This window comes from Aythya ferina (genome assembly GCF_964211825.1).
Source record: "Aythya ferina genome assembly, chromosome: 16".
In the NCBI taxonomy this organism is placed as follows: Eukaryota; Metazoa; Chordata; class Aves; order Anseriformes; family Anatidae; genus Aythya; species Aythya ferina.
The window spans coordinates 3,339,908-3,411,150 of record NC_140315.1 but is presented as its reverse complement, the minus strand read 5'-3'; the positions used below and the strand labels follow the sequence as shown (position 1 = coordinate 3,411,150).

Here is a 71,243-nt window from a genome sequence, read left to right as displayed (position 1 = left end):
TCTCCAAAACCAGATTTGTCCGTCTGTCCATACATCCATCCATCCATCTGTCCATCCCAGTCCTTCTGGGACAATCATGGCCCCAAGCAGGGCTCATTCCCTGGGCCTGGATCCCCCTCAGCCAGCAGCTTTCCCACACAACTTGCGGTGTCCATCAGACCAGGCAGTGTTTTACGCCTGGTCCTTACTCAGCAGAGCTCAGGGGGCACTCAGCCCTCTGAAATCTGTATTTGAGATGTAGATCATGAGCACATGCAGCAAAGCTCCATTCTCCCACCCCAAAATACCTTGCCTGTTTCCCAGCACAGCTCTTACCTAGTGCCCAGGGCAGTTTTTGGCTGGAAAAATTTATTTGTTGGGGTTCAGCCCAATGAACAGCTTTTGGGATCTATTTAAAGGAGATGAAAACTCTTTTCTGGCCTCCCGCATATGCAATAATGTCACACCAGGGGTTCAAATCCTTCCCTTGGTGTCATTCAATTATATATTTACTATAGCAAAGACATGGCACTGGAATAACACAGCTATGCAGAAAAAAAAAACCCTTATGAGTTTAGTACACACTATTTCCCCCCAAACACAGCTCCTGACTAAAGTTGTCCAAAGAAAACAATCGACCTAATATAAGCAGAACACTTCAAAGAGAAAATTACAAGGGACAAAACCAATGTGAGAGGATGAAGAATCCCAGAGGGGCTTTATCAGGATCCCTTTCAGTGGACGTTCCCATGTTTTAGTGGAAAAAAAGAAAAACAACAACAACAGAAAAGACCCGGGAGTGTGAGCCTCTGCGACTGATAGAGGATTTTCCCCTGGCTAGACACAGAGCCTCTAAAAAAGCTGCGGCAGAGTGTGGGATCATTAAACACCTTCAGATTCCTTCCTCGCTGCCAATCACGGCATCAGCAACCGCCCTCTCCGTGGCGTCTGCTGATTCCACTTTGAAAACCTCCCCATTTATCACCGCCGCGAGAGATCCTGCTGAGACCGCTGGAGCCTGCTGCTTGTCAACAGGGCACCTTATCTTCTCCAAACATTTACTTAACCCTTTGTCTCACAGCCGGGGAACAATGGGAGCCCGGCCGCGGCCCCGCCAGCCTCCTGCACGGGGCTCCCGCTGCCACCCCAGTCCCGCGTGGCCGTGGGTGTCCGCAGAGGTGCTGCAGGCTGCGGTGGTGCCAGCCAGGGAAAAGGTCACTGGGAACAAGGCAGGGAGGAGAAATTATTGCTAAGTGTTTTCTAGCAGGCACAGAAGGCATGAGGAGCTTCTCTAGCTCTAGACAGGCAATAAAATGCACCACTGGTAACCCAAATCAGGCCAGGATTGGTGCAGCTCCACTTTAGGGCACATCACCATCTTCAGAGTGGTAGTTCAAGCTGTGTACAGCCCTAACCATCGTTTTGTATTGTCCTACGCTCACTGCCTTTGTAAGTGGAAGACTGGATGTGTCTTCACTGAACAACTTATGTCAGAACAATTTTTAATTTTTTAATAAAAACAGGGCTTTTTTTTTCTTCTTTTTTTTTTTTTTTTTTTTTTTTGGTGAATCTTGTTTTGATGAAGCAAGTGAACCAGTGTTACAGGTTTTTTTTCTGGTGAGAGACAGATCAAACGTCTATGACAAGAAAATGAGGTCTCAACTCTTGACCTTTGGTGCAGCAGGGGAGAAACCTACGGGCTGGTTTCTGGACCTGCAGCTCAGCATCAACTCCGTGCATCAATTCTGCTGTGCCAGTGCTGACAGAGTCACACACCACCGTGAGGTCATGGCAGAGACCCACACAGCCCGGCTGAGAGCCAGGTGCTCTTGGCATTTATGAAACACACAAAGAACCTCGAGGCTCACCTCGTACCAAAAACCTGAACCAAAAAGCCCTGTGACCTTTCCACCACTTCCAATGGGCTTTGGAGCAGGATATTCCTCCACCGAGCTGAGAACAACCCTCTAGCAGCCCTGCAGCGGGTGATGGCTGGCAGAGGCACTTGTCCAGCAATGAAGAGGGACAAAAATCCACAAAAAAAAAAAAAAAAAAAAAACAGGGAACACAGAAATGGGCCTTTGCAGCTCTGCTTCCCCGGTTATGAACAAGCACAGCAACCCAGTGGTTGCACTGAGGACAGTAACAAACGGCCGCACATCTGAAGCTGAGCTCCAAGCCTTCACATTGTCATTGCGAGCTTTGTGCTGTTATCTATGACAAGAGCTGGGAGTTCACATCTTTATCTATGAACAAAGACTCGCAGATCCCGGCAGCGTTTGGCGGTATGACAGCCTCAGGAAACGTGGAATACAGCTAGCAACAAACAGCTCCTCTGTCACAGCTCTGGTGGCAGACTGAGGCTCCTTTCTTGGTCCCAGCCCGGACTGGTGGATTCTCCAAAGTGTTTTAATTAACTGCCCTTCACGGGCTTGCTCAGCAGAGCTGGGAATGAGCTTGACGCATGCTTGTGTGCTTCCAAGTACTCCTGCAAGTTTTGCTACCCAGGTGGTCTCCCTGAGCCATTTGGAGGGAATATAGGAAGGGATAAGAACGAACTTTGTGCTTTCTAGTCCTATACACGTTACATCCCGACTGTCACTTCATTACGTACTTAATTAAGCACATATTCACAGCCTTGGGGTCACCTTGGGGACAGTTCCTTCTGTTTTTAACTCTTGTGCCATCTAACAGAGCTTAGGACCCTTTCTAATGAGAGAGTTTTTTCATTCTCCAGCAGTGAGTGTTGCAGAACACAAGTGTGACTGCTGGCAAGTGACTCATGCCAAATTTGTGCCATGTTCGGCAGGCCAGCGTGGCCCTGTGGACACCACACTGTGGTTACTGAGATGCAGGTAAAGGAAAGGACTCCTTCAAACGCAGCTTAGGATGCATACTTGGAAGCTGTGCTCTCCCTGCCCATGGGAACACAAGAGGAACAAGAATGATGTTGCCAGCCACTCCAGAGCAGATTTGAGGCCATCCCTGTTGGACAGGGGACCACAAGACAGCAAGAAACCCGCAGCACATGCACAGCATGGGGAGACCTTCAGGACATGAGAGGGCAGAAGCAGAGAGCCCTGGTGACCTTCTCAAGGGCACCATTGTTTACTCTTCAAACATTGATTAAAGCATAACAGAGCCCTGGATGGAGCTGGTCTGTGTCCTGAATTTGAGTAAGTGCTCAAATAGTGCTTTGACCACTCTGATTTTCACTGTACTGAAAGAAATGCCTGTGGTAGGAGTCAGACCGGGCATCATTCCCTGAACTTTTTCTAGTGACATCCATGTTTCTCTACGTAAGGAGAAGCTCTGTTCAGAGCTATGCAACTTCTCAGACAGAAAACATATTGGTTTAAGGCCTATAGGGAAGTTTAGTGATGCTCTCATGCTGCTTTCCACCTTTTTGGGGGCCAGTGGGAAGTGCCAACTTGCTCCAACTGTTAATTTATTCTTCTAAAGACTTGTGATTAAGACACAGTGATTTCTCATTGCCCCCCCCCCCCCCATTTTTTTTCCTGCCTTTTTGGACAAGGAATGCACAAGCTTCCTAATGATAAAATGGAGATGAAATTACCTTCTGTCATGGCTTAAAGGATACTGAGATAGGGAAGGAAGGATATATGAATAGGTCAAAGGAATGGTGTCATATTTTAAGTGACATCCGAAAAAAAATCCATCTTTATTCATTTGCTAAAGAAATGAACAAAAAAATGGGGTGCAGGCAACTCAGATAACTTCGGATTTTGAAGGAACTTTTTATGAGGAAGGAAACCAGACTTTTGATATAGTTCATACAACATTTATCCTAAGAAGTGCTATAGGAATGTGACATACGTTTAGTCAATGTGCCTTGGACTGCAGAGGACACTGCTCTGTAACACATGACTCCCATTTCCTTGTGTTCTTTCTGAGAACAGCTCCTGAAATGGCCAGACATCTGACGTGTTCCACTGTCAGTGAAGGCAGTCCTTCTGGCACGGGGCACGTAACCTTTTGTTTTCACAGAGCGTTACTGGACTGACTGGTGAAGTGGCTGTCATACAGCGATGGCAAGCTTTCCCCAGGCTAAGTGACATTCCCAGACCCTTGGCAGCAGAAGACACGTTTCTCCTGCGGTGGAAGCATTTGGAGGAAAGCCCCGCGCGCTTTGGCAGCGCCAGCTGGGTACCTGGCAAGGATCACTCAGCACTGCCTGCCCTCGCTCCGTCCCGCGTTACCTCCACTGCGATAACGGGAGCCTGCGAGCATGCTTGTCCTAATCCCAACAAGGAAAAGCGGAATTACATCAATCTGCAGGGGAGAGAAAGACACCACTTTGGGGATGGATGAGATCCAGAGTCTTGTGTCTGTTTTAGGGCACGGTTCTAGGTCAACAGTGGAAGCAGGGTGGCAAAACCACAATACACAGAGTTCTTAACGAGCACGGGGGTTAAACACACTGAAGACAACAAAGCTGTTGTGGTACCTTGAATTACTGTTCCCATCAGTGCAATCAAGAATTTAACAGCAGCTCTTAAATATATATATTTTTTTCTTTTTTTTTTTTTTCTCCAGTCCATATATATATATTTTTTTTTTTTCTTCAGTCCACCAGTGATAGGCAGATGTATGACAGCAACATCCTAAAGCACCAGACACCTGAATGCAGCTTTGACATCTCTGCTGCTGGCTGACAGACCATGTACATTTCCTTAAATGCACCTGCTTACTGATGTGCTTTACACCACTTCCATGGAAATCAGCCATTTAGCATTGGAACTGGGCTGACAGCACACCCAGATCATTGTGCTGTTCAGCAGGTGTTGCAGTGGCTTGGCCAGGTGAAGTGATACACCCTGAGCTCCATGTAATAGCATTAGAGATAATGAAACACTTTTGGGATCGTCAGAAGTACTCACAGGATTCTGGAGGCTGCATGCTGAAGCTGTAGGTCTGTACTGAGCTCTCCTGCCTCTCCTTGGAGCTGGTTCTGCAGGAGCAGGAACATGCCTGCAAAGAGACCAAAACGTTATGATTATGTGAAGGCTGACAGGTCCCCGACACTATCTGCTATAGCAGAGGGTGCCCGTGCAGATACGCACTGACTCCTTCAGGAGAAATATTCTTTGTGAAGAGCTGACTAATCTGAAAATGCCTCCTGTGTTCCTACTCCAGGCACTAAACTGAATAAGATTTTTTCCCTGAGCCATTTTTAACTTAACAGTGATAGGTGAGTATCGAGAGAGAAAAAGCCATACTATTGTGTATTTCTTCTGCTAGCATAAATTAAATCTTTTCCTAAATCTTTCATTCCAATACCGGTGTATCTGTACCAAGCCCATCTCATCAAGAACTGATTTTCAAGTCACCCTTTTCAGACTCCTTTTGCCCCATCCTTGTCCATGCAAGGAGGTTGCTCCTGTGGCAGCAGGCTGGCTGCTGGGTGAGCATCACACTGCTGCCTCCAGCTCATTGAGCCCAAGACGTGAATGGAGCTGAAAGTCATTAAGCCCATGAAACATCAGTTAAGCTACCATGGGATTTTGCCAGCCTGTAATTAACTGGCTGTTAGAAACCAGAAGACCAGACACAGTAGGTTAATACCCCTGAGTGCCAGCTTCTTCGCTGCCTGAGAGCTTGCTGTTAGCTTGGCTGAGAGAGGAGAGCAGAGGAGAGCCCTACAATTATGTTTTATCCACCAGAACTGGCTTCTGGCTGGGTTCATGCACTCATATTGTAAGGGGTAAGAGCATCTTGTGCTCCTACTGGATAAAGCAGACCCCCAGGGAAACACAAAATGAATATTTTATTCATTAGTCATTTTTCATTCATCTTCACTTCTATGAAGAGGCTCCAAGCTGCAGAGAATTTAGTTGGAAAGGTATAAAAATATTTCAAGTTCCCACACCTTCATTCATTGCACATTTTTCCAGATATTCTTCCCAGTTCTCACTCATGTTATACCTCTAACCCGTCACAGTCTTCTTTTAGGCATAATGTCATTATCTATTACTTTAATCCCAAAATGGTGAGGGAGTGCTACATGGAAAAAAAGTAATGGGAAATAGGCCCAGCAAATGGAGTTAAGGAGAGATAGGAAGGAGCCAGGGTCTGTCAGCTCCCCGGGGCCCCGCAGGATGCCTGCGAATGACAGACAGCATTTCCCTAGTATCAGACGAGGCCAAACACATTTCTTGATAAACTAATTAGGTAAATGTGTTGAAACAATGCAGTGTGACTGGGTGCTCGCTGGCTCTGGCTGTGCCTGGGGCTGAGCTGCTGTTTGGTGCCATGCAGAGCATACGGCCTTCTTCTTCAGCTTCCATGTAGGCACTGGGCCTAACCCCAACCACCAGGCAAGGGGCCTTTAGACCTCCTCCTGTTTCTTCTCCTACACAGGAGACACCACTGAGTTCAGCACCATGCCCAACATTTTTTGCCTCAGTATTATAGCCAGCAATAAGGAGCAGATTCACAGTAGGGCCAAGGCAGGGCCATGGAGACCTTGGCCACTCTTTCCGCATGCTGAGGACTCCCTTTTCTCCATCCACCCCAAGCCAGACCACTGGCAGCAGCATTTGTTTCGAAACCCAGGCAAAAAGAAACATTCCCAGTCCACATGCTTGCTCGCAGGATGAAAAATTACATCCTATCCTTCCTTCTCCTCCCTCTCGGTCCTTCACTGCCTTCCAAACGTGATGCCGGGCTGCGTATATCCTGAGCAGCCTTTGCTCAGACACGACAACCTGGACTTGACCCCTGAGGTTCTGGCTCCACCGAGTCTTCCTGGCCATTTCGGGCAGCAGGAACCTCTGTCAGCACCAGTGATGGATGGCTTCAGTGGGAGAGAGGCCTACAGACTAAAAGTCTCACAAACACGGTGACAGGCAAAAATAAAATAGATCCCGAGCACCAGCAGCTTGCTGTGAGCAGAGCCAGGGAAGGGCCTGGTCGTGGTTTGTAGCCACAAAGTCGTTCCTCTTCCTGCTTGTCACCATCCTTCCTGCAGCCCATGCGGTACTTAAGGTGTTTTTCTCTTGCCCAGGCATACGCTGGCTTTCAGGTTTTCCCATACCTTGCCTTAACCAGCAATAGCTGGAAATGAAGGAAATAACAGCTCGTTTCTCTAGCAAGTTACAAAGGGCATCGCAGGTGCCTTCGCAGGCCCCATACATGCCTGAGGCCATCTCTCTGCTTTGTCAAGACTGAGCCCCCAGCAAGCAGACAATCCACGGTGGTATCTCCAACCAGACATCATGATCTGCCTGAGGGACAGCTTGACTGACAGATAGCTTTGTTATATTGTACAGAGTCAGGAGAACTTCAGGACAAGATCCATCTCCTCAGGACTCTGTTACTTGCAAGATGTTCCTGAGAGGTTCCCTGGTGTCCCTGCCTGGTGCCCACCCTCAGCTGCCACCTGTACCCTGGGCTGGGCTTGGCACCACAGGATTTTCCAGTGAGAGACACCCCAGAGAGTGGCCTCAGGGACATCAACTTCTTGACTCCTTGGCAGATTCTGGGCAGCCAATGCAGCCCAAAGAGGAAATGAGGACTGAGGAGCAAGGATCTGACCTTGTGCTTCTGCCTCCTTTTCGAGATTAAGCCGTTTCCTTATGAGACACACACCCTGCAGTCCAAATATTAGCTGAGTTTCCATTTCAGGCAGTGCCATTATTAGACAACTCAATCCCAGCATGCGTTTGTACCCACTCTATTTCATGACATTTTAACATTGAAACTCCATTCATTTGCTAGGAATGGCCTTTCATTTGCATATCCAGTGCAGAAGGCAAGCCCTCAAGGTCATCTGAAGCACTCCTCTGGATCACCAGTGACCTGCGAGCACTGGACTGGGGAAGCATCAGTCAAACTGGAGGGACAAGTCACAGCAATGCTTTGCCACCGCTGGGCTCCACAAACCAGGACACAAGCAGGACATCTGCCATTGCTTCTGGGGACAACCAGATTTACATTCCTACTCTCCAAGGAGCCTCCAGACTTATTCCACCACCAAAGCAGCAACATGGGCTACACCATGCAAAACGTTTCCTTCAGCCAGGGTGATCAAGGTTGAAGACTAATGGAAACCTCTGGAAACCCAGACTCTGGCCAAGGAATTGGGGTTACTGTATGACAGCAACTGTGTGTGCTCCGAACCCTGCCCTTCTGCCTGTGCCCCTTACTTCACCTGGTGCTTTATGATGGGTTATGCTAACATACATGAAATTTAATTTCCGGTTATTAACCCACAAGGAGGGTATTACTGTTTTCAAAGACTTTACATTGCTTCCAATTAGCGCTGCCCTTTGGTTTATGGTATGTTGTTTTTCTTGAAAACCTTTGAACCAGGTTGTACATGAGCTGAAGGGCATTCTGGGGTTGTTAATAAAGATTAACTCTTTTAAGCAAATACCTGCTCTCATTCATTTGTAAGGATTACACTGTTGCAAAGGAAGGGGATCTGAGGAAACGTTAGCTCTTTGCTTTGCCTTCAAATTTCTCAAATATTTTTATGCTTTCCTGTATCTGGGATCCCATTTTCCAGCCGTGCCAAAGATGTCCCTCTTTCCATTTCCATAGCAGGATGGTCACAACCAAGTAAGAGCTGCCTCCAGAAGCTGGACACACAGCAGCTATCCTGCTTCTGCCAGAGAATGGCTTTGGGATGGTTTTGTCCAACCACTCCATGAAATGTGTAAAGAAAAGAGGAAGCTTGAGACATTAAGAGGAGAGAAAGGGGGGTTACTGTAACTTTTAAGCAATTACTATTTGACTGCCTTGTTCAATCTCAACTTCCACTGCTCATCTTTCTCCATGCCACCATGAAATTTTATGGCTCCAAGTTAGCTTTAGTCTTTCTGCTTGTCTGGTATCATTTATCTCTTTACTTTCAGATTACTGATGTACATTACAAACACAGAGGCAAATATGTCCTCAGTGTATGTATTCTCACTCTGACTGGCTTTCAGCTTGCTTTTGTTATTACTCTATGATGCTGCCAAAGGATGTATTCACCTATGTTCTTTTATTATTATACCTTCCCTAGCCAGAACATTTAAAACAAGGAAACCAAAAGATTTACCCTAGGAAATTTAGCTTAATTTCTCACCTTTCAGTCAAACCCTTCTCTAGATTTCTGCACATGCAGCTTCCACAGGAGAATTGTTCTTTGAAGTGTGGGTATTTGTACTACACCTCTGCAAGGCAAGGTTAGATGTCTTTGTCTAAGAATGACAATTCAAAACATTTCCATTTTCCTTCATTAAATCTGGCTGCATGACCAACACCTGAACTTTATACTCTTATTTAAATGAGAGCAGCGAGCTCTGTCCTAGTGTTTTGCACATAAAAACAACACATAGCTCTTATTTTCCAGAAAGATCACTTGAGGAGGGGATTGCTGGTGTTCCTGATAAGCTGATGGCAACTTCTCCACCAAGGCACTGTGCCAGTCAAAGAGGCTGTCAAAGGTGATCCAACAGCTAACAACTGCCACTGCTGCAGCCTCTCAAAATGATGCCTTCTGTTTATTAACACCTCACCACCCAGACTAGGACTTGGTGCTAAACAATAAACAACAGCTGGTGGAGCTGAGCCACCCATGAGCATATCTTTCAGCTAAACTCTTAGGTTTCTTCTGACATGTCCTTTTTCCTCCCTGTCCTGTTGTGTCTGGATGGCACAAGGCATAATCATGCCCTTATTGGGTGCTTCCTGAGTTGGTTCTGAGCTTTTGGTGCCCATGCAACCCCCTAGAGGCACGTGATTCTCCTACCTGAGTTGCAGAACCCTCATTCCTGTGCTCCAGGGGGACACAGATCTCACTCCCACCTCTAAAAAAAATACTGGTGAGCTCTCAGAGTGCCAACCCAGTATCTTTAATTCTAAATATATATATATATATATATAAAAATCAAATTAAACAGAACTTTTTTGTGAAGAGCTCTGGAGGTTAGGGAGGCAAGATCTACACAGATTTCATTACAATTCAAGAGCATCTCACCCTTTGCAGACTCAAACCCAAGGTAAGATCTATGTGCCAGGCAGCCACGGGTCAATACATTCTTTGGCCATGCTCGTTCCCTAAAGAAATAGATGCTTGTGGGGGAATGGGTTCATTTAATCTATCCTCTGCTTGCACTTCTAGCACTTCTCCCAAAAGCTCATCTATAAAGCAATGAGCCTACAATCCTGTGTAGAAAACACATTGCACTTCTGTTTTCAGTGTGGCCATATATCTGCAAGGACATGCAGCCAGCAAAATGGCTGAAGCCTCAGTGGGTCTGTGGACATTTATTGTGAAAAGCAGCAGAGGAGCAATCAAAGTAATTGCTTGGGGCCGAGGTACGTATTTCTAATGAGTCTCGTTGCAGAGGGACTTATTCAGTGTCTGCATTATTTACACAGGACACCACTATCAGTAAAAGGCCTTATTATCTACTCTGTATTTGTTTCTATATCTTTTAGTTTAGCAACTCTCAAATTCAGTGTTGGTTTTTTTATTTTTATAGCTTGTTTCCTCTTTAGTGATATTATCATGGAGCCAATAAAAGTGTTTTCCTTCTACATCTGGTCAAGGAAAGATTTTGCTGGGTACAAGAGTCATATTTCTGCAAATGCCTCCGAGTGAATATAAAAAGCTGTTGGAAGCAATTGAGTTTACTGTTGCCTTATGTACTGTCATTAATTAGGAAATAAAACAAACGGCATTTTATATCACTTGTAATCAAAATGTTACAGTCTTAAAGCGAAGTCTTCCAAGTGCTGAGCCTGAGAAGAGGCAGTCATATAGACAAGCAGAGGAAAAAAGGATGCAGGGCTTCTATTCTAAAATTTATGGCCCATGTTTTCAGACCGACAATGTAAGAAGGGCTTCTGTGCTGAGAGGCAGGATGAGGGCAGCTGCCCTGGCAGAGCAGGCAAGATTACTGCACATAGGGGCTGCCTGGATAACTGGGCAGCTGCCCTGATTTATTCCACCACTGCAGCATCACAGTGACTGTCTGAGCAGCAGCTCACTGTCTGGCTCCCATTCTTGGGTATCACAAGACACTGATATTTAGTTATCATTCCGTCCCTCTGCTTTAGTTTAAATTAACATTTTTTTAAGCCCAAAATATATTTTAATAGAACCCAGTTTTCCTGACTTCCTTTCTAGTCACCTCCTTCAAAATGTTGAGCAGGATAAAAAAAATCAATAATAAAAAAATCCAAACAAAATACTTAAAAAGAAAAAGAACATTTCGTCAGCAAGCCTTTTTTTTCCACAACCTCTAACATTAGGTGCCTTTGTCAACTCCATTAGGACCATATCTGCACTTTCCGGAGCTTGAATGCTTTCATATATTTGGCTCCATATGAACAAACTGATGGAGCAAACATATTAGTAGATCATTTGCCATGTACATGATTCAGATACCCAGACATGTACAAAACCCAGGCAGGGATTAACCAAGTCTGACAGCACTGATGTGACTCCAGTTCTGTGTATGTATAAGCGATAATGAACCAAAGGCCCTGTTTGTCTTCAAATAACACACAAAATGATTAATTATTCGGAGGGGCATGAGTAATAATCACAATATTATATGCTCGACCATAATGGAACACTGCTCTCTTCTTGCTTTGTTCCTCTAATCTTGGAGAAGCAAATATCCACAGGGTGTTACCAGTAGGCTTGGAAGGAGATTGCAGTCGCTCACAGCTTATGAGGAGTACTTCTTTCCCATTGTGATTTTATGCCCCTGGGACACACAGAAAACCTCTTTGGAAAATACACATAATTGCTAAAGGATTAAAGAGAAGTACAGGAAGAAAAAAGGCAAAGAACTCCAGTTGCAGATTGCAGACTGTAACACGTTCCCATTAAATTCAACAGCAAAGTTTTCTTCGGTTCAAGAACAGGTCCTAACTGAACTTTTTAAATCGTTGAGATATTCCTTGATAAAGATCACACACTTTGTCACAGAGATGCATAAAAGAAAGAACAGATACTCAACCTCCCTCTATTTAATGTTTATTCATTTGCTTCTGATGCAATGCAAAACTGCTCCTTTGGACATTCACCAAAGCAGCAACTCCAGCACTGGGATTTCTGCCCCTGGGGAGAAGCACACAGCAAGGTCAGGTGCAGGAGGAAAGTAGGAGGTGTGCACAGCTTTGCTCGCAACCCGAGGTGCAGACACACTGGTGTCTGAAGGCACAGGTACCTGCTGGGGACCAGGTCCTGCCTGGGCTCCAGGCCTGGGGCTTTGCTCTGGGCTGAGCGTTTCGCTCTCAGCCAGAGTCAGCAGAGGGAGCAGCAGCCTCAAGTCTCCTTTCCCCTCCAAGGAGCAGCCTAGTGAGGAGGTTTCCATCCGAGCCCAGCACAAACTGGGGAGCAAAAGGTGAAGCAGGAGCTGCCAGTGCCTTGCTCCAAGGAGCGGAAAGCAGCAGCTGATGCACATGCTGCTTCCACCCTGCCTCTGTGATCAGAGCCCTGTTGTCCAAAACATCCCCTCCTCAGTTAAATAAATTGGAGAAGGGGCTAAAATCATAGCACAGTCAGTATTTGCCTCCCCTGGGATGCCCACACACTGCACAATAACCCCAAGATCACTGAGCCCCAGGAGAAGTGCAGCAAGAGGCAGTGACCAAAAAGGGTTACTGGCTTTGAAGTTATACCTGCATCAAACCCACATACAGCTAACAACAATACTTTGTCTTCCTTGCTGAAACAACTAGACCCATTTTTTCTGTATTCACTATATATAACTTCGCCATCCTCCTAGTTTAAAAATATTATAGTCAAATCCTGTCTTTGCCTATTTTTAGTTGCTATTGTCCACTCTGACATTTTGGTGTACAATATTGACGTGGATGCATATGGATTCAGCAGAGGTTTTGAGATTTTTTTTCATTGGGAAGTGACCAGGCAACACAAGTTGTGTTGTATTTGTGCAATTTAATTCTCAGGTTAATTAGAGCTCAGCCCAAGGGAGGTTGCTGCACTTCCTCAGGCACCACTGTCTCTTCTCCTACAGGGACCCCCCTTGAAGGGCAAGAAGGCAATTGTGTTGCCTCCATGGGAACTGACCCTGGACAACAGAATTCCCAGGAAAAAGCTGTTTTGTCACAATTTTTTCCCTTTCAGATGACTCCCACCTCTCCATCCTCAAAGGTGACTTGGTTTAGGGGTGCACTTTACATGCAGGTCATGCTCAAGTGGGAGCAGCATTTTATATTTTAGTCCCCAAGGTTATTTGTCAAAGCAGCATCAGTTTCTGGTAGAAGTTCTTATACAGAATTGTAAGGGAGCCTTGTCATTCTCCCAGCTAAATAAGCTGCTTCCACCACCACCTCTTGGTCCAGCTCTGCCTTCAAAGCACCTCATTTTGGTCATTGACAGACAGGGTAAATAGACACGTGTATGCTCCCATGCCAAGCTCTTCCTGATGTCAGAAGGACCTGAGCAAGCGAGGGATGTTGCTCTTATAGTCTACCCTACAAGCAGGGCCTGGCTAAGTGTGTTGGGTCTGTCAAGCTAGGGGAAACTATTATGAGTTAACTGTTCTCGCAGTAACATCTGAAATGCAGGACCAGGCAGCTCTGCCAGCACATCTCAATGTCAGCCTTTCGCTCTCTTTCTGACCCACAGCATCCCATTCAGGACTGCCCATGGGGCACCTTCTTGTCCCCACAGCCCCCAAAGGGCCCCCTGCCCCCAGCCGCACTCCTTGCCAGCCCTGACATTTGCGCACACGTTCCTGTGACTGACCTCAGCGAAGTTGGAGTCTGATGCAGAAGGGAAAATATTCCCTTCACTTGACATACCTACGTGTTAAAATGAAACAGGCTCATACAGGGGAAAAATCGCGCTGTTATCAGCGTGACATTGTGGAGTCTCACGATCATAATCCAATATTAGCGTGCGATAGGGATCCTGCCGGCGGTGCAGCCTGTGCTGGGGGACAGATTGGACCTTGTGGGTGACCTCTGCATGCCTCACAGGGCTGCTTTCACCTGCCACACAGCCCTGAGCACATCCCCGCTCCAACACAGTATTTGTGACTTTTGGAAGGGGGGGGGGTCTGGGACCCTTACTCCTTGACACCCTAAAATCTTTCTGGGCTTCTGGTGGAAAGGTCCATGGAAAACAGGGACATGATGGGGAGATGCAGTGGCACCAAGGGGAGGTTGGATGCAAATCCAGACCTCTTCCCATCTATCTGCCTTCCAGACCCCTCTCCTCTGCCCCCGAGGTCCCAGGCTTACCTGGGTTCCTGTTTATTTTACACTTGCTCAACTGCCTGAGTTTACAGGGACCTCGCCTTTTAATGCGGTAATCACAGGATGTGGAAGTGCTATCACCCACACTTTATTCTGCCAATATCAGCTTCCCTGCAGCACAGGGCAGCAGCTCTAGAGGGACAGATCAGCCTCATTGCTTCCCTTTCTGGGTGCATAACAAGGCACAAGAAGCCAGGCACTTTCCTTGTCCCCAGCAGGCACATCCCTGAGTTCACCCTGCTCCAGGACAGCTCAGAGCCATGGCTGGATTTATCCCTCCAAATCCACAGCATTTAACCAAGGCATGCTCAGCCAGCATCTGAGGCTCCATCTCAAGCTGCTGGAACCTGCAGCACCCAAGCCCCTCAGTCACAGAGACGACCAACTCCTTTTTGGAGCAGGCTGAGAGGCAGTAGCATGAAACCACAAGCTGAATCCTCAAGGAAAAAAAAAAAAGTCAAATATTCCAAAGCTAATAAGTAATCATAAGAACCCTCTGAACTGGAACAAACCAGAGTGGATTCGCACTGGCAGAAGCTCCCCCCATAGCCCAGGTAATACCACCAGCCCCTGCCCAGGCTCCAGGATGGAGGTGATCACAGTCCCTGGCTCAAAGGCTGGTGCCTAAAACAGGGTCTGGCCTGATGCCCTGCTCCTGTACACAGATGCCACACAGGAGCAACAGGCTCTTCAGTCAGTCTCCTCCAAGGAGGAGCCAGATCTGGTATTCAAGCCGAGGAGGAGCACGGAGCCAAAGGCCAGCAAGCTTTCACATCCGACAGGACCCATGAGAGCAAGTAAACCCTGTGGCCTCATCCTGCAATCAAACCCCAGCCAACAGGACCCGGAGGGCCTCAGACCTTTCCTCTTTCCATAAATAAAGCCATGCATGTCCAAGTGTTGTACTTGGACGTGGACCTGAGGAGCCCCGTGCCAAAGGATGAGCCGAGGAGCCCAGCCACGTGCTGTGCGGGGTGGCCGCGGCCAAGCCCTTCTGGCACCCTGGCACATGCCCAGCCTGCAGCAGCCAAACCAGGCACATGTGCCTTCCCTGGTGTTCATCCCATAATCTCCCTGGCTCAAATAAGGAGAGTTAGCATGTCAATTATATCCCCATTACTGTAGCATTCATTAGCATGGCACAGTGAGATCCTGGGAGATGCCCTCTTGATGGAAAGTGGAGGGGGGGGAGAAGGCTGGGGGAGCCTGCAGGGTGAATTCACTGGGGAATGGGTTTATTTATTTATTCTACTTCAGAACAGATTTAACAATACTTATCAACTATTTTAAGGAAAAATCAATTACCTCAGTTGCTAAAATGGTGGAGAGGCAAGCCTAGCTAGGGGCTGACCTGAGGTATACCCCTAAACCCAAACCCAGCATGTTTTTCCAAACCAGAGGCAGGAGAAGCAGGACAGCAAACGACACTGTTCACACAGGCAGCCACACGCCACTTCCCCCAGTTGTAAAATCTGAACCTAACATTAAGTTCAGTACAGCAGTGGTTATACCCTGCTAGAAACCATTTTATTTTCTATCTACTCATAGCCTTGCCTGTGTTCCTAACTACAAGACAGGCAGCAGCTTGTTTATTCGCATCCCACAGCAGATGAATAGGATACACACAAGCTCCGGGAGGCACAGCATTTGTCCCTGCCCTGTGAGCATCCCCGGCTGGGAGATCCCCACTGAGAGCATCCATTTATAACCAAAGACAGAGGAGATTCACCTCGGCTCTGCGGAAAGTCTCTTTACGTCATAAATTGTATTTAAAGGCTCTTTCAAGAAGACAAGCAAATTTAAGAGGGCAGTTAGCTTCTGGCACTCACATGCATAACTTTATTTGAGTATTCAATTTCCTCCTTCATTCATAAAGTAAACATCGGAGTTATCTGAAAGTGACTGTATACTTACGCAGTGTTTTCTTAAAAGAGTCAATAGGAGCAAGGCGACATAAAATGCTTCAGAGAGCATGACACAGGAAAACACAAGCCTTTAAATTATACACATTCAGGAAACGGTTGAATTCAGCATTTTAGATGGAGAGGTTAAAATGTTTGTGCTGAATTGTATTAAATCTTTCACCAGTAAATCCTGTAGGAAGCAGAACATTTGAGGGAGCCCACTTATTCCCAGTGTCTAGGAAAGACTCCCAGAGTTTCAAAGGAAAACGGCCATTAATCTCACTGGACAAGTGCAATCTAATAAAAGCTGTTGTTAAATTAAGGCAACGTTGTTATTAAGTGTTTTCCAAATTTAGTTTGTTTCCCCCCCTCTCCAAAAAAATCTGTTCTGAAATGGAGGACCTTTGTTGCCTGAAAATATTTCTTTTTAGGGAGCAGAACAGGATCTGAAGCCCATGCAGTAGTTAATAGTTTAATGTACTACACATTTACCTTTACAGAATTTTTACATGCATCGATGAGGTCTTGGTTTGGGCATAGTCTCCCTGATATAACTTTCATGGGTCTTTACAAAGCAAGTGAGCTTTGGGAGTGCAGAAGGGGCCAGGACAGGTTTGCAGACTTGCTTCTACCACCAGGGCGGCCCCGTGCCCACTGGCTGACCCCACCAGTGACCACGTTTCTCAGACACAAGCCAAGCTTAACTTTATTTTTTAAAAAAAAAACAAACTTCAATTCCAAAACAAAGTCCAGAGACCAGAAACTGTGGCCATTCCTGCCACCAACCTCCCAATGGACCTTTGTCAAGTCACTTTGCCTCACTGCAGCTCAGCTCCATCACCAACAGAACAGCATGACAAATGACCACTTACACGATGCCAAGAACTGTTCCCATCACCACAGGGTACAGATGCAAGGAACCAAGCCCAGAAGTTGGAAATTAAACATTTTACCAGAATTTCATAGCAAAGACTTGTCAAACACCTTTGGTTTCTTTGGATTTTTTTTTCTCTGCATTTATTCTCAGCAGCACTCTGCTTGTGACGATGTAACCAAGAATTAAATGAGGAGAAACTTTAAACTGCAATGCTGATATTTATCTTCATCAGCAAATGTTTATCATTTGGGGGATTTCTTGCAGATTTTGTTTAAAACAAATCAAATTGGACTGTTGAACCTGATTCCAGGTATAGCAAATGCCCAAGCTGTCTGTGCAATGAAACTACCCAACTGCCAAATCTCTATCCAGATGTTTGATTTGTAATTCTGTGCTTGTACCTCACTTTGGCACAAAAATCTCTGGGAAAGGGAAGGAAATCAACTGGTAGGACTGCACATTTACAGCCTCTTCCCAAATTATATCTAAATTAAAATTCAATTTCAATGGAAGATTTCGAATGGATAGCTGGATTTTTACTTGTATTTATTTTTAATGTATTCAGGAGTATAGAGGGCCTGAGGATCTGAAGCACTGAAGCATGTGAGCTTCGCAGCGGTCACTCAGACCTGGCTGGGAAGGGAAACTCTCAGCTTTCTTACAAAACAAACTAAAAGCAAAACAAACCACTTTTCCTGGTGAGACTTTCATTCAATTCTGCAGACTCAGGAAGCTCACGAGATAAGCCTCTGCTCTGAGGATACACTCGGAGCTGGCTGAAGCCTAGACCCAAGCTGGCAATTAGCAGGAACACAGCATGCTTTATGAATTAACACATTTGTCCAGCCTGTCCCAGGGTGGAAAAATAACCTGCCTGCGGTGTTTTCTGCAGCCCAATTGTACCTCTTCAAAAAGGCATTAGTGGTTAAAATGTGTGCCAGTCTTCCAAGAAACCTCCCAAGGAAGTCCTTAAGTTTCCTGGTTGAGCAGGACTAAGCAACCAATGATATTTAAAAAAAAAACAAAAAACAAAAAACAAACAAACAAAAAAAAAAACCACAAAAATTTTACTTCTGGATCCAGTGGGAAATTCAGAGGCATTCAAATACTCAGTTAAAAAGCTTATAAACCTTGAATCAGATTCTGCTTTTGTTTAGATTTGGTTTCTGATGAGGAGATAAGAAGATTCCTATTCTACCCAAACCAATTTCCTACTAATTATGGACTGATCCCCAGCCTGTTTTTCTTTAAAAAAACATAAAACTGAATTTCATTACAAGAGCAGATGACAGCTATTTTAACTGAAAAACACGGATACTATTGTGGTTTTGTTTTTGGCTTTCACCTCCCGCAAATGCAAGAGGGCTTGGTTGCCATTTATTCAGACTGCCTTTAGAAAACAAAAGGAACTCCATCCCCAGTGACCTTGCTCAACGCACTCCAGATGTAACTGATTTTGTGGTTATGTTACAAGCCCCATTGACACCACTGTAGCTAAAATGATTGGTGATGCACAAACCCAGCCAGAAAGGAAAACCAAGCCAGAAAGGAAAAAGCCAAGAGGTATCTTCATTTCAGAGCAACCACAGACATAAAAAAAAAAAAAAAAGACAAAACTCTGCAAGCACAGAGACCTTGTGCAGCCTGGTGCTCCTGAGGACAACCTCTCAAACCCATGTCTACAACCCGTGCAGGGTGCTAGTACCACAACCATGCAAGGTAATGCTTTTCTCCTCCACAGCTTTATCTGGAAGATGTAGGTACAGGATCCCATGGTAGGGGCAAGAGCAGGCCAAGTGCTCCCTGCCTCGAACACCCAGGGACCTCAGTGTGGTGGGACAGGTGGATCGCCTCTCTTCTGGGTTTACAGCCATTCACTCTTCAAAAGTAAAGGCATCTCTGAAACGAGGGTGCCCAGGGCAGTCCTGTGCAGCAGGGAAAGGATGAAGCCTGGGGACAAACCCTGCTTCTTTATCCAAACATAAGGGCAAGCAGCAATGTCAAAGTCAATAACCTCTGAGCAGAGCCCATCCAAAAAGGCACACTTATTAAAACTCGCTGCTTGGAAATGAGTTATCCATTATTAATATTTTAAATTGCTAAATCCTTTCTAATCATGTTTTAATATGAAGCAAAGCTGTGTGATTTAAAAGCAAACCTCAAGACACTGCCAATCACTCCTGGGCATGGAGCAAAACCTGCCCAGGGAATACTGATGAGACCAAGTTTCCTGCAGGGATGGAGACTCTGGGAGCAGTTTACTGGGACCCCAGCTTCCTCTAGGAGAGGCCACAGGGCATTTCTGTGCTTTTGGGATGTCCTGAGCATCACAGACACCACATTTCCTTGAGCACAGAGCAAAGCTGGCACACAAGGCTTGTGCTCATTGACCTATTATGTAGATGCTAGACTGGATTTTGGAGCAAGCTCTGGAATGGAGAAACAGGTCCAGGAACAGTGTCTCCTTACCCTTTGTTTTTATCATAGACTTTCTACAGATTCTTGTGGGACAGAACATCTCAATGCAGGAAGGATTTGCTCCTGGAGAAGGCCCATTTTGGGCCATGTGCTGGTGTACCACTGCACCCAGCTGAAGGCAGTGAGGTTTGAGTTGCAGTTGGCTGGGATGAACAGGGTTATGGAGGAATGACAGCCTGGGCTTATCACATGTGACAGTGGAATGAAAACAATGGTGACATGTTCAGTTACATCCAAGTACCTAGTGAATCTCAAGATAAACTGAAACCCCAGCCTTTTTGTAGCTGTATTATTAAACATAGAAAACGTATCCATGATATAGCAAGGTTTAAGCACTGTAGGATGACAGAAAAGCAAGCTTACGCTCCTCCTGCTGAATTTCCTTGGAGAGACACTCAGAAACACCATGGTTATGCCCGAATGCTCAGCAGTAACCATCGCCCTCTAGAAGCTCTCCACTCCCATTTGGCATGGAGCATTATTAATCAGGGAGTAGAGCTGTCAAGGCCAGGCCCAGGAGTGGCAGCTGTCCCGTGGTCCCCATCCACACTGTCCCACGGTGACAGCCCTGCTGGTGACAGAGCACCGTGGCACAGGGCCATGCTCCCGCAAAGCAAACAAAGGTGGATCTGAGCAAACTGCCTCCCCAAAAGGCTGCTTTGCAGTGCCCTTTGAGCAGCGGCTTCCCCATCGAATGTTTATGCTTGCAGATCCCTATATACACAGGGCACCTGCTACAGCCTCCATTGGCCTCAAGGTAAATGATTAACATGGCCAATTCCACCTCACCTTAGTCCTGCTCACACAGCAGGGTGAGTTCTCCAGTACTATTTTCCTACCTTGCTAAGGCCAGAGCAGGAAAAAGAAGGAGCATCAGCACTGCTCCACTGCCAGGTGTTAATAACAGGCTCCTACAGCTAAATGCACATCGTTTCCATTCATTCCATGAGCCAGAGCTATTCTTTTTTTATTACAAGCGAAGAGTGAACAGATGGGAAGGATGCTGCCAACACCTGAAGCGACAGCAACATTGGAGCCCTGCACTGCATGCATCCATGCCCACTTCTCCTCCTATCCAGCCTCCGGAGTGGTCCCAGTCCCACACCTTGCCCCGGAACAGGGCAAACGCAAGCACAGGTGAAACAGGAACCACAACTGGAAGTTCCCATCACTGTTTGCTTTAAACCACTTGCTTCATAGGAAGGAGTAAATAAGAAGAGGCGATCTTTTTTCTATCTACCCTTTTCCCTATTTGTGCATCCCTAGCTGAGTGCTCCTTTCACACCACGAAGCAGCTAGCTGTGCACCCGAGGCAAGACAGACAGACCTGAATTATAACAATTCCCCACTTTCCTCCTCTTTTATCCTGTCAGCAGTATAACAGCACCTGGTAACAAGGTTAGAGGTGTATAAAGGAGAAGATTCAGCACTGCTGCCCCGTGCCAGAGGAGGGGTTGGCCCTGGAGGCAGTTCAGACCCTGACGTTATCGAACACCACAGTAGTCAAGGTCTGCTCTTGGCCACGTCTAATGCTGCCGTGGAAGCACTGGTTGTAAAAATCTTTCTTTAAATTCCAATACTAATGCATCTCTCAATGACACTAAAGAAAGCTTGCAAGAACAGTAAAAGGCCAGTAAATGCTTACAGCCCCAGCAGCCTTAGAGCACTGTGGATAAAGCTTTTTTTTTTTTTTTTTTTTTTTTTTTTTTTGCCAATTTTGACCATAAGGGCAGTTCACCACCGCTACTATCCTTTCTGCCCAACACATACCATACCCACAGCATGTTATCCTTGGTCATACTGCTGGGCAGAAGTTTTACTGACATTTGGAAGATCAAGCCTGTGGAGAAAACAGCAGGCTATGGGGAGGTGCTGCCTTCAACAAGGGCCTTTCTGGTATGTGCTTCTTCTCACCAAGCCTCCCCTTGAGGAGGAGCTCCTTTGGAAGCCCTTTGAAAAAGGTGTTACTGCTCCACATTAAGTGGTTTTGGGCTATTCATTGTAAATTCATGCTGAACAGGAGAGGTTCTTGGGGACATCACCTCCTGGCCATGAAGCCTTCTCCACAAAGGACCACCTGAAGTGATAAAAGGAGCGGTACTGTTTGTCTTCTGCTCCTACACATACAATGGTGAGAATGAATATTCAGCTCAGGTTTAACTGCTGCAGAGGTAAGGGGCTTGGACACTTAATTACTGCGGCACAGGCTGTTTTCCTGCCTGGTATACAACCAACATAGCCATAAAAGCAAAGGAGAGGAGCAAGGAACAAGGCCTGGGAAGTACTAGTGAATTCACCCCTACTTCCCAATGTACTTCCAGAGTACTCCAAACCCACCAACAAGACACCTAAACCCCCCTCAGCCCCATAGCAGTACCATACCTGGCTCACAGTCTTGTTTTCACTTAATTTTTGGAAAAAAAAAAATGCAGATCCACACCATTACCCCCAAGGCAGACTCCATACTAGCACCAAGAAGGGGAAGGTTGTGCTCCCATCCTCTTATAACCACGATGGGCTCAGGCCTTAGCTGTCATCAGCCTAACCACTGATTTGGGAGCACACCTGGGGACATGTGTGTCCCCAAGCCATGCGAAGGAACAGCAAGGAGAGTTAAAGTGCCTGCAGCTGAGCTGCATTTACCATTCAGGCTGAGCTGCTGAGCTGCCACACAAGTAGTGCTGAAGATTTCTGTGTACAACGCAGAAAAAAAGAACAGTTCTTGGTGCTCCCACTCAGAAGTGACACCCCATTAGAGAGTCTGCGGCTGCTGGGCTCCCAGCAGAAATTAAGCCTCAGCTTTCCATTTTCCATGCGGAAATAAAAAAGAAACAAACTTTTTTTTTTTCTTTTTTTTTCTCTTGAAAGCAACTGCTTGAGTGAGCAGTGATTTTATTGTGCTATTAATATGATCATAAACAAGAATAACATGTGTTTATAGGCTCAAGTGCTTCATTACTCACTCGCTGACTTGGTAAAAATCACTGTGGCATCAGTATAAAGTGCAAAATGGAACAGATCATTGTAGTCGTGTTGTAAAATCATCTGGGCAGGTAACCTTTGAACAAAGGCAATTGATAGCTCGGAGGCAGCTGTACAACAACAGTAAAGATAATAATTGCCCACAAGCCGCCAGACCTGCAGGAGAGCAAACACGGTCATGCCTGGGAAGGGGAGAGCAACGAGGGGAGTGAGAAAGGTTTGGGAAGGAGAAATAAAAGTCAATCTGCGAAGCACATCTGCAAATCCGCCTTGTGTGGAGCTGTACAGGCAGGGACAAGCGGGGCCTCATCTCCTCCATCACTGCCATCCCAACCACTCAAACTCCTACAAATATACAGGCTGAGCAGGGCTGTGGAGCGGGACTGAGGACACAGCAGGAGCTGGGGAAACCCAAAATTTCCTTTTTTTTTTTTTTTTTCCAGACCTATTGGTTCAAATGCTCATTTTTAGTGCTTAATAGGGGGGTGCAAAGATACGTGAGCCCCCTAGGAAGGTCTTCAAAATGGCAGGTTGGGAAGGTGGTGGGTAGAGGGTGCAGGGGTGCTCCTGGACGTGGCTGCTGGGACCTGCACAGGGTGAGCTTCTTGGGGTGCAGAGCTGGAACAGAAAAGGTGCTCCCTTGTCCTGCAGGGCTGCACGGATGGTGCTGGATTTCTGTTAGGGAAGACCAGGAGGCAGGGTCTGCAGGGACGGCTCCTGGCTCGGGGATGGGAGCAAAAGGTTGGAAGACACCCCAGAGAAATACAAAGCCAGCCTCGTGGACGATGCCGTCCAGTGAGTGCAGGCAGCGAGCAGGAAGGAAAAATTACACACATCCCGATTGTTTCACTTCTTGTCGCTCTGCCTCGTTTTGTCAGCCACCAGGCCCCGGCGTATCCCGACGGCCAGCCAACAGTTACCAACAGGCAATAAATAAAACTGCTGGAGCCACTGGTGTCAACATCTTGGCATTGTTTGGGTCTTCTTGTTTGCCTTTAAAATAACTCTCCCCTTCGGGGTCATGCAGACGAGAAAGCGAGGACCCCTTGCCATCGTCCGCAGAAATCATCTTGTCGTGGCTTTGTGCTGCCTTTTTGTGACGGCAAATATGGGATTTGGGAAGGTGCCCGGGAATGCTGATCATGATGCACTGTGGGCTCTCGCTCCCTCCATCCCATGCCCTGGCACATCAAGCTGGACACCCACTGTTCCCTGATGCTCGGGGCACAGCACCCATTTCCCTGACTCCCAGGGGCACTCTTAGGGTCGGATTTGGGGTCAGTGTCACCCTGCTCACCCCGCAGAGACTCAGCTCTGCAGTGCAAAGCCCAAGAACTGTGCTTGGGATGAACAAAGCAAGTTCCTGCCACAGAAGTGGGGAGGTGATGGTGAGCCCCTGTCCTCGGTGAGGGCAAAATGCTGCTGGGAGCTGGGGGAAGCTGGGGAGCTGGGAGAAGGCTGCTGGCTTGCTCACTTCAGGGCTACACGTGGCTGTGCTGTGGGCATTGGCAGCTCAAGGAGTGGAAAAACAAACGGTGGGGACACGGAGCAGCACTGAGAACCCACTGTGCAAACACAGAGTGCCACCGCCGAGCCTGCCACTGCGGGCAGTGGGTCTGGGTGCTCCTCCGTGACATCCCCGGACTTGGTGTGTTGCAAGCCACTAATGAGGCTCTGGAGACACAAGAAGACCCCTCAAAGGTAGCTTTCATCCATGGGCTTTGCTGAAAGGATGGGTTGAACCCCTTGTGCCCACTAAGAGTCACAGCGTGGCTGCAGAAGTCACCACCAAGCTCCAGCAGTTTCAGAGGGGACCGATTCTGCCCGGTGCCTGAAGCATCTGCTCTCCCCCAGAGAGGGCTGTGTTGTGGCAAGCACCATCCTCCATCTCGGATGAGTTGTGACCTGATGCCAGATTTCACTCTCCCCGATCGTCTTTAGCTGTTTATAATAAAAATGAAGCGATCCATCTCTTCTGACAAGAGGAAGAGTTGCTCCAGGAAGCCCTGGACAGGTCAACTTCTATATTAAGGAACTATTACTTGACGGCTTCCTGGCCATAAATAGCTGTCCAGCCAGGCTGGGGTTTTTATTTAGAAATAACAAATAAAGCAGGCTTCAGACGTAACTCCATGACCTCACTCCCCCTTCATTTCCCACCCATCTCCCCTGCTTGCTGCCGTCCTCTCCTCACCCCGGGCTGCTCAGGGCCCCCAGCAGAGCATTTCTCCCATCACTAAACTCCCCAGGGCAGCTGCGAGCCCCCTGTCCTCCCACCACCCCACTTAAAGCCTAACCCCAAAACCCTCACCGAGTCCTCGGCAGCACTGATATGATCCCAGCAATAAATGCTCAGAAAGAGGGGGCTCAGGGAAGATGAGATGACCCCTGTGTGCCCGGCACCACTGCAGGCACAAACTGGTGCCAGCCTTTGGAAGCGTGGAAGTTGGTTTTACATCACTGGTTGTTGTCTGCTGCAGCTCAGCTCCAAGAAATTAATTCCTGCTAGGCTTTCCTTAAAAAAGTGGAAAAGAAATCTCTGACCTGCACAGCTGAAATGGAAATCTTTCATTTAAAACATGCCTGAAAACAGTTACAAACAGAAAGTACATCCAACACAGCGTTTATTTTTCAGTTCTTCGAGCCTTTCTCGTAATTTTTGGAAGGCCGATTCCTATTTTGTAATGTTTGGAGTTGGCAATATTGAAACCAATCAGGAAATACAAAAGAAAAACAACATTTCAGCATTCTTTTATTACTGGGAGGTTTTGACCATTTTTGTCATGTGGTTTGCCTAAAATAATAATAAAAAAAATCCTTCTTTGGAACCGGGACGGGAAGAGCGGCGTGTTTATTTCATGTATGACTCATCAGCTCGGTGTTGATACACTAAATGCTTCAGAAGCTAACACTCTATAGAGATGATCATTTTTAATATAAAACAGTAAATGTTCAAAACAACCATTGCTTTTTTTTTTTTTTTCTTTTTTCTTTTTTTTTTTTTTTCTTCTCCCCATTGTGGCCAATAAAACAGAAGGGAGGCCACGCAGTTTACATTTTAATAAAATTAAGTTATTTGGTGCCACGTTATTACAGTCTTTATTGGAAAGTGGAATAAATTGCACACAGAGGAGTCATAGGAGGGAGAAATCACTGCGAATAAACATAGATTCTGGGATGCATTTATTTGCTGGTTGCATCTCAAAGGAGGAAGGCTTTCCCGGGGAACACGGAGGCGGCCTCGAGGAGGCTGCTCAGGGTCACTTTGGCCAAGGAAGAGCTCTCTGGGTGCCTCATCCAGCTGTCCTTTTCCACCCATGTCCTCTGAGAGAAACCTGTCCCGTGGTGGCTGGGGCAGCCGGTGTCCTCCCAGTGGGGCGAGCCACACGCACGGTGCCTGGGCTGGTGGCCCCAAGGGGGTTTAGGCAAGCGCCAGGGCGCACCAGGAGTCCTGCCGCAGCGGCACACTCAGCCCCGGCTGCGGGGCCATGCTGCTGGGGGAGAAGGGGTAGTCCTCGGGCTCGAATTTGAACTCGCCGTGGCCGCCGGCCAACGCTTCGTCCGACTGGCTCTGCGCCTGCCCCGGGAGGGAAGGAAGAAGCCATTAGAAAGCTTGTTATGAGCTAAGGGTAGTTCTCCTGCTTATCCTAACACAGTGGTAGGATGGTGACAGGTCATGGACACAGTGCGTTATTCCTGAGGCTCATCCCATGTGTCGGAGGCTAGCCAGGAGCAGTGCTCTGTCCCCAGCCCAGCGAGAAGCAGGCCAGGAGAAGGCATCCCAGGGCCAGCCCGTTATTTATTGACTGAATGTGTCCAGCTCAGACATCTCTAAGTGCATGTCTATTTTTTAAGAGCACAGCACAAATCAGATTTACCCGTTTCAGCCAAAAAATCTCTCCCGTGGCACAGTGCCTGGTGCTCAGGCTCTGGGGCTGAGCTCCCCCTGCACACATGTCCAGCTTGAGGGGGCTTAAACCCCACACAGGGATAACACGGGACACAAAATGTCCACCTGCGGGATGACTTAGAGCCATTTTTTCCCAAACAAAGTTGAAATACCACCCTGCACAGCAAATCTTCGTGGCAGAAGTGTGAGCTTGCCCTCAGCCTCTAAGCACTCAGGGCTATAAAGCACAGATAATATATGGCCAGGCAGTCTTTTTTTTAGGAACTACAGAGGTTTCCACCCAGGGCTGATCCCACTGACTCCTAGGGTTGCAGATCACTGGGCAGCCCCTCAGTGCAATTAGGAAGTCATTCAGCCTCGTCAAGGTCCTCAGCAATTACGGAGGCAGGTGGAGCACCCACCCCAGTGGGTGACAGCCCTGTCCCCTTACCTGGGACACTGCCACGATGGCTTGTCCGGGATACTGCGAGGTCGTGCTGGGCTCGGACTTTAAAGTGACCGTGCTGTCTGAGTTCGTAATGGAAGAAGGGGAGTTCGTGGCCGAAGTTGTAGATCCTGCAGGACAACGAGCACAGGACAATGAAGAAAATACAACAGGCACAAATCTTCCCCTAAGGTGATCTATTTTGTAATATCTAGCACCATATCACATGGCACAGCTCTGCTGCTCTCCTTCTCCACCTCATCTCCACCAGGGTAAGGCTTTGTATTTGGCTGCCATGATACTGATGGAGGAGGAGATCCCATTCCCAGCCTGGCCGTGCGGGTCCTTGCACAGGCCAGAGGAGCAGATGCTGAACATGCCACAAGCCCCCTCCCTAACTTCTAACTACACCACTCCCAGGCCCTATTTTTTCTCGTTGCCCACTGAAGCTCAGACCTGCTGGAACCCAGGTACTGCAGGGCTGGAACCGGGTGCCCACAGCACACGGGATCCCTGTGGGGACGTGACACCAATGAGGTTTCTCACCCCACATCCTTCTCTCACTTGAGGGCTGTGCTTAAACAAAGGCCCTATAGCTACAGCAGTCATCAGGGAAAAAAAAAATCCCAATATGATTTTCTCTTAGTCACAGTTTCTTGCAGAATGAACACTGGTGAGATGAACTGTGCCCCAAACCCCCAGGACAGATGGTAGCAGCACTATACCTGTCGAGGTTTTGCCTTTGGTAATGTTTTTAGGCTTCCTTTTCCTTGTCTGGATGCTTTCCTTTTTCATGGCCAGAGGTCGTGGTACCTTGACATTCATAAGGTTTGGAATCATTAATATTGTATTTTACTCATCTCCTTCCCACACACGTGTTGCCTTCCTATTTTCATGCTGTACTTCATGCAATGCACCTAAAGTCCTTGTCCTTCACTGAGTGCTATTTTTCTCTGCGACAGGCCTTGGCTGGAAGATGTATAAGGCTAACAGCTAAGGCTTTCCCACAAATTTTGTTTTTTCCTTTATTTCCTATTTTCCTTTTCCTGATTTATTGGTGACCTTTATGACAGGGCCCTACTAAATTGCTCCGACAGCTGGGGCCTACAGGACTCGGAGGGAGCAGTCATGAGACAGAGAGACTTGAACCCTTATGGCAGAAGCTTGAAGAGGCCTGCATGGAGGGGTGAAGCCTCCTCTTGGATCATGGGCATGTTACCAACATTTCCCATCCTCCATGGCTGAATGTTATCAGCCAACCTCCTGGCAGACTCTTTAGCATCTTCCACACATTGCTTAAGTACCCAGCCTAGCAGAGAAACACCCCTTATCGCCTGTCTGCGTTTGGGGAGCTTCAGTCCCCACCTACTGGAGTCTGGCATGGTTTCTTTTTTTTTTTTTTTTTTTTAGTAATTCTTGGCAAACGAGCTGATTAACAGCCACACAATGCCAGAAATCTCTTCTACAGGTACCTCCCAAAAGTGTTCCACTTCCCCCTTAAGCTTATTTTGGGTAACTGCAGTAGAATGAGCTTGTCCAATGGGACAGCACTGGTTTTTGGCTCTTTTGGGTCTGCTCTAGAGGCTGTCCCCTCCAACCCCAGTGTCCCAGTCCTGCCAGGGGGATCCCAGCACCCCACATGTCCCTCATGCCATGCACGCGCTCCTCACCCCGTGAAGCTTCATGTACAACCCGCAGGCGTTGCAGACGGGCTCCCCTTCGGCGTTCCTTCTCCAGAGGGTGGTGTTGGTTGTGTGGCAGTTAGTGCAACATAGCCCAGCACGTCTGGATGAAGACTTAAAGGCAAACAAACAGATATGTGAGTGCACACACGGAAATGTCAAACTGGGAAGTTTCCTTTCCTACAAAAATAAAATCCCCGTTTACAATGCTTTCCTGGAAAACGTGAAACGTGAAAGATAGCCAAATTCAGAAAGAAATTACATTAAAATGTGAACATTCTAATTTGCAAGAGCTTTATTTATTGAGCTCCATAAACCTGGCAAATGTCCTCCCGATCCTTTTCACAAACTCCCAGCAAGTGTGCTGGAAGTGATCAAAACTCGGAGCACAGAGCACTTCTGTCCAGGAGACCCGCTCAGGGAAAGAGAAGGAAAATACCTGCCAGGCCTTCAACACTCCAATGGCTGCTGCAGAAAGCTGCTGTTGCTTTAACTGAACTTTATTTCTGTTCTTCTGCACTCAAAGCTACCACTAAAGTTAGCAACATCCCGATTAATCTCTGCTTTAAGACACTAGAATTAATTGGCTGAGCTGAGCAGAACCAAGCTGAACTGGCCCGTGATGGGATGAGGAGGGTTTTTCCCTGCACGTCTCCCAGATAATCTGATCCCTTACTGGCTGCAGGAACACTGTGCAAACATTAACTAATGACATACTTTGTGAGTGCAGTGATTGCTGGCTCCGAAACGTTCGCATTTCCAAAGGAAGAAGGGAAATATTCTGGCAGAAGCTGCAAGCTAATTTCTGACAACTGTACTCTAAGCCACTGGAAAATTCACAAGCCTCCTTGTCAGCTTAATAGCATTTCATTTCAATGTCTCTAAACTCTTCACATTTGAACTATTTTAATAAGAGGCTTCAAGACGCACAAAGATACCAGCGACGTAAGTAATATCGCAGACCCTGCACACTCAGGTATTTGAATACATTCTTCAGCACTGAGAAAAATCACTTTGGTTCCTCTCAAAGACAGATGATAGGTGATGCAGGCAATAACGAACTCCCTGTTTGTTTATTTTTCCATTACCGCTTGATATCATAACTAATCAATATGATGAATGAAGTGGGGTACGTTGGGATAAAAATGAAATGTTTTTACAAGGTTAGCAGTCAGAGATCAGCTTTGAGTTTCAAGAGTCACGAGTGACGTGCCCAAGCTTCAATTCACTGGTTGCAAAGAGGTCTCAGCAACTATTCACAAATAGTGGTACTGCTTGGAAAATGATTTGCTTTTCAAGAAATAACCAAAAATAATAATATGCTGAGCTGTGAGCGGACAAGCTTGGCACAGAGGAGGTTTTTACAGCAATTCTTGTCCGTAAAATGGGACACGGTGTCACAGCAAGATCCTGGACCAATTACAGAGCTTTCTCAAAGCCTTTCAGCTACCACGGCTGGGTCATTCATCCCTGCAACCAGGAGGGACCTCAGCCCCAGGGGTGCCACAGGCGCGAGGGGGAATTTGGAGGCACTCAGCCCTGCGGTATCGGTGCCCAGCAGGGGCTGGTGAGATCTGTCAGCACCTGCAGATGGAGGAAGGCCAATGCAAAGCACTTTGGAAAGCCCCGAAATTTCTGGGCAGCCCCAGGGAGGAAGGGACGTGCTGTCCTGATGTCACACAGCATTGTGCTGTCCACTGGGACATCAGTGCCTACCTCCATCTGCATCTTCTGTACAGTGCTTTGTGGGCTGCCTCCTCCCTGCAGAGACCGGCACAGCAGAGGCCATCCTCCTTGGGCAGACATCACGATTTAAAACCCAAAAACCCAGTGAGAACCTGACCCTACACCACAACTTGCCAGTCTGGCAAGAAAGAGACAGTCAAGGCTACTTTTGCTCACTGAAGGACGAAGGTACAATATGTTATTGCTGGTTTCCCAGCAGTTCCCTTAAAAGAAAGCGCATTGCTGCCTGCCTCCACCCCTCTGCCTTTGTACCACTCTGACCTTGTCTAGGAAGTTGTTGACTTCAACATTGTGCTCCAGTGTTTATTTATACAAATGCACCGTACACTCAAACAAAAACTCCTCACGGACCGGGCTTGACAGCCAAGTGCTGCCGATAAGCTCGAGGAATCAGGAGCCGGTGCCTATCGCATCAACCCCATGTGGGCGCTGCTTGGGCAGCCTGAAAACTTTGGGGCCAGCAGGGCAGGTCCCTCCGAGGGGGAGTCCCAAAGCCATAAGGGATTGTGCTTTGTCTGCTCTTCAGGAGTAGAGAACAAACCATGGGGTTTCACAGGGGAAAAGAAGCCTCTGAACCTCCAGAGGGTTTAATTGAAGATTGTCTGTCCCCCTCGCCAGTAGGACAGAGGGGAGATGATGTCGGTAGGAAAGTGGCTGCAGCAAAATGTGCTGAGATTCCCCTGCTCAGCTCCTGGAAGCAGGCAGCTCCAAGGCTCAGAGCCACAAGTAGCAGCAGTGTCTGAGATACGGCCTTGCTGTTGTGGCTCTGGACACCTCGGAGGAGAAGTGAACCACAGGAAATGATGGCCAGAAGAAAGCCAAAGCACAAACCATGAACACTGCACGGCTCTGGGATCCCAGCAGATTGCACCAGGGCTGTGATCAGTCCCATGTCCACCTTCCCCAAAAGCATCACCAAATCCATGTATTGCAAACTATAAAAAAGGACAGCCTGAAAAAACAAACAAACAAACAAAACCAAATACCACAAAACAAAACAAAGACACAAACACTGAAAATTTAACTTCCAGAATAATTCTCTACCTCAGGATGATGGGAGCTGCTGAGCACAGTACAGCTGCTGCATCTGCCCCCCCTGCTGCACCACGAGCTGCAGCTCTGCTCCTAACATTGGGGGAATTTCATGCACAAGAGTGGAGCCATCCAGCTCCAGGGGCTGCTCTGGGATGGTAAAAGTGATCCAGCTTTTAGGACTGGATCTAAGGTATCTTGTGAAACGTGCTGAGGAACTTTAGCTAGAAAAGAAGCTAAAATAAAGCGCTGCTCTCATCCTCCTCTAAGGTAAATCCTTTCTGCTGAAAGCCACAGTGCTTTGCGTCCAGCGGCAGGCTGTAGCAAAACAGCTGTCCCTGCTGCCTAGAGGATGCTGCCCTTATCACAAACAAACAAAAAAAAAAAAAAAAAAAGAAAAAATGAACTGGAAACAGCACTGCTGCTGCTGGCCCTCTCCCATGCACAAGCAGGCTGAGTGCTACCAAGCCACAGGACGTCATCCCCGCGGGGTCGCGTGTGCCACGTTGCATTTGCCAGGGCTTTCAGCAGGACTTGCTTTGTGAACACAGAAGTCAGAACAACTGCGGCGCAGCGCCTGCCTACAGAACAAAGGTCATAACGTAAAGGCCGAAAGGCACCATTTTTCCTCTCTGTGCCTCTATTTCACGGCATTGTGAAACAGCCTGGCTCATTGTTCCTGCACCGTGAGCTCCCGCCCTGCCCGTGCGGGTGGGGTTACGCGGGGATGGTGCTCCAAACCATTCCCGGCAGTGGAAATGATTTGGGGTTGGGGAAACATCCCAAGGACAGGTAGATGCTGGGGCGGTGGGTTTGTAGAAAACGCCTGGCACCCTCTTATCCATCAGCAGTGGGCCCTCCTTCCTCTGATGGAGCACAACTTGTTGCAAAACGGCATTTCAAAACCTTGGAAAAATCCGAGATTTTGAAATGTTTCATTTCAAAGTCAGGACGGAAAGTCAAAAATGCAGCCCCTTCTCTTTTCTATAAAACAAAATCCCATCAGGTATTTCAACCTCACTGAAATGTTTCCCCTGGATAAGGATATCAGCCATTTCATGTGGGCCTTATCATTGTATTGATAGCCAAAATAATAACATAGTTGGAAATGCTTTGATAGTTGCTTCACGGGGACGAGCCAGCGGTCCTAATTCAGTGAACCAGCATTCTCCACCAAAAAACACAGCGGAAATGTTTACTAAAAAAATGCCTCATGGCTGCTACTTATGGGGCTGTGCCAGCAGTGACAGAGGAGCAGGCAGGGGACTCGGGGACCCCAAATACTGTCGTGTGCCATGGGACAGGTACCCAGCCCTGCGGGGAGGTGCCGGCACTGCTCCGGCCGCAGCCTCGCCACCGTCGCAGCAGGCATGCAAAGGGGTCGGCTCCCTTCCCATGCACTGAAATAAAATACCAGGTAACAGCAAGCCCTGTCCCAGAGCCTTGGGGAAAAGCTGCTCTAAAGAGCCCAGGAAATTCAGGCAGAGCCGCATTTTGATGCCAGTCTCCGAAATGCAGAGTTTGATTTAAGCTTTTGCACCAGTCTTTCAATACACAGCTCATATTTGCGCCAACGAAATCATCAGCATAACTCTGAGATCTGCAGCTCAGGAGAGATTTGGGGGTGCAGATTTAACATAATTACATTAAAAGAGACCTGGAATGTTTTGGTGAGACGCACAAATCCTGTAGGATAATGCAAAATATTTCTCAGAAACACATCGGTTTTGGTGACATTGCTACGGCATGGAACAAAACAGTGTGATTTTCTGTAGAGCCACTGATCATTTCATTTTACAAATAGAGCCAAATTTCCAGGATCACAATCAGAACAAATAATTTATTCAATCCCATATTTGTTTCTTATGATTTTTTTTAACACTGAAACATGCCACTGTCGGGTTACTGCTAACAATTTGTTTTGCAACACACGAAATAACTGCAGGAATACACCCAGAGTGAAAGCAAAAGGAACTCCCAGCTGTTCCCCAGCACGGCTCAGACAAACATCCTGTTTGTAATGACTGCTTCTGATGACAGGCTCTGAAACCAAAACTGTTACCACCAAATTTAAACATCCCAAAGCGGTCGTACAAAAAAAAAGGAGGCGCCTGTCCTCTCTCACGATGGGATCCCAATTAGAGGAAGCCCAATACCACGACGTGGGGGGAATTACTGCTTTAACCTGCGGAGAAACTGGGAACTACCAAACCCCAAATCCTCCCTTAGGAGCACAGGGCTCCAGGCATGGTATCTGTGCCCCATCCCACTCCCCTCGCAGCCCTGCCTCCTCCTCAGCTACCCTGCCTAGACCCTGCGTGGCTGCATGGACATAACAATTATTGGCATAGAAAGAAAGCAAAGTGCCCATGGTTGGAACAGGGGTGGGAGAAGTTCACAGAGCACCCCACATCCCCAGATAACAGGCAGGGATGTCCGGCCCTGCTTGGATGCAGCACAGCCTGGGACCCCTCCAGTCCCTGCTCCCCATCTCTGTGCTGGCCACCGGCCGTACCAGAGCAGCATTTCCCGCAGCTTCACTCATCTCCACGCTCTGACCCGTAACAAAGGCCTCTGGCTGGCACTGACAGCATTTAACCCATGGGAGGACCAAGGCTCAAACAGGCCCTAACACAGAGAACCCGACAGCATGGGCACCAGCCCCCCGGATCCTGCCCTCCATCCACCCCCGGGTACAGCAGGGGATGTGTCCCTCTTACCAGCCTCTTCTGCGGCTTGAGCGGCCGGTTGATGCCGTTCATTTTGTGGTAGAGCCCGCAGGCGTTGCACAGGTAGTGCCCGGTGCCATCCTTCCTCCAGAGCGGCGTGGACATGGCCCCACAGTTCACGCACTCCCGGCCGTCCCCGGGGAACTCCTCCAGATACTCTGGAAGAGAGACCCAAGGCACACGGGTCAGGAGCTGTGCCCACCACACCGTGCCACCCGCAGCGTGGAGAGCTTACAGGAAGGTGTCCCCGATCCTCTGTGCCCCACTGCTCCTCTGCAAGGGACAATCCCTGCCTGCCGGGAACTTGCCTTCACCTTGCAGAACATGGAAGAAATCCTTTATTCCCCTGCACACCCTCAGCTCTCAATATTTGCTCAAAGGCAGCACATTCCCTGATCCCCACCCCAAAACTCCTGAGCAGAACTGAGCTGTCCGGGGGATGGAAAGGGGCAGGGAGCCCATCCGCGGCATTATCCCAGAGCAGGGCACAGCCTGAGAGGTAAAACTATTTTTAATGAACACTACGGGGATGATAAAGCGGGAAGGGAGGACAAAAAGGGGGGCTTTTTCCTATCTCTAGCGAGGCGCGGTGCTCCCCGGCCGGTGGCGGGGCGCCCAGGGCTCCATCCGCGCTGCAACCCCGCCTCCATACCAGGCTCCGCGCAGCGCCCAGGAGCACCGGGCAGCCTCCCCCGACCCCAAACCCGCTGTAGCCAGGCTCCTCCGGACTTTTCTTCCCCTCTCCGAGGAAATCTCGGAGCCGCCCGGCCCCAGCACGGTGCCCGGGGGCTCCCGGCCCGAGCGCCGCTGCGCTGCGAACGGGCAGCCCGGGGCGCAACCGAGAGCCTCGGGTCGGGCCCTTTCCTCCTGCCGCTTTTCTTTCTCTCTTTGAAATAACTTCCTTCGTCCCGAAAGTTATTTTCTTTCAAAAAAAAAAAAAAAAGCAAATACGCTCTTTTTTTTTTTTTTTTTTTTTTTTTTCTTTTTCATCTGCGATCGTATTAAAAATGATCCACCGGGAGAAAAAAAAAAAGGCAAAACAAAAACATGAAAAATAAATTGAAAAAATATATATGTATAAGAAGTAAAAAAAGAAAAAGGTCGCAATAATTCATTAAATGAAGAAGAAAATAGTCTACGCCACTTAAGAGCGGTTTACACTATTCAAGAGCAAAAATAAACGGCAGAGAGGACGGCGGTCTCTATTCCAGGTCCCAAACTAGTAAATTCAAAGCGTAGAAGATTTTTCCGCGCCACCACCTCCCTCGGCAGGACCGGGGCGATCCGTCCCGGCACAACACAACGGATTTTCCGAGACAAAGAGAAAATCTGGGAAACCAACCGCTCCCGAGCATCCCCGGCGTGGGAGGAAAAGCCGAGCCGGGGAGGCAGCCCGGCGGGGAGGGGGCTGTCTCCCCGCTTTACTTTGTTCTTGGGGTAAAGATAAGATAATTCGGTTCACCGCAGTAAAGATGATAACGCGGCTGAGATCTTGAAGTGGCTTTTAAAGGGCTTTGCGAAGCACCGCCGGAGGAGGCTGGGGAAATATCCCCGGGGCTGTAAACCGCGCACACGGAGGGTCCTTTTACATCAAGACCCGAAAACTTTGTTTGCTCGGCTCTGGGTTTAAAAGAGCTCTCCGGTATGGACGCAAACGAATTGTGGTGGGGTTTATTGTTCAACGCCTGGCTGCCTTTCCCTGCCTCCCCAAAGGCCGCGGAGCGGTGCAGCTGCGGACCTGTTTGGGCGAAGGCGAATTAGGAGACCGAGAGTCTGTTCGAATATAAACTCATTTACCACAATAAATTACTTAAAAGGGAGGGAGCTATAAATCTGCCCCGCTAATTTAAACACAAGGGTAAGTATTGAAGCCCAGGCACAAAGTCGATATTGTGGGAAGGAGATATCGCGGGGGGGGCTGGGGGGGTGGTAAGGGGGTGTCGAGCGGCCTCTGCTCCTCCGTCCTCGGGGGGAATTGCTCTCCTTTGAAACGTGCTCTTTGCCCTCCTTGTAACACAAGCACACACACACACACAAACAAAACACCTCCGTCTGGGGGCAGCCAGCCGCGCACCCCATGCCCGGAGCAGCTTTCCATCCAGCTAAAACCTCTCCCTCTTTTTCCCGTCGGGGCAGCTCACCCCGGAGCTGGGGGATGCTCCAAGGACCGGGGTTGGGGGCGCACGGAGCCCTTCCTCACCGGGAAGGGGACGCCCGGAGGCGACGGTGAAGGGCGACGACGACCTACCGAAGGTGGACCTGCGGCCGGGCAAAGCCGCCTGCCTCGTCTGCAGGCTGTGCAGCACGCTGCTCTCAAAGTGTCCGGCCGTCCAGGAAGGAGGAATGTCGGGGGTCACGTAGGCGGGGTAGGGGCTGGAGTAGGACCCGTTGACGGAGCGCACCAAGGCGTTGCCGTACTGCTCCCGGCCCCCGCCGGCCAGCAGCAGGGGCCCCTGGTAGGCGCCGTCGCGGCCCGGGGGGCTGCTGCCCGGGGGGCTGTGGGGGTAGGAAAAACCCGACGGCGGGTGGGGGCTGCCGGCGTTGAAGGAAGGGGCTTCGCCGCTGCTCTGCGCCCAGCCCGGGGGGTTGCCGAGGTGGCTCTGGTGCGGCTCGCAGCCTTGCAGGTAGGGCAGCGTCTGCAGCACGGAGGGCACCCGGGTGGTGGGCACGTAGACGGGCGAGCCGGCCGACGAGTGCAGGAAATTGCTGGAGTCGTGGGAATAAGCCGGCTGGCCATGGCTGGGGGCGAGGGCCAGCCCCTGATACATGGTCCGTCCTCGGCGGCGGCGGCTGCTGCTCAGGGCCCGGCCGGCTGCGCCCCGACGGTGCCGAGGGGCTCACTCACAAGCACCTGGAGGGAGAGCCCAGAGCCGCGGCTCAGCGAGGCCAAAGCCCCGGTCCCATACCCATCCACATCCCCGATCCCATCCCCGACCCCATCCCCGACCCCATCCCTGCCTCTGACCCCATTCCCGGCCTGGCGGCCGTGGGGCTGGGACTCCTGGAGCCTCCAGCCCCGCAGTGAAAGCACCACTCTCCTGCCTCAAGCTGGGGAGAGGGAGATGTGTTTTTTTTACTATTATTTATTTTATTTTATTTTTCCCCCTTAAATTTCCTTCTGCTCCCCTCCATCCCGCGGGGGAACCCGCGGCTCCAGGCTCAGAGCAGCGGCCGAGCCCCGGCATGAACCGGCCTCTACTCCACGGCCCACCCGGCCCCGGCATTTCCAAGGGTCCTTAAAAAAATAAAAAATAAAAACTTTTTTTTCCCCCTTTTTCTTTTTTTTTATTTTATTTATTTATTTTTTTTTCTCCACCGAAATCTTTCCCTTCCCGTCTTTTTCCGAGCTCCGGGCCTGGAGCGAGCCCCGGGCCCTGGCGGGTGAGGAGCTGCGGGCCGTGCTGCAGCCCCGGTCCACACCCCCCCCCCCCCAGCTGCTTTTTGGTTGAAAAGCGAAAGAAAGCGACCGAAACAAGTCCTCCGCGACGCACGGAGCCGGGAGACCTCGGGTCCCAAGAAGAGCATCCCACCCCCGGAACCCCCCCCACTCCCCGGGCAGCTCCTCCGGGACAGGTACTCACATTGCAGCGGGCCGGGAGCGGAGCCGGGCATGGCCGGGTGGGCATGAAGCTGCGCTCAGACCATCCAGGGCAATCCCAGGAAAATAATAAAATAATAATAATAACAATAAAAAGAATAATAATAATAATAATAAAAAAAAACTTTCCGGGGGAGGGGAGAAAAAACACAACCGCGGCCTCTCAGCAGAAAGGGGCCGGTGCTATCCCCCCCCCTACTCGGTCTGTCGGTCGGTCCGTCCCTCCCTCTCGCTCTGTCTGTCCGTCCCGTCCGTCCGTCCCCCGTGGGTGCGTCCCCGGCTGCGCCCGGCGGGGAAGTGGCGGCCGGGGGGCGGCGGCGGCGGCTCTTTACGGCGGGGCCCGGGCCCCACGTGACGGCCGGCGGGGTAACCCCGGTCCCGGCAGGGGTTGGGCTCCTCCCGCCGGGGGGGTGGGGGGGGGACGGGGTAAGGCCAGGAGGCTCCGCTCCCGCTGGGGGGGGGACACACGGGATGAGCCCGGCAGCGCGACCCCCGCACGGTGCGTCCCGGGACCCCCCCCGGGTTGATCTCTCAGGAAGGATGGAGGGGACCGCCCGCCCCCTAACCGGTGGGGGAGGCTCCCGGCTTTGCCCCCCCCCCGCTCCAGGTGTTTTTTGGGGGCTCTTCGAGGAGGGGGTGCCGTGTGTGTCCCCCCCCCGCCTCGTCCGATCCCCGTTTCCCGGAGGAACCGGCGGCCGGCGGAGGCTGGGGAAGGCTCGGCACGCTTTCCGATATGGGGTTTCGGGTAGCAGAGGACGTGGCGAGGGGGTTTTGTGCCCCCAGCGAGCTCTCCCTCTCTCCTTGGCACCAAAACCCCATAATACCAGGGAGGGGAGGGGGTCTCTCTCTTCCCTCCCCCCCTCCCGTGCCCTGCCGAGGCTGGGGCGATGCTCGCAGCCTCCCGGCGGTGCAGAGCCGCCCTGAGCCCCACGAGCAGCTATCCGGTCCCATGAGCGGTTACCCGACCCCAGGACATTTATCCGGCCCCACACCGTCCCGTTGGGGTCCTGTCAGCCCCGGGCTGCCCCCTCGCAGCGCTGCGGCCGTGCCCCCGCCTGTCCCTGGGGGCTCGGGGCCTCCTCCTCGCTCCGGCCTTGCGACGGGGACCCGCAGAGGGCCGGGAAACGACAAAAAAAAAAAAAAAAAAGAAAGAAAAAAAGAAAGAAAAAAAAAAAAAAGAAAGAAAAGAAGAAGAAGAAAAACAAACAAACAACAACAACAAAAACACTTTTCCCTAATTTTCCCCGTCGGCGCGACCAGAGGAAGGGGAAGCAGGAGGGGAAAAAAAAAGACTTACACCCCCGCTGTCCGCATGGCCCGGCTAATTTGGCGGATTTAATTCTGCTCCGGTGCGGTGCCGGTCACCTCCCCCAGAGCAAGGAAACCACTTCAGCCTTATCTTTTTTTTTTTTTTTTTTTTTTTTTTTTTTTTGCCCTTGGGACGTGCGGTGCTCCCCGCTCGCCGGCTCTTTGCTCCTCGGAGAAACGGGGAAAAGCCGCGCTTGGTCTCCCCCGGGCTCTCGCTCTGTTCTCGGGCCTCTGCCGCCAGGATCGGGCCCTGCTCGGCCCCGGGAGCGCTCCCGACGCCCGCTTCCAGCCCCGCACCGGCGGCGGGGTCCCGGCGCCCAGCCCCGGCCCCGCTAGGGACCGGCGCTGCGGGAAGGGTGGGAAATTTCGGCTCCAAAATAAACCGGGGCAGGAATGCCAGCTATTTCCCTCGGAATAATGCAGCGCAACTGGCTGGGGATCTGTATTTATTTGCTCGCTGCGTTCAGGAGAAAGCGGCCGTTTGCAGCTCGCGGGGAGTCCCTGCGTCCGCAAACCGAAAAGAAAAGAATTTAAAAAAAAATGCACTTGAGAAAAAAAAAAAAAATAATAATAACAGCTCGGGGATGCTGCTGGTCAGCGGCAAGGGCAGAAACGTCTCTGCGGGAATCCAGCCCCAAAGCCGCGGGGGCAGTGGCTGAGCCCCCGCCGGAGTTTCCTTCGTTTCGTTTCGGTTGGGAAAAGCGGGGCGAAGCCGTCGGGCTCGCCCGTGCCGCAGCCGCGCGCCTTGCCGTTTCCAGGCGCTATTTAATTGGAATTTATTCTTAAAAAATAATGAGCATTGAAATAAACGCTCCCCGACCTCCCGTTCCAGTCGATTGTGGCATTCGAACAAACGTGGAAACGGTGAAAGACCCGAGGATTTGCCCCGGGAGCGCATTGACGCCGGAGGAGCTTCGCCAAAACCTGCCCGTAGTCGTGTTGCGCGTGCGAGTGCGTTCAGACACAACCGATTTACCCGTTTTTCGACCCGATTTCTCTCCGCAGCGGCTTTAGGTCAGCTCCCGGCGGTGCCGGGCTCTCGCCCCCCGGGCTGCGGCTGCCCGAGGCCGCGATGAGGGGCGCTGGGTTCCTCCGGAGCCCCCCCGGCAGCAGGGCTGCGGGCAGGTGCTCCCACCCCGGGGCTTTCCAGTACAACCGGAGGCAGCTTTCCGCAGCCTCCCCGCGGAGCCTGTGGCGTTTATAGACCTTGTGTGCGTGTTGCGGGACGAGCAGGGCACCGGGCCGGGCTGCTGCCACCCGTGGGGACACGTTCACGCGTGGGTGCAGCTTGGTACGGGTTTGGGGGTGAACCCGCAGCTGGACACAGAGCCGCTGGGTGCGGGGGTGACACCATGGGGTGAGACTCCCGGCGTAGGGGTCCGCCAGCCGGCTCCTTAAATACATTTCCTTGGGTGTTTGTAGAAATTTGGGCTGCTCTCGGTGCCCGAGTCCTGCTTTAGGGGGTAGCTGGGGGTGCTTTAGGTGAACCGCAGCCGTCGCCCGGCCGCCAAGGAGTCACGTCGGGGTGTGGGACGCGGGGAGCCCGGTCTGTGCGGGCACCCCCCACGGGAAGGGGCAGGGTCTCCCTGACTCTCCCTGCTCACCGAGGGCCCCCCCCGACGTGCCCAGACCGAGGTGAGACCCGGGGTGGGGGGCACTCGACGTGGCCACGGAGCCGGGTTCACGGCGAGGCTTAGGCGGAGGCAAGAAACCCAAAGAGAAGCACCGGGGCAGGTGCTTCCCGGACTCCTCGGAGAGACCAAACCTTCTTCCATCCTCACCTGGAGCAGGGACGAGAGAAAAGGCTCCCAGGGGAGCCCGGGGCCACCCGAAGGCACCCGCCGGGAGTTTGCCCCCCGAGCCCTATCCTTTGCCGTTGGGCAGGCTGGCTGGGACCTTGTCCTGCTCTTCCAGGCCAATTTTATGCAAGGGTGAGAGGCAGGACCTGGGGTAAGGAAGGGATCCGCGGCTCCCGTGCCCGGCGTCCAGGCAGAGCTTTCTGCCGGCTGGCTCCGAGCGGTGCCGGGCGCTGCGCAGCGGGGTCGGTGCGGCTCGGCACGGCACGGCACGGCTCCCGGGGGAGGCCTGACCCCTCCAGGTGAGGCTCCCCCGCCCCGGGACAGACTGCCCGGCGCCCCGGCCCCTCGGCCCTAATCCCGCTCCGGCTGATTTGTGAGCCCTGCGCAGGGGCGGACGCGTGGGAGCGCGCTGCGCGGTCCCGAGGGGGGCCAGGAGCCCCCTCCAGCAAGAACAAGACCACGAGACAAAAAGCAAAACCGCAAAACAAACAAAGAAACAAACAAACTAAAAAACAACACACACCGAAAAAAGAAAAAAGAAAAAAAAAAAAAAAGAAAAAAAAAAGAAAGTGCAGAGGGAAGGGCAGAAACGTACCCGGTCCTGCTCACCAGAGGCGAGGCGCACCCTCCTGAGAGGGGAATCCTGGCTTCACGTCCCTCTCTGTCCATCGGGAGGGTGGCAATTAATGAAATTAGCCCCCTCCCCTCTCCCCCCACCTCTCACGGGCCGCAGCATCCTCCCCCGGGGCTCGGAGGCGGCTCACAGCCCTCTGCCCTCGGGCACCTCGCTGCAAAGGGAAACCCATCGAGTATTTGGCTCCTGCGGCCCCGGCGGGAGGCTCCGGGCCGCTTTTTGATTCTGCCCCCGGTTACCAAACGAACAGCCCGGGGGGGAAGACGAGCTCCCCGGGGGCTGCTTCCCCCGGCCCGGGTGGGCTACGAAAGGGGGGGACCGACAGGAGGGGACCGGCGGGGTTTGGGTCCCTTACTCTGCATCCCCTGGTCCCCATCCGTGGTCCCGATCCCCTGCTCCACATCCCAGCCGCCCTCTGCCTCTCCCCGGCCCCTTCCTACCCAGTCTCCAAGGGGCCGGTTGTCCCCTTCTCAGACGGTTTTGGGGACATTTTGGGGCCGGGCGGATTTTTAGGGCAGCACTGCAGAGAGAGGGGCTGGAGGCGGCCAGGGCTGGGGGAGGCCAGCAAGGGGCTGCGGGCAAGGACTGGGCTGCCCCAAGCCCAAGCAGGCAGGGACAGCAGGGTTTTGTGCCTGGAGGAGTGAGGGGATGCCAGAGAGCTCCGGCTCAAAAGGGTTAAACAAACAGCGGGCTCCACCAAAAAATATTTATCTCCTGCTATATGCATGTGGCAGTGGCTCTCAGGAAGGGGTGCTGTGAGAGAGGGGGGGGGGAAGTATTGCAAATCTTTCGCCTTCTTACTCTGAGATCCTGTTTTGTTCCTTAGCCTGTAAGAATTTCACTGGCACGGAAAATCGGAGGTTCCACAGAGCTGACGTTGCCTGCTGTCCTCTAACAGAGCCATTGTACAGGGATGCTTCAGCCTCAGCCGTTCCTCCAGCTGCTGACAAGTCCACAACAGCTACAAAAATCACCCCACTTCCTTCAGTATCGACAGGGAACTATATACAGACAATTTGTGCCCCCCAAAGAAGGGTAACTCAGCACGGGCTTCCTAAAAGTGACCTTCCTTTGCATCATTTTTTACCATGAATTGTTAAAAAAATCCTAATTTTTTAAAATTCCATCTTCCTTCCAGGCTGATTTAACAGCAAGTTTTGGAGCAGGCAGGGGGTCCTCAGGCGGGTGAGGGCAGGGGCACCGGGCACAGGCAGCACCCGCTGCTGGGAATGCACCAGGAGAGCCAAAACCACCTCTGCAGATGGGCAGACAGAGCTCTGCTGGTTTATTTGATGTAAGCCACACCGAGGGCTCCAGCTTTGCTTTGGTCCTGTGGGACAAGGACACCCAGCCCAGGGGCTCAGAACTTTTTTTTTTTGGGGGGTGAGGATCCTGGGAAGTCTCCAGGAGTTTCGCTGTGAGCAGGCAGGAGCCGGGAGTGACTCAGGATCCGGCCATGTGCACGGGCTGAGGGACGCCTCTTGTGTCTACAAGTTCCCATGCGTGTAGGTGTTCGTGGGGCTGAGGCTGGAGGGCACGGCGCGCCACTGGCCACGCTGGCGATCCCAAACCAGATATCATTCAATACATGTGAGAGTGGAAACCTTCTGTACACTGAAAATGGGAACTATTGCTTTGAATAAACCAAAAAAATGGCTCATGTGTTCTGGGCTGGTGCTGGCAATGCCAGCCTCATGTTGGAGGAGACAACGAGCAAAGCCTCCAGCCCTACACCACCTTCAGAGCCTTGCCAGCCACGCAGGGTTTGCTCCACGCTCCCCACTTCACAGGCAATAAATGGGGAAAGAAAAAAAAAAAAAAAAAAAAGGGCTATTTTGGTATATTAACCTCCTTGTGGCCAGGTGAAAGGTTAAATTCACATGATTCATTGGCGGCTGAGAGACAGCACTTTGTTGCTAGGATTTTGGGGAATGCGGAGGGCTCCAGCGAAGGAGTCTCGCTAATCTTTAAGGGAGGGAGCCAGGCTCCTGTCTGACGGCTGCAGGCCCAGCAGCTCTGTGTTTCATTTCAGACTGTCACTCTCCTATCTCTCAGCTCACTCCCAGCTCCAGCTTGCTGCCAGATCTTGGGAACTGTTAACTCAGACAAATTTATAGATGGAAAAAGAACAGTTAGCCATTGTTCCTGGCGTGGGGGAGGGAGGAAAGCGAGGAGCTTCAGCGACCAAAGTCATGATGTAACCTGTTTGTTACATGGTTGGGAGAAACATGCAAAGGGGCTTGCTCTTCCTGTGCCATGCAGGGAAAGTGGGACTGTTGTTACTGCGAAATGTTAGGAAATGGGACGCTGGTGCCCAAATCCCTTGGAGACCTTTTTAGGGAGTTCCCATAAATAAGTGGAATCTCCCAGCTGGACACCTTTGGGATATGAGCTCATTTTTTTTTTTTAATTCAAGTCCCATGACACTGGGTGGTTTTTCCTAAAGCTTCAGACTCTGGAGCTGTGAGATCTAACATTAATAGCAGTGTTCTTGTAAACAAAGCACCTGGTACGTGGGCTGCAGAGAAGAAACGAAAATGGGGAGATCTTAAGGATTAAAACTCAAAACCCCAGATAGCAAGGACAGATTGATTATTCTTTGGGAGTGCCTTGACTTTTAGGAAGCACTGCCGAATTTTGGGAACTTCAGCCTCTGTAGGAGTGGAATCTGTTTTTGTCTACCTGGGAGAAAAGAGGAGAGCAAGAAGTTGTTGTCTGCCTCCGTGCTCTGCCCTGCTTCCCGGCTAGGTACCGCTCCAACCCACCCTCCTGGGGGAAAGGCTTTTGTTTCCAACATGAAATTAAAGGTCTGGAAAATAAGAGAGTGTCCACTCACCCTAAGATTTGGTTTACAGCTTTTGGACAGTCTCAGGCTCCTGAATATGGGTTTCTTTTAGAGACATCTCTTCCAAAATTGTCCAGAGAACAGAGATGTATCTTCAGGGCCAGTTGCAGAAGCCTCCCTGCTGCAAAGCTGTTCCTGCCTTACTGTCCTCATGGTTTCTGCAGTCCCCTTCTATATCTGGAGATGCTTCTGGTTCTTTGTGCTTGCTTGCTCACAGGGACATGTGGGAAGGGCTTGGAGGACTGTTAGCAGCTCTGTCTGCCTCTTCTACAGACAGCTTCAGGCCAGGAGGAGCCGATGTCTCAGTAGGGTAAGCCACTTGGGCTTTTTATATCCACTCTGACTCCAGGTCCCCAATTTTTAAACCTTTTATATGTGTACAGAGTGGATAGAGGTGAGGAATATTGGATTTTAAAATAAACAATGGCACATTAAGTGCTTAGCAAATCCAGCCACTTGAGAATCTGGCCTCATGGAAGATGGTTTCTTCTTCCAAAGTCTGAGTGGCTGCAGAAGTCTGGTTTTTAATCAGGAGACTGGGCAGATTTGATTCTCAAGGACCAGAAGGCATCATGTTCCCAACATGTGACTCCCCCTCATTTTGCTTATTGGCGTTTTATTTGGTCTGCAATAACAGGGACAGACTTTCACATTTTCTAAAGTCTCAGCCCAAAGTCAGCTGCAATATTAACACTTATTTTCTGCTTAATTGTGGTATCTGCAAGTAGAAGCACTTTTTTTTTTTTTTCTTTTTTTCTTTCCCCATTGCAGTTTTGGAATGAAATTATTGACTCAAAACACTGGCATTGCACAGATATGTACTTTTAAATACCGGTCCGAATTAATCTCTAGTGGAAGGCTTCCACTGAAGTTAACAAAGGTGCCCTAGGGATGAATTTGGGACGCTATCTGCATTGTAGGCTAATTTTCATTTTGCACCTCTTTCCTCATATATTTTATATGTCTAAAAATAATCTTCCAAGAGGGAGAAATGGCACTGTGACTTCTCGTAAGCAAGGTACTGAAGGGATGTGACAAATGAATTGTGCAGCCTTTCCTATCTAGTAGAACTAAATTTAATGTTCCCTGCACTGCTTTGCTACACTTCATTTTAATACCCCTATGTCCAATAATCTTCCTACCTTTGCTCAGCGTTCACAGGCTGTGCTCACTGTGTTCACAGCTCCTCTGCCACACCTGAACTGCCTTGGCTATGGCCAGCAAACCTTCTTCTCCACTTCACCAAATGCCCCTTGCCATTTCTCTCCGTCTCTTTGGCTGCGTCTCTGACCTCGCCTAGCCTCATTTTTCACCCTCTCAGCAACCTCTCAGCCCTCACTGGGTGCATTTTTCATCTGCTTTGGCATGAAAACATGGCTCCAATTAGTTGGGAAGGTGGTATGGAGAGGGAGAGGTGGCCGTTTCAGCGAGAGCAGGGAGCAAAGCACCTCTTGCTCTCTCTGGGCAACCCACCTGCCCGGGAGATGGGGTGGCTTTCATCTTTGACTGCTCTGGAGTCAGGGAGAAGGAGGAAAGAAAGTTTTTTTCTACTTTTCTGGACTCATAAATACAAAACCAAGGCACAACCTATGCTTTGCACCGCATGAGTTTTAGGCACAGCCGTAGCTGGTCTGACCCAGCTGTTTTCTCCTTGCATGGTGGAAGCCCCCTGGTCCCGTGGTACAAGGGGTGCACGGGGGAGTACGTGGCCAGGGGCCACTTGCAATCTCCTGCTTGCTCCTGAGATTTCACAGGAACGAGCTGAGCAAAGCCATGTGTTACGAGGAGCCACTGGAACGATTTTAAGCAAGCAAAGATATGCAGAAGCAGAAGTCCTGGCAAGACTTTATTCAGTTCCCTATGGATAGGAAGAAAATTATGAGTGCGTACATCCCATCTGACTGTACCCGGGCCAATCTCTAGAGTTTAGCCATTGTCCAGTGTTTCCAAGCCTTCAGCCCCACATCTGGTCAGCTGGGAACTTCCCACAGCCAAACTCAGGGTCCTCCTTTCAGGGGGCGTAGGGCAATCTGCATACAATTGGCTCTGCGGGTTGAAGCCGAGGTCACCATTGAAAGCATTTTTTTTTTTTTTTTTCCAAGAGCTGTTTGATCAAACACAATTTACTGACCGGGACAGTTATTGACAGGGCTGACAAAAGTGATGCTACAATGATTTACAGTCCAGGTGTGTTGTCAGAGCAAGATATTTACCTGAGATCCCAACAACAGTTAAAATTTAATCACAAGAGACCTTCTCTAGCTTTAATGCAATGTCTTGAGGGGTCACAGCTCCTGGACCATTTGGAGTCTCCATGCAAATAACCCATAGTTTAGGAACTCTCAGGAGAAATAATAGCAGATACAGCATTTTAAAATGTTTTTTAATGGATATAAAATCAGAGAGGTGAACAGATATAGGATGCCCTTTCCCTTATCCCAAACGAAAATTCTCCACAATAAACCTCTTTGAATATATACACATTAGTCAGGATTATCTCTGAACGTCTAGCAGGCTAAGAATATGGATCCTGGAGACGTCAGCAGGAGGATTCATTAGAGAAGATGGCAAGTGCTTGGAAATGGGAAATGTATTCTCTTATAAACACAGCCTGCACTGGGGCTGACCTTAGGACTGAGCAGAATTGGCTGGAGGGAGAGGGAAAGCAGAGAAGGAAAACAATGTTCATACGCGACCGTCTCCGCTTCTTGTAACAAAACCCGCTATCGAGGTTTCTGTAACTTCTCTCCACTCTCAGATAGAGACAACTCTCACCCTGAAAACTGAGACCACTGAAAAGGCAATGACAAATCATCCCAAACATCCCCTTTTCCAGTGAGTCAGAATTCACAGTTTTGGGGTACACGATGTGACTCCAGGAGGATTTTCCTCTCTGCTCATGTGCCGAAGCCTCCAGGTGACCAAAGCATTATTCATTTCTTCTCCCATAAAACCAAATATTCATCACTGTGCCTTAAATCTTACCAGCTACTTAAACTCTGCATTATCAGAGTTCAAGCATATGGATGATTTCTTGTATGTGAAGGGAAAAGATGCTGGGAAACTTTAAAGATCCTCCGGGTGTGTATGGGCACACAGGCATGTGGATGTTTCCCCTTTATTATTGCCTCTCTCTACTTTCTCATTTGCTTACTGGGCAAAATGAAAGTAGCAAGCTCTGGGTATGAAAGGAACTCAGCAAGCCAGCATTGACTCCTACCTCATATCTATTAGCTGTAAATTACTTTAACATGAGTGACATCACACTTGACTCTTGGTAAAACAGTGTTAAGTTAGTGGGTAATAAAACAGCTTGACACTAATGATGGGTTCTGCGTGATAAATTACTGTCAGTGATCAGATAAGGGTTCTTGAGACTAACCTTGAACTAAATCTGTTTTGTTGCTACATCTTGTGTGCAGTGTTCCACTTCTTACCGCGGGGATTAAGGGCTCACAGCCCAATCCTGCTCCGTGCTCGGAGGCAAAAGGGCTGCTCGTGGGCAGGGGCACTTCCAGGAGCAGCTCCCAGGCAGGAGCTGCTCCCACGAGCGCAGCACACAGGGCTTGGCCCCAGCCTCGAGCATGGCTGGATGTTTAGGCAGGCTCAGGGCGAGCGATTACACTGCAGGAAGAGTTTCCAGCAGGGCCTGAAGTGTCTGAGCCTCTGCTATTTTTCATTTAGAAAACCAACAACAACAAAACCCACAAAGGCATTGCACAACTGAGGGGTGGATCCTGAAAGCTTCACTTCTCTGTGAGTTTGATATGATGGATTTCATTACTGGATAAATATTTTTTGGCCTGTGCTAGACCTGTGCATTAGTCTGTCCTACAAACCATGGACATCTTTGGCACCGGTAAGAAGAGAAGATGCTCAGCAGCCTGCATCAGGCCCTCATTCAAAGAACTTGTTTTACTTGCAAAACACTGAGAGAAAGCTTTATACCCAAGAGCTGGGAGCTGGCCAAAGTCAATGTACTGCATGGGTTTTTGAATATTTTTTGCATGTATTTTCTTTGGAATCTAACCAGGGTGCTGCTTAGAAAAGGCTTCACAAATTGTTTTACATTGTTATTATTATTTGAGGCTCCATTTTCATTTATCATTCAGGTAACATTCTTGGGAGATATTATTTCCACTACTTCTTGTATAAACCATTGTCTTAAAACATTTACCTTAGTTCAGTTTTGTGCCCAATCACTATTGTCCTGGACTGTTTGGCATGGCTGATCTAATCCTGGTTACTTGTGCATTATAATGGCTTCAATGAAGAGAGGTTTTCACTGGGTTGGTCCGGGTACCTCATTCATATGTGATTATGGCAGCCTTTTATTAAGATGCAATGATTTTAATGAAAACTGTAATGAATTAGTCTGGAAAGGGCCCTTGGGTGGATGGTTTCAGTGCAATAGAAAGAGGAAAATGCAGGGGTAGGAGCTGGGTGTGCCTGGGACGTGCCCAAGGAGTGGGGATTGCTGACCCATGGGCATGGTGTTGGACACAGGGTTAGCATACTCCCACTCTGTTCTTTGCTGAATACCCCGTTTACATTGAAATTTTTATCCGAGCCCAAGCCTGGTGGAAGGTTAAGGTGCTGCTTACAGTGTGTAGCTCTCCACATGGAGCAATCTCGAGCCTGGAGATGAGGGCTGAGCCCCAGCTGTGCCCACGCACCCACACTCGGGGCAGGCAGCACAGGAGCCAGGCTGCTGGAAAAGCCACAGGTGTTTCTGCAAAACGTCTCTGATGAAATGAAATGCATTTTTTTCTCATGCAATTTTCCTATTAAATCCCATTTTCTCAGATCTTTCTCATCTGTTCAGTTCCATTTTGAAAGGAGAGGGCTTATTTCTACTCAATTCAAGGCAAAAATATTTTTTCTTGGCCTTTTTATTTGTTTATTTGTTTTCCTTCCTATTTCATCTTTTGATTCCCTCTGAGAAGAAAAAAAAAGTAAAAAAGTAAGGGAAGAGAAGCAGGAAAACACTTCTGTTTGGAAAGAAAGGGAGTAGTCTGTGTGGGAGATGTCAAATGGAGCTGAAAATCACTGGACTTTCTCCAGAAACCCGTATCCACTTGAGCTGTGGATATGATCAGTTTATCAAAACACCTCTGATGCATGGCTAGGAGACAGAACAGTGTCGTGCCTCCATCAGGAGTGCCCCTTCGCATCCCTGCTTACTCCTCGCCCCAAAACTCACCCGTGCCCAAATCCTGTTGTCCCTTCCTCTCCTCTGCACTGCCATCTGCATGCTGGCCACATCCTATACGGGGGCGAGAAGCCTGGAGCTCACCCAGCCTGGGATGAATTTTCTCCCATTGGCATCAAGGATTCCCATGCAGCCCTTCCAGTACCGTCACCGGTCCCAGTGCACAGCTCTCACTGGGAGGCTGGGGGTTCACCAGAGATATGGAGTCCGCAGGGAGCTGGTCTGTAAGGCAGATTTCCCCGCTGCTGGGAGGGGAAGCGGCACGACGGCAACATTTGGGCAAGATCTGCATGCAGAGCCGGAGCTGAGGAATTTCTTCTCTCTTCCACCCTTTGATTTGCTCGGTGCGACTGGGGGCACGGGTTTTACATCCCTGCCTCTGACAAACCAGCCCATGAATGTGTCACACATGTGCTCACAGACATGTCTAGGCTTAAATACTTTTGTCTTCAATGTGTCCCTTTTTTCTTTTCTTTCTCTCATTCCATCACCAGACGTAACAGAGCCCAACCGAGCAGAGACACCGGGACTGCCATGATGTAGGAAAGAAACAATCCCTGACTGACGCGGCGGGCTCCAAACAGCTTATCCAACAGATGCATGAACAGGAAATGCAATATCATGTCCAATTTCTCATACCTTATTCATGACTGTTGCAATCACTGAACACATGTAGCCCAGCGATACGCATTGCATAACCTTTTTGTGAGAGCCTGCTCTCCCCTCTTGCTCCAAAACTGTCCCTTTTGCTGGGGGAGAAGAGGTGCAGATCTGGCAGAGCTGAAAAGTACCCGTGGACTTATGTAAAACAGCCCAGGCACCAAGAATGGAAATGTGCCCACATTTGCTTTGCTAATTAACCTTAGCTTTGGCTCAGAGGGACTCGTTTAGGAGGGGTGAATGAGAGGAGATGGACTGGAGCCCAAACCCCGCTCGCTTGCTCTGCAGAGCTGCCTCTGGGGCCCATTGGGATTTTTCTCTTATCCTTTCAGAGCCGGATCTCATCACTCCTTTCACCAGCAGCACCCTGAGTCCATCAAGCGGTAGAAACGCTCTGCGTCACCACTTCCCGAGGCACCAGTGGGACATCCTGGCCCCATCCAGCCCATCTCCCCACTGCTGGGATCTGCAACCAAGGTACCTGGACCCTACACGAGGCGCTCCCCTGCTCCCCAGCAGGAGCACTTCAAAGAGCAATGAAAAAAAAAAAAAAGTTTTATTTCTTTAGGGACGATAACATGGTCTGGGCGCTGGTGGGGTGGAGCAGGATGAGGCGGCTCCATAAGGAAGGAGCTGGGGCCAGTTTCCACGTTGGGATCACGGGGTCAAGCTCCCTTTGGGCTTGGCCCTATGTCCCACTGACCTCTCTAACACCCAGTTTCAATGAAAGCCTTTTTATGAATCTAATCTCTCTCTCTCTCTCTCTCTCTTTTTTTTTTTTTTCCCTCGTATTATAATGCACCACAGAAAAAGGCAATGAGTGTCAGAGTGAATGAAGCTCCTCTGGCAGGGAGGGCAGCAGAGCGAGTATTGCACCCCTAATCCCAGCCCTGTGCGAGGTTAAAATAATATTTCTATTGAGAGCTGCAGGAAAGGTAAGTTCAAAGTTTTAGAAAAAAACCTGCATGGGTGTGTTTGTGTGGAAACACCTAGTTCTGCACGGCAGCACCACAAGGAAATCTCAGCCAGGCTCAGCCCTGTCCTCCACTTTCAGAAACTGCTTCGTGCAGTTGAACCCAAGTGGTGAGGTTTCCAAATAGCATTCATCGCACTTAAAAAGGTGCCCACGGATTTAATAATAATCATCACAAAGTTTCTACATTCTTGCCCAAATTCCAGGGCTTTCCTCTAAGCTAGCTGGCCATACTGTAAAAGTTCATAATAAATATCTGTCTTTGGTATAATAAAAGCAATGTTTATATTCTTGACAGAATGCATTTGTGAACTTACAGTCATTAGAGATGTAAACTGAAGGCAAGAAGATAACCTCTCTCCCAAATGTTCTATTTATTTCTGTAAAGTAATTTGTATGATTTATCTTATAGACTAAGGTTTATGGTTCACTTTGAACTCCAGGTTCTTAACTCAGCAATTGCCTGTTTGGGCTGAAGCATATAAGTGATGGCATGACCCAAAGTGCTAGATGAAAGGAAAAAGACAAAAACAAGGCAGGCTTCTGGGATTTTAACCATCATTTCTATATTCCATTGACATCTCTGGGTTAAATATTTTCCTTTAGAGGCCAATATGATCATTCCATCTGTATGCCATATCTCTCAGTGACAAGGAAAAGCGCAGAACACGGGCATCTTCAATGAGGCATGCCAGCGTGCATCCAGTGGGGAATTCGAGGAGGTCAAACGCTGGTTTTAGTCATAACTCCCAGTTTACACATTCTCATAAGCAAGACAGCATCTATTGCGTGATTCATAAAAGAAGCATTTGATGTGAATCCACGTATCCTTGCTGTGCTGTGCTGGAAAGCCTCTGCATTTTTTAAACAGGCTTGTAAGCCCTGTTTGCAGAAGATAATATTTAATACTAAATAGACCCAGCCTTCCTGACTTTGCAAAAAAGAAAACCAAAAAAAAGAAAAACAAAAAAAAAAAAGGAAAAAAAAAAAAAAGGAGAGATGTGACCTGCCCCATTCATCCAACACCAAACAGCAAAAGCTGTTAATGTAGTGGGGAAGCTCCTGTAACACTCTGATTTCGGGCAGATGGACTTGGGATGGATGGGGATCGAAAGCGCCAGCGGCACTGTGGCATCTGCAGAGCTCGTCTCAGGGTGCTGCCTCCATTTGCTGCCAGATATTTTGGTTCGGTTTTATATTTTTGTCACCTTTTCATAAGAAATATCCCATCGTGGACATTTCTCCCTTGTGGGAGGGGGAGTGAATGTGATTTGCTGGGATATTTAAGGTTGGTGTAACTCTGCTCTTCTGGAGGGAGCTTTAACACTGATCTGCTTATTTTTTATTTTTATTTTTTAATTTGGGCCACTTTGAAAAATTCAACTCAACTTCTGAGAAGCCAGAGGCAATCTGCTCTGGTAACTTCTGTGAGAGGAGAAAAGGGGGAAAAACAGCTTCCTTAGGACGAATTTCTACCTCTTCTAAAACCAGACTGAATAAGAATATGAGAACAGAGTAGGAGCCACTTGCTTGTATTTTCCCCAGTTTTAGCAGGTTCCTAATGTAAGGGGTGGTTAAACAGGACTTGATTTTCTGCTGGTGTCATCAGAAGGCACTCACCAATTCCTCCGACTTTTACTCTTGCAGAAAATGCAAGAGATTCAAGTGTGTGCCATGACAATTTTCTTTAAATAGGTGAGAGAAACTGAGGTAGGAACAAAACTACCCCTCAGTTTCTCTCACCTATTTAAAGAATATTTTTAACATTTTCCATTGAGAAACTGCTGAGCAGCTCAATAATAGAAAAATACATTAAATCAAAAATAAAATTAAATGCTCTGAATGCACCAGGATAAAACTAGGAAGGGTAAATTATTTATTTTCCTGCATTCCTACTGAATAGCTTTAGAACAGGAAAGTATCTCTGTTTTCAAAGTGCCAAAGAACAAGCACAGATGACTTTAGGAAGATTATTTTCCTTTGTGGAAAAAAATATAACTTGAATTTTCAGTAGTTGAGGGCAGCTACAACAAGGGGCAGAGAGAGGACTTTGGGAGATACCAGTAAATTTAGGAGCTATTGATGCAAGGTAGATATAGCCACCGAAGGCCCCGTGGCAGTGGCAGTGGCACCCTCATGATTTCTCCCCATTTCTCCCTTTCTCCCAGTTTCTCCCCATCTCTTGTGCTGCTCGTTCAGCACCAGTCACTGGTTTAGCTGGTGGCACCTCTCTGCTCCCTGCCTGGAGCCTAAAACGAGCACCTCTGCTGCCTGGCACGGCTGAATGCTATTTCAGAGGGTGAGGAAGAGTTTTGTGCTAAGTGCTAGCTATATTTTGGTGCATTTAGTTATCAATATGTGGAATTCTGTCCAGTCCTGGACGTGAAAAATCCGTATCTTATCTGGCCTCTGCCAGGTCAACATTACTCACAATTCAGACACCATTTACCCTGCAGGGCTGAGACCCGTGTGATGCCTGGCTCTGACCAGTACTATTATTCACTTACTCTTGAGAACACTATAATTAATCAGAAAAACATGTTAACACCCTGTCTTCTCTCCCCTGCCTCCATCAAAAATCCCCACCAGCCACCCAGCTTCTGAAAACCACCGGATTAAGCCCTTACTGAAGTTAATGGGAAAAAGCTCAGCAGGAATTCATCATGCTTGGGGTCAGCCTTCTGCTTTCACTTCTCTCCTAAGGTAGGTGGAAAAGCCTGGAAAATGGGAGCAGGGCAAAGACCTTCCAGGTGCCTGGTGCTTGCAGTGCTGGATCCAGCCACCCCTCTCCACGTGGAGGTGAAAGAGAAACTTCCTTGAGTTGGTTTCAGTGGAGATGGAATTTGATACCGAAGCTGCTGTCGTGTCAATAAATTATTACACAGTATTATAGAAATTAAGGAAGGAGGATGGAAATATTTTCATGAAGTCCCTTTCTTTGTAAGAGTAAAAATTCCCTTTTTTATTGCTGCACATAACCCACAGATGCCAAGTAATATACCACGACAAACCATACAGCACACTCAAGGCTTTTCAGACTGTCCTAGCATCCTAGATGCCACCCAGCAATTAACACAGATCACACAAAAAAAGCCACCTGGCTCCAGAAAACCCATTCTTCCTCCAGGGATCAGTTCCCCCCCCAAGTTTCTCCAGGACTAGAGGAAAGGCACCCCAATGAGGTGGCGGAGGTACCCCCTCCCGAGGGACGCAAGCTGTCCTGCCCCAACTTCCCCTTGCCGCCTGCGTTTAAAACATGGAAAATCAGAGGCAATAGCTGGCTCCTCCGGAGCCTGTGCCGGAGCGGGCAGGAGCAGCGCTCACAATGGGCCATCTGTTTCCCTCTGTTTTTATTCCCAGATTGGATCAGTCGGGGCAAAGCCAAATGCAGACAGGGGGAGCGGCGGCACTTGGGGCTGGCTCCCCGGGGCACGGTGCTGCAGGGCTGGGGAGTGTGTGTCCACCCTGCTAGACAGGGGCATGAAGCTCCCTGTTCTGCTCAAAAGATTACTTGGAGCTTGTCTCTAACATGTTTTTTACACCAGAACGCCAGATGAGTGAGAAATCCCCCCAAAGCTGAGCGCTGGCTGTTGTTTTGAGGCAGCTCTTTCATGCCGGTGCTGAGTTGTCTGTATTTCCCCACTTGTGGTGGAGTTTGCAGCTCAGGTGGCACTATGTGATGGTTTTTTTTTCTCCTGAAGTTGGGCCCATTTCCCCGAAATATCTTGGAGCTGTGCTTGGGCAGGGCAGTGAGGGGTTGTGGTTTATTTAGTGCCCAGCATGGGATGATTTGTATCGGTGTCAGGGAGACTACTGGGGGCCTCACTGTTAGGCATGTGAATAAACTGTTTTTTTTTAGGCCTTAAAAATATAAAGAGGACTGCAAAGTGCATGAGAATAAATGCCTGCAGGATCCAGATCCTTGTTTGCAACCAGGGAGCAGAAGCACCCTGGGCATTAGCAAAATTTCACCCTGCCCTTGGTGAGGCATGGAAATGTGCCTGATTCGGGCAGGACAAGCACCATTTCTGACCGGGGCAGGCACTTGCCATTGCACATCACGCGTTGGCTTTATATTAAAGCTGTAACAGCACCAGAGGCGGGTACCGAGGGGGATGAATCTGCCTTGAACTCCTGCTCTCCCACCCGCACAGCTGGAGCCGCCGATAAGCAGGGAGCCGATGGCTGTGGGGAGGCGACGAAGGCTGTTTTCTCTCTTTGGGGCTGACCCGTCGCTGACCCAGCTTTTGACAGGTGATGGTGCCACCACACGCTGCTGGCACCAGGGGACGGCAGCCCCCAAGCACACCGGGACCGACCCTGCCCCTGCCCTGGCCACTGGCTGTCACCTCCATGCCTGGCCCGGCTCTCTCTGGGTAGAAATCCGGCTGCAAAATGTGGAGAAAATAGTGTGATTTCTGAAAAAAAATCCATTTCACCAAGTCCTGTGAGGCAATTGCACAATAACTACTCAAGGAGTAGTGGAAAGGAAAAAAAAAGAAAAAGAAAAAGAAAAAGAAAAAGAAAAAGAAAAAGAAAAAGAAAAAGAAAAAGAAAAAGAAAAAGAAAAAGAAAAAGAAAAAGAAAAAGAAAAAGAAAAAGAAAAAGAAAAAGAAAAAGAAAAAGAAAAAGAAAAAGAAAAAGAAAAAGAAAAAGAAAAAGAAAACCAACACTTGTTGCATGATGTGGGCTAATACCATGAGAGCTGGCATCGTTATCATTAAAAGCAAAGATTGCACATGAGAAATATTTCTTTTTATAAAGCCATTCTTTTTATAAGGCCATACAGGGATTTTGCACTAAAAATAATCCGTGCTCCTCTGAGCTGCTCTGTGGGAGAACCTTGGGTCCCTAGCTGTAAATGTGTTAGGCACCCTCTAAGCAAATAACATCAATATCTCCTTTGTGCTATTTTTCTGCTACATAAATACAACAGGGAAAAGAAGCCTCTGCAGAAGAGGGTAAAGAAGCATGAAGAGATTATAAAGCTGGCAGAAGCTGGTAGGAGAGACGCATGAATACAGAACGCTTTCTCATTAAGATCATTTCTCTGACAGACAGAGACTATTCAAATATGTATTTTTAATGTGAACATATTAAATATTTCAATTTTTAATTGAAAATATATAAAAAGTGACAGTGCAATGAAAAGGTCCATAAAAATGAAGGTGCTGCTGGCAGAAACACATTTTGCACAACTTAATGTATATAATAGAAATGCTAACGCTTGTTAATAGCACAGCAAGATTTGCAGGAATACTGTTTTGGGGCCATGAGGTTATTCATTTTGGAGCTTTTTAATGTCAAACTCCTTCAGAAAAATGACACTCTTTTGCTCCAGATCCTTTACCATGCAGGTATTTTTTCAAAAACTAATCTCATTCATATTTTCAGAAATGTTTTTTTTCCTTTAAGTGCTTCAAACAAACTTTTACAAATAACACCTCATTGCAGCCTTTATTGCTCTGATAAATCACTGAAACAACACTTGAAAATATTAGAATCGGTTGACTCAAGGAGTTTAACATTTGGAATTGAGATAAGAACTGAAAAGTCTCTGAAGGCAACAACGATTCTGAATACAAGAGAAGAAAAAAAATAAAATAAAATAAAGGAAATCTGAAAAGGGAATTTACTGCTAATGGAAACACCACTTGAAATATTTACCTTGTCGCTCTACTGTATTTTCACTACTCGATTAGTTCTGTGCCCATACACATAGCAGCCTCACTTAACTAATGAACTTTTCCAGTGCTTATCTCCTTCAGCAACCCCATGTCCTTGGAGTAGGCGGACGAGGACTTGTTGTGGGGCATGTGGGATGGTTCTGTGGGTCCAGGGCTCTCTGCCACCCTGCTGGGGACCCTCAATGGTGGCATTGGGGTGTAGTGGCCCCAGGAGAAGCCTGTATAGAGGCTGTTTCTGCCAAGCACTGGGCAGATGGAGGCTGTCCCCCATATGGGACTCTATAAGAAATGCATCTCCTGCCTTGGACCACTCCCTAAAACAAATTGGTGGAGGCATCCATTGATATCTTACAGCCCAAGGGTGGTGGGCACCCATCAGACCTTCTACCCAACTATGGCCCCAGGGAAACCCAGCTTGACACCAGTTCCTTGCAGCTGGGAAGCCTGAACCCATCCTTTCCTCCTCTCTGCTTTTTATAAATTAGATCCCAACATGTCAGTGTGTTTTAAAAACTTTCCAAACACTTTATTTATCCTTAGGATCATGCAGGAATAATCAATCCCCCGAGCATCTGGTTCCGTTTGATTTCTTTTCTTTCCTCCTCCCCTAGTCTGGAAACCTGCTGGGGAGCCAGCGGGAGATACGTACGATACCAAGCTTCATTTGTACGGCTTATTTGGTAAAAAACATCTTCCAAATGCATCCTGCTGTGAGAGGCAACCGCCGAGGAGAGAGAGAAAAGGGGGGAGGCGGGATGAGGAGGAGATGGTGGGCTGGGAGGAGGGCGAGAGGTGGAGGAGAAGCTCAGGACAGTGAAGGTACCTGCCCCGAGGGTCCGTCGGGGTGTTTGTGTGTGGACAGGGGAGCAGAGGAAAAGTGAGCATGGAGGGCAAGGCAGGGACATGCAGGGAGAGGGGGAAGAGGAAGTCTCTGGGTGGTAAGGGGTTTTCCATTGCAGCCCTGGTGCACAAGCTGGGGGTGAAACCTTAATTATAGCACTGGAGTTTCACTGAAAGGTGCTGGGTCTGCTTCCGTCCACAGCACATGCGACTGCTGTTGCTGGGTGAACACATTCAACTTTTCTGCAAAAGTTGTAGAGACACACTTATACTGAAATTATAGTATTTGTTAAAATTTAGCTGGTTTTGCCTCAAAAGTGGACTGGGATAAATGAGAAAAAGGTGATCATGAGCATGAAAGAAGCATTCATACCACGGGTTATTCCAAAGGACGAATTCTTCTTTAAATTCACCCCAGAGTTTATACTGGATGGATGTTAGAGAAATAATCCTTGTTGGGACTGCTGGCTGTGGACTTTCCATCTTGGGGAGATGGAAATAGCTTTGAAAATCTGGGTCCAGGTGAGCCCCTGGGTGTCTGGCCCCGGGCAGGTCGGGCTGTGCCTGTCCTGGGACGGTCCCTGTTGGGCAGGCTGCATGCACCCAACGCTTCTGAAGGTTAAAAAGCAAAAGTCCCCATCCACGCCCACTGGCTTAGGGGCTTTCACCTCGTTTTCTTGGAACGATGACCTCTGCAGAATGGCTCCCATCCATGGCGCAGCAGTAAAATAAATAAATGTGTAAATCGGCAGGGCACGCTTCAGACTTTGGAACCACGGAGCTGGGGAGCCTGGGCTGGTGTTTTCACAAGCTCACAATTAAGCTCTAGCCCTTTGTCAACTTTTCCTGTATTGCCAGGGACGTGGCAGAAGCAAACAGTCAGCAATTACAGGCACCCCGGAGGCTGCGGCCGCCCGGGGCCGTGCATGGCACCGCCAGTTACGGGGCCAGTGACTCACGGCCCCGCCGCCCATAAACCCGGGCACTTGCTCGCACGAACGACGAACGGCGGCTGGGGCCACCGCCAAGGCTCCTCCAAGGGGATGTGGGGGCGATGCCGTGCTCCAGGGCCACCTTATTGACCGCTGAAATCCCCTGCAGATCAAAGCAGGTCTGCGAGCGTCTTCCTAATGCCGCGTGAACTGCGCTGACCTTTCCCTCTGGAACCTCTGTTAACTCCTACCCATTACTCATTGTAAACAAAAGGGAGATCCAAAGGGTTCCCAATGGCCAAGACGGATGGGAAATGTTAGGAAGCTGGTGAAGGATGCTCGGGCAGATGACATGATTTAGGGAAAGGCTGGAATTCAGACCCTTGCAGGCTGGCAGCCCCAGTCTGCACCGCAACGCCTTTAACTTCGGCCACGTCTCTCATAGAGATAGCTCAGAAAAAAAATAGTCACCCAAAATTCTGCAGGGGCTCAGATACGAACTTTATAACTCGGTCGTGGGTCAGATTGGGAAGCTAAGGCACCCTGGTGAGCACACACCAGTGCTGTGTGTGGTTTGAGGCCGTGTCAGACAACATCATCTGATCAAGCCGGAGGGACCTTGAACTCCAGTGCAGCTCTGCTTGGGGCTCTGAACTCTGCGGCTCGGCTCAGCTCCCAGCACAAGCACTGTGCTGCCATATGGATCGTAGGCATCGTGGTTTATCCTCTCCTTTCATACTTTATCCCCTTTGGGAAGCCCTCTGGTACACCTCACATTCTCTCTCCATGGACAGACCATGTACACAGGCCTGAAACTATGCTAAAGTCCAGCACTCTTGTTGTAAAAATGCCTTTTTTCTTATAATGTATCAGAAATGCCTGGTTCCCGCAGAAGGCCCTACAAATGAGGGTGGGGGTCTGTAAAGTTACAGCCTGAGAAGACAAGGCCCTTCCCCACCAGTCCAGGGTTGTGGTCACTAACATCATGCTACACGCACGGTTTCCATCTCTATTTTCTCTAAATGGCCCTGGAGTAATTTCACACTCTTGTTTGGGGAATGTGCCAGCATAGGAAGAAGCCTGGGGTGGTTTGGATAGGATGGCATGACAAAGTGTGCTGTGCAGTGATGAGAGGAAAGGGAAAGGCTTTTTGAGTGTCTGGGGGTGGATTTTGTCCCTTCTTGTGCCTCTCAACCCCTTCACTTCAAAGCAGGCACACTAGGGCTCAGGACATCTCCTCCCAGTGCTGATTCAAGCCGGGCTCCTCTTCCCACAGCTTGAAACCCCCACCCAGCCTTTATCTCTCCGAGGCTGGAGACAAAGGCACGGGCTGTGGCGTGGCACCATGGCACGGATTCCTTGCCCGATGGCGCGCGATAACGCGGAGCCGCTCACACCCGCTGCAGGCGATGCTGCCCCGTGCCCAGGCACGCTGCCTCCTGCCTGGGCAGGCATGGATCAGGAATCCTCCCCGCACTGCCCATGGAGCCCATGGAGCACATGGAACCCACTGCAAATCCACAGGGAAGGGCTTGTAAAGCCCTTCTGTTTTGCCTTGTTATTTATTTTCTTGGTACGGCAAGAATGGGATGGGGAAGGAGAAGAGACCCCGCTGCCCCGACACAGCAGGGTTTATGGTTAGTTCAGTGCTTTAACCAGGTCCTGCAAGCCTGTTCAGTGACATTTAAATGGACAGAATAAAATTGCTGCTACAGTTTCATCCAGTCTGGACTGCTACGGATGAAACACGTAGGCACGGAAAGCACGAGGCCAGTTTTGCCCTGGGAATCTCGAGTTTTGCAGGGGGCAGGAGAGCCCAGCCCTGCCCAGGAGCAGACGTGTGCCGGGCACGCAGTGACCTCTGCCGTCTCCTCCCCAGCAAACCCCAGCCCTGCGAGTGGCCACCCGCTTTTCTGAGCGATGCAATCCAGGATTACTGCCCAGGAGATGCCGTATTAATCGCGCTGCAAGTGCAGCCGTGCCGGCACTCGCCGCCCACTCGTCCCAGCCATTCTTTAGTGCCATCTTCAGGCAAAGCTTCAATATTGCTGAGATCAAAGCGGCCAGGCCTGCCGACGGCTTGTCGGAGCCCTTACGGGTGGCTGCTTTGGCCAAAGTCTACGAGGACCAAGGTCTACAAGTGCTGCTGTGATGGGAGCAGCCTTTCCTGCTCCAGGTTAGCAGGTGCTGGAAGATTTTCTGGGGTTTGGTAGCACATCATGAGCTGGGAGGTAGGGAAATGTGAGTATTCTGAATAAGGTATTAGCCTGGGAAAGGGTCTTTTTGGGTGCTGTTTAGGCAGGGGGCAGCAGAAAGGGCTTTGTGCTGCCTGCCTCATTCAGCTGGAAGGGATGAAGGGAGGATGGGGAGGTGAGTGGGGTGCTGCCCTTGGAGGGGCTGGCACTGCGAGCCCTGGCACCCTGCACTTTGCTTTGTTTGGGCTGCTCCCAGCACTTTTAAACAGAGGGCATCTGGGGAGAACTCCGCTCTCTCGGGTATCGCCCAGGCTCTGGAGCAGCCATGGGTTATCTGGTTATCTGGAGGCAGCCGTGTGTGCAACCTGGCACGCAGATGCTGGGAGCAGCTCCTCTGCAAGGGATGGAAGCAGCAGATGGAGCCCCAGGTCCCGCCTGGACCCGGACCCCCAGCATCTTCCAGGGGGCTCCCCAGGGAAGTCGAGGCTCTGGCATGCTCATGCCCAAAGCTGCTGCTCCCGTGGCCTCCGGCTTTGCCAGCACAGGGATGCGGGATGAGAAAAGCTTCAGCCCTGCCTGCCTCCAGCCCACATCTGGCACAGACATGGATCCGATCCTGCAGACTGTGGCTCATGTTCCTCTTCCGCTCGAGGATTTTTCAAAGACCAGGCTTTCTACAGCTGATTTACAGCGCTTTTTAAAGCAAAGGGGTGATTCCAGAGGAGCCACCAATTATGTTGATGAAGAGCCTGACAGTAAATAGTGTCTTTTCTCCCTCTAAAATAAAAAGACACAGAGAGAATTCAGCATCTTCCCAACATCAAAGCTAATAGCAGAAGTGAAGTGAGACTCTGACCTTTAACAGCCTGCCTGTTAGCGTGGATTATATCATGTCAGCAGCCATCTGCAATATAAACTATACCTGGCTTTGATGAGACCTCTTATAGACCTTTAAATGGGTGGAAATACTGCAAGGCTTTCTGCGGAGAGGAAACCACACAAATACCAAGGCATTAGCCAGGCAGCCATGGGCTGGAGGCACTTGCCAGAGCCTGCTGGGTCACAGGCACTGCTGGGACACTCGTTGGGGATGCTCAGGGAAATGTAGCCCTATAAAAGCACTGTTTGGATGTGCTGCATTCAAAGTCAGGGATTTTGGGGATGTGAAGAGGCTTTCCCCAGTGCAGCGACACGTGGGAAGCTGGAGCAAGGTTGTGGCTGTCCCTGCCAGCCCCCAGGCTTCAGACATGTGGGGAGATTTTTGCCAGTGTCACCTACTGGGCCTTTCCCAAAACCAAAATGGTTCACAGTGGTTCACATCCCTGCTCTTGTTTTGATGTCTTTCTGTGGGAACATTAGTAGCTTTGGTTTGTCAACATGATTGACAAATACATCCATCAGGCAGCCTCCATCCCTACTTTTGCTGGTCTTTCTTTTCTTTTAACCCCAAATTCAGCCCCTCACGTGCTCTGGGGGTGGGCAGCCCCCTGCCAGGCAGCACCCACCTTCCTGCACAGCCCTGTCTGGTTTCAGTGGGCACTGGCGCAAGCCTCAGGTTCCCGTGGTGGTTAGCCAAGCGAGCAGCCTTAAAGATTTCCAATTTCCCTGGGTATTGCCTTTATCTGGAGGCCAGGGAACGGCAAAATATAACACTGCCATGCTAAATATAGCAGGAGCTACTTCCAGTAACATATTAGTCTAAGTGTCCAATAATTAAAGCTAAACGCCAGCAGAAAGCCAGTGGGAAACACATGCAATGCCCCTGGGAATACTAAGTGCCGTCATTAGGATCAGGGCACCACGCACATGCTGGTGGCCCCGAGTGACAATAACCTGGTCCCCTGAGCTGGAGCACAACAGGAGCTGGTCCCACGCAAATGTATATGGGAAGTGTCACGGGCATAGGAAAATACAAGTGAGATTTAGTAGTTTAAATATTTAGGGGCTCCAGTGAGACCATACGTGGCCAACAGCCAAGCAGCTGGCTGGTGCCAGAAGCAATTTAGGGACCTTTTTGTGCCCTCTCAGCTGTGCTGGCCGTAGCACTGGGGGCTCCATACCCAGCCTTTCCCCCACCCTGGGACTTGTCCACAATCTGGAGACTGATTTGTGACCCTGACAGCACGGGGCTTGGTGCTGGGGCATCCCGGCACTGTTATAGCATGGTGAGAAGTGTGGAAAAGTTCTTCTGCGTCAAAGCATCGGGGTAGATAAATGCAGAGCAGGATCAGGGACCACTGACACTGGCAGCAGGAGGTTCCTTTCTAAATGTAAGCAGCTCAGTGTGTTGTTGGGCAATGGCCACAGCTCCCCAGAGAGCACCCAGAAATAATAGGACTGGTGGAACCATGGAGCATCACTGGGATGCTGGTCTAACCTCTTAATACATCAAAACATCTTGCCAATTTCTCAGGAGAGTTATCCCTAGGAAAAGGAAGTTTTCTGAACCACGTCAGGGAAAAAGAGAAACAGAGGAGGGAAAGAAGTCATCATTACACTGACACCTGGAGATAACTTTTACAGCCCAGCATTGGGTAGGGTAACTCTGCTCCTAAACAACGCTGATTTATTAGGAAAACTCATCTGTTTACAGTCTGTAAGTTAAGGGTTCAGGGCTCTGTGCACAGCGATGCTTCAGCCATCAAGGAGTATGGTAATCATGCTTTATGGAAATGTCTGAGGCTTCCTCCCCGCAGGGCCCTGGCCGTTTCTGTTATGAAATACACAATGCTTTTGCTTCTCGAAGTCCTACACATTGAGCCATAAAGACAAACATGAGTGATCTTGTATCTTCTGGGGCTTTATGGTGTTATAAAATATGTTTTATGTTCCAATCAGCAGTGACAATTTATGAACAGAGAGGCTCGAAAAGATATAACATCAGACTATGTATTTTAATATAGTTTGAGAGAACTGTAATGCCTTGAATGACATTTGCTCTCAGCGCACATGGAAAATGAATAGTAATGCAGTGGAGATTGATGGTTTATTTCATCAGCAAGGGTCTTCTGTGAGAAGTGTTTTATGAGTGTTATAGACAATAACTAGTTGGCTCAAGGAAGACGATTTATTGGCCATGTGGCTACCTTCTCCTAGAGTGCTAACATTTTCTCAGAGCCTTGTTTGTGAAATTTGTTAGCATCAATTCCAAGAGGTTGTGTTTTTTTTTCCCCTGTAAATATTAAAATTAGAGCCAGAAGTAGACACCAGCCATTTTTATTAATGTCTCATTTTATTTACACAATGCATCAGTTATAAGAATGTATTATGAAGTAATGCTGAAATGATCTATTTTATATGCAACTCCTCTGGGGAAGGAGAACAAACCTGCTCACAAGTGGAGTAACACTGGTGTCAGACAAGAGTTAGAGCATGCTCTTTGTTGAGTATTGGTCACGTTTAAGCACCCTGTTTTTAAGATTACACAGTATTTATCACTGCTGCCGGATTTCTGTGAGTTCAGCATGTTTTGGTAAATCATCCTCAAAGCTTCTGTTGTAATTCAGCTTTGGTTAAGCATCGCTGCCAAGTGCGAGATGCAAAAGGACGCTTGGGCTGGCAGGAGCACAGGGACTCAGCTCTGCTGACCAGAAGCAGCTGCTGAGCCCCAGACCAGGCTGTGATCCTGCTCCCATCCCTGGGTCCTGGGGTGCATCCAGGTGCTCACAACACGGGCACCTGAAACCTCACAGGGAGCCCCTCGCCCCCCTCAAAACAATGCCATGGGTGAATGTCTCATTCCCTCCCACCCACCTTCCCCTACCTCCTGATTTATTTTTACCCCAAGAGTTTTATTAATGCTGTTGACTTTCCTGTGCTTAGTCCATGCCCCTCCACAGTAATTAAGCATTAACTAATATCTGCTCGTTGCAAAGCATAAGAGAGCTTTATTAGCAGGCAGGAAAAGGCTGCATTGATTTAGAAGATGCAGTGCACATGGTAATTTCTGTGCCACCTTAAAAATCACAGCAAAGTGATCTCTGGAAGGTAATAAACAAGATGCAAAATCACCATGATGACATAAATCACTGTGAACTCACTTGATATTAATAACGACTGTGCCATGGATCCATCCAAGGGAATTGCTTTGTAATGCAGTATCAATGTACCATTATTTTAAAGTGTTACTCAAGTAAAGGGGAAAATGGGATTCTTTATAGCGTGTGTGGGATTTTATTAAGCTCTCCTCTGTGGAGAGGAATGGGACTGCCTGGGTGTACCTAGCAGTGATGACATCTGCTAGGGATGAGCAGTTTGTCCTTTCACCTGAGTCCCCCCACGGAACAGCCTGTCCTGAAGGCCAGGGCAGGAGAAGCCAAACCTCAGAAAATAACGACCAGCATCACCCCTCTTGTTCCAGGGTCTGGGATGGGCAGGGAAATGTCGAGAGATGCCTCGGGGCTTGGATGCATCCCCTCTGTTGTCATCTGCCTCAGATGCACATCCCTGGGTGTTGCAAGGAGTTAGGAGCAGAGGAGGTGGACGAGACCCTTCTGGCTGGTGTGCAGCGAGTTGTGTGCTAGCTTTACATACAGCCGTTCATTAGAGATTTACCAGCTGGTTTTTGCCTAAATATTTGCTTAAGACTCTCAGCATATTTCATTCCATAGATTATTTTTTTCCTACCAGTTATGAATCAGGGCTAAAAGCGTTTCAGAAAGAAAACACGCTTTGCTGGAGTTGGATGTGGCATTCAATCAAAATCCCCAAGAAACCTAAGCCTGGTTGGAAATATGAAGGGCGTTAGTGTTCAGAGAAGGGCTTCCAGCCCATTGGCAAACCTGTTCTTCCAAATTTTGGCTGGGACCAGCGGCTGGGACAAAGTCACTTGGGACGGATGCTGACAGAGCAGAGATGAGCTCATTTCTGCAATTTTCTGATTCTGCAAGAATCGGTAAGAAAAATGGTTCTTTTTATTTTCACTGTTTAAGTTTTCCTTTTCAGCGGTGCAAGCCAACTGTTCCACCATTCTTCTAATACACAAGGGTGCAATAAATTCTGCTGTCAGCCCAGGAACGCTTCCCGAGCAGGCACCGTGGCTCTCACTACTAATGCCCCAGGCAGGGTCTGCTTGGGTAGCTGTCTGCCCGAATGGTGGTGGGAACCATGGCCAGGAGTATGGGAAGACTGCTCCATTTCATTGAAGTGTTGCTTCTATTTTAAAGTCAACATTTCAAACTTGCATTGGAGCTCTGAAATTTTGCCCAGCAGTGAAAAAACAAATTCATAAATGGTTGAAAAGTCTGAGCATCTCTCTCAGCTACCCCCAGAGTCTTCCCTGGAGATTCCTGAACACAGAAATTTTGAAGTGATACCTAACTGAATCCAATTTTAAGGTGTTCCAGGAGAATTACAAGTTAGAAATCTTCCTTTTTAGCACAGCATGAATACTGATACCATCCCAGGGCTGCAGGCCATCCTCTGAGACTCTGAAAGAATTTGGATTTATTTTATTCCAAACTCTCACCACAACCTTCCAGAATTTTACAGAATTTGGGACCTGTCCCTAGGCTCAGCGAGGAGCCTCCTCTCATGCAATCAGTGGGACCATCACCCAGCAGATCTGGCTGAATTAGTGCTCACTGAGCTTCCCTACCTCCTTGCAGTGATGCCAATCCCTCACGGTAAGGGATCTGGTACCAGTGGGCACCAGTGGGCACTGAAGGAGCTTTGGCAGTTCAAAGCAGCTGCAAATCTGCTCTAAGTGATTTTTGTTTTTACAGGTTTTTAACCCACTGGGTTCAAGCTATGCAGAGAACAGACTGCAGTCCTGCTCCTCAGACTGCAGCTGCTGAAGCCAGTCATCCCCCTCATCTCAGTGCTTTAAATAAATCCTAACGTGGGTATCTTAAAGAGCTGGGCTAACTCCCCAAAGCATTAATGGGTGTTAAGTGGTGTGCCGAGATAAGAATACATCCCATTGTTAAGAATGACTGATAGAGCCCAGGGGTCAAGTGAAATTGTACTTATCTGCTCGCAATTCAACCTTTTTTTGTTTTTTTTCTTCCTGTGCTTGCTGTCTAGAATTTTCTTCTGAAAAAAAAAAAAAAAAAAAAAAGGAAAGTGTAAACCAGCCCCTATTTTAATCAGGAGTCAAGCAAAAGATTCTCCGGGGGCTATCGGCAGATAAAAGACAGACACAGCACTTCTGGTGGAAAAGCCAGGGGATACCTTCCCCACATGACGAGACACAAGGGACCACCAAATTATTACAAATTAAGGGAAGCCAGAACTCCCTTCATGAAGGCAGCGGTGCAGGAAAATTCCCTTTCCACTAAATTACAAGCAAGCTGCTGTCTCTTCACTACTTTTGTAATGCACAGAAGCTTGTACCTGAACGCGACAACTTTTGCCTGGTGGCTAAAACTTTTGCTTTGGGAAAGAATACACTTTGCTGGGCTCAGAGTTTGTGTGCAGCTGTAGCAGACAATTTTGTTTCGGAGTTAACTGGTTGGGGAAGGTCCCCAGCTCTGGAACGGACTCTCTGTTCTTGGCAGGGCACAGTCCACTCTTGCTACCTGGGACGTTCGCCCAGGATTTGATTAAAAGGTTGTCATAACCAGGAGAAATGAGCTTCTTATGTACTGGGATAGGTCCCAGCACGTCCATTTCACGGGAACAGCTCGCAGGGCAAGAAATACTCTCCCTGGCCCCAAAGTGGTGACCAGCACCAGCTGTCCACGGCCGCCCAGCCCAGATGCCCTTGGGGAGCTGGTTCCACCATGACCCTGTACAGGGCAGCAGGACACACAAAGTGTTCCTAACTTCAGCCAAAACACTTTTCCCCAGGTACCTAGTGGCCGAGTTGTGTACTGGCCTGCAATATCACTGAGGTGTGCTTTCACAGCATAAATATCAGTGCAGGGTTTGGTCTTTCTCCCAGCTGCAGAAGCCAGGAGGCAGCAGTGGCAGGGGGTCCGTTCAGTGTTAGGAGAACACCTTAATGGTAAGGTGCTAGCGGAAGAAAGGGTGGGATGGGAGAAAGGGGATGGAAGAGGATGGAAGGGGATGGACTGCTGCTTTTGTGGAAAAGGAACAACTTTTTTGAAACCAGAACTTGCAAGTGAAAGAAGCAGATGCAGACACGTATGTTTTTTATTGCCATTCTCATGACAAATCCTAAGGGTTTTGATCTCTTTGTGAAATGTTCAGACTGCTGGGCTGCACACAGACTCTCCTAGGCAGCCCTGCCTGGGTGGGCAGGGAGACTTCTGCTGCTCCATCAGGTCTGAGCACAGAAGTAGGAGCATGTACCTCCTTCCTGCTGATTAATAGTTCCAGTCAACATCGGCTAACTTATTCCTATTGACAGATCTATGAAATACTTGCAGAATCAACAGCTATAAAATGTATGGCACTGCACTGGCACCATAAAGCCGTAACGTTCGTGTCTATTGCAATCAAGGCTTTTAAAACCTAATTACTTCTGGGTGACATCAGTCATATATTTTCATGTGAAATTACAGTGGCATGCAAGTGCCCAGCAAAATAAAAGAAAACAAATGATGTCCTATAATAACGGAGAAGTGAACTATCATTTTTAATCTGGCATGAAAGCTCCAACTGATGAAGCTTAATACAACTTGTTAAAACACCTAACAAGCGAGGAAGTGATTAAGTATTGTCCTTTTGCCTCTGGGAAATGGGATCTGCTCTCAGCAAGCACGGAGTGACTGAGATAGCCCTTTGGAGCTGATTGAGCTGCACATAAAGTAACTTCTAATGATCTCAGTCCACTTTGAGCCATAAAGATTTAGAAGGGACAATATTTTAGAAATGATCAAGTTCCACTCTTTTTATTAGTGAGGATAAAACACCTTTGTGGAGGAAATTAAACAGAATAAATTGCTGAAGCTGTCTGCAGCTTCCATCATTTAGTGGTGTCGGAAGAGCATGGCAGGCGCTAAGTGGGAGCAGGAGCTCGCCCACAGCAGAGGGAAGTGAGGAGACAAAAAGCCTTTTGCTTCCAAACTGAAACAGGAGGAGTTCCCAGTCTGAGCACAGTCCTGTGCACAATCACAGACTCCAGCTCTATTACCTTTTTGGCATGTCTTGGGTATCTCCCTGCTGCCCTGGAGGGGAAACTGAGGCACTCAGACACCACAGCAGGTTTGGGGCTGCTCAGGGCAGACCATGCCTGAGACACCAGCCTGCCCAGCTTCCTCTGAAGCCAGGGAGAAGGTGCAAAGTCCTTCAAAGAGCAAGCAGAGGGCTCTGGGGATACTCATGCCTTGCCCTCCCAACTGCTGCAGGACTACCAAATTTCCTCCAGGGCTAATCCCTCTGCAGGGACGGGCACGCACAAGTTTCCAGTTCCTGCAATGGACCATGGCAGAACTTGCTACCGTTTGCTCTTCTGACTTTTATTAAGGACACGTTTTTCAGGAGATGTTTCTTTTATGGTGCTTAAATTAAGTTTTCAAGGTTAATTGTCCAATCTGATGTCTTTGGCTCAATAAATAATTCAGAGACAGTTTACGTCCTCCCATGTAAAGATGCCTACTGAGGTTACGGTCGCAGCCAGGCACTTCCTCTGATGTGCTATTAGCTAATGTGCTGAAGATTTTTCCACCTCCTTTTGGAAGCCTTTAAGCTCTTCAAGAGGACGTTTGAATGGAGCTGGAGCTCACTGGAAGGGACCGTAGTGAAGACAGCCAAAGCCACCAAGCTATCGATGAAGTCAATGCCAAGTCGCCCAGCGCCTTTCCTGCTCTCCGCCACCAAGCAGCGGCAGCACGGCAATAACTTCAGCTCTTAATAACAAGCCACCAGCCTTCAGTTCAGCAGGTCAAGCCGAGGAGCCTTTTACATGCTCTTTGGGGACTCTTTCTGAAGAGCAGCTAACTCAGGCAGGCCTTTTCCGAGCGCATCTGAATTGTTAGCAGAGCCAACAGAGATGCCATCAGAAATTTCACGTCGCTAAACTGCTGAGTGGGATACGTGAAGTTGCTTCGCTTAGTCACATTTTTATAGCTCTCTCACAAACAATCTGCGAGACTGGTTTTCCTATAGGCTTGCTATAATGGGATCATAACCCTGCTGGGACTTGCAGGTAACAATGCAGAAAAAAAAAAAGCCCTGTAAGTGATAGATATTCCTGTGGCGCCTTCATGTGAGTTCCAGCCCTGCCGTGAAGGCTGGGGGGTCCTGGGAGCTCTGCTGGGGATGGGGCTTGCTGCCACCCCCAGGGACCAGGAGCTGGCAGGAGAGGGATGCTGCTTCGCTTGTCAGTGCTGGAGGAGTCTTGGGGGACCAATTAGTTAATGTCTGCACCGTGCTACCGACACACAAAATAAAAAAAAAATAAAAAAATATTGGCAGTGCTTACTAAATCCTGGTCTTTCCCCTATTTTAAACGCCAGCATTAGTATTTGCAGTAAATTCACCAGCCCTGATATCTATGGATGCTTTATAGTGTTAAACCTGCCCTCCCAAGCAGTGGTGCAGGTCTGCTGGCAGCCTGCGGTCAGTAGGTCGTGGAGGATGCAGGTGAGAGCTGCAGCTGGATCCGGGCCCGTGCTGACACTGCAATGCAGCTCCGATGCAGAGCTGCCGGCACAGGGACATCGATTCAGCGGCGTGGTGCTGTCCTTTAATTAAAGGTCACGTTGCAAGGCTGGCTCTGCTCCTGTCTGTGTGTGCACCTGGAGGGTCCGGAGCAGAAATATAGGTACGTGGGAGTTGCTGTGCCCTGTGCTAGTGCCAGAGGTGGGGACGTGGTGGGACGAGAGCCCTTGGCCATCCAGCCTGTGCTGAGGCTGCACAGCCATGCCGTGCTCACTTTGTAAGCACCTGGGGGCTCAGCAGAGCAAAAATGTGTACTAAGGGGATCCCATTTCCATAGCTGCCTGGTGTGCACAGCGCCCCGATGCCAACCTGGAGTCACCACCCCAACTTTTGGCTCCTCCACGGACCCCTTGTGTGTGACACAGAAGCACCAGCTGACCCTCTCACGCCTCATTTTCCAGCCATCCCCATCCCCTTGTCGCAGCTAGTGCTCCTTGAAACCACGCGGAGAGTCACACCATGCAGAGGATAAAGCAGATTTTACTCCTGCGGTTCACAAATCAAAATATCTGAATTTTGCCTGCTAGAGCAAATTGTGGCTACAAATATTCCCACTTAAAATGCAGCTATTGGCAACCTGGCGTTAGGCTGAGCAGGGCTTGCAGAGCAGCGGATTCTGAGGTTTGCAACCAGCAATGTATTCAGGAGGCATCCGATCAAAGCTGTAAAAGGAGAAAAAAAAATCATCAAGGCAACATAGTAAAAGATGATAGTTGTTAAATCTAATTTCAATACTGTGTGTGCATAACCTCTAACTCGGAGGCATCTAAGCATTCCAGACATGGCCGGTGCATTGTAATTTTTGCATCGTTTCACATTACTCACAAGGTACATTAGATGGACACTGAAGGATGAATTATTCTTTTCAGCAAAACATTTTTGTGGAGTAAGTAAATTTATCTTGCGGGGAGAGTAAAAGGAAGAAATATGGCATTAAAATGTGCAGATCTGAGTTGAACACATCTCTCTTTTACAGGGAAACCATGATTTAAGTGCA

At 49.0% G+C, this 71,243-nt stretch overlaps 1 protein-coding gene across 1 annotated transcript; it reads right to left on the bottom strand.

The window, feature by feature from the left end:
• Positions 1-25,080: 25,080 nt before the first annotated feature.
• On the bottom strand, positions 25,081-37,779 carry GATA5 (GATA binding protein 5). The gene is made up of 7 exons (XM_084537911.1): positions 37,578-37,779; positions 36,245-36,847; positions 33,988-34,154; positions 28,478-28,603; positions 27,533-27,620; positions 26,814-26,938; positions 25,081-26,050 (listed from the first exon to the last, which is right to left on the bottom strand). Exons 2-7 carry the CDS (start codon positions 36,762-36,764, stop codon positions 25,895-25,897), a joined length of 1,182 nt encoding a protein of 393 aa, XP_084394037.1. The 5' UTR covers positions 36,765-36,847; positions 37,578-37,779; the 3' UTR covers positions 25,081-25,894.
• Positions 37,780-71,243: the final 33,464 nt, after the last annotated feature.

What these genes read in the sequence shown, in the direction of transcription:
- GATA5 (XM_084537911.1), bottom strand. Translation starts at nt 36,764, where the DNA reads ATGTATCAGGGGCTGGCCCTCGCCCCCAGCCATGGCCAGCCGGCTTAT. An exon ending in CGGCCGCAGGTCCACCTTCG is followed by an intron (nt 34,155 to 36,244) that starts GTAGGTCGTCGT and finishes TCTCTCTTCCAG; the next exon opens with AGTATCTGGAGGAGTTCCCC. An exon ending in TCAAGCCGCAGAAGAGGCTG is followed by an intron (nt 28,604 to 33,987) that starts GTAAGAGGGACA and finishes TTTGCCTTTAAG; the next exon opens with TCTTCATCCAGACGTGCTGG.